Source organism: Lineus longissimus, chromosome 17, assembly GCF_910592395.1.
Source record: "Lineus longissimus chromosome 17, tnLinLong1.2, whole genome shotgun sequence".
In the NCBI taxonomy this organism is placed as follows: domain Eukaryota; kingdom Metazoa; phylum Nemertea; class Pilidiophora; order Heteronemertea; family Lineidae; genus Lineus; species Lineus longissimus.
Window position 1 is genome coordinate 2,172,830 of NC_088324.1, and position 72,089 is coordinate 2,244,918.

Consider the following 72,089-nt stretch of genomic DNA (forward strand, 5'->3'; position numbering starts at 1 on the left):
CTGGAAAGACCTGTCAATCAGCTCTGACGCTGCACACGTCACGGCTGGCTCGCCGTTAATTGGTGGATGAGCGAGATGGCGCGACGTTCATTGGCCGACAATTTTACGTCACCGATCGCGTAAACATAAACCCACGTGGGTTGGGTGATCGCACGTGGGATGATCTTGCTGGGTAGAACCTCTTATTACTTCGTTATTATTGAATTAATTCACGATCATTAATGATATAGTGTGATCATATGAAAATACCACGGCTTCACTGCTCACACATGTTGCATTATTTTCAATATTTCGGCACTGTTGCTGTCAAAAATATCCTGGTTTTAAACTGTCGCTGTTAAAGCTCACTAAATATCCATGACGTCAGATACATGCATAAACAGCGGGGCCCGGATCATGTATATTCAGAAGACGTCAATGTTTTCATTATATTTATGTGAGCTGGGTTTGGAAGGACTGTTTACAAACATCAGCTTATTGGGAATGATGGTTACTCATTGCCTGAAGACCTACTGACGAAACTAAGACGAAACTAAGACGAAACTAAGATCCCGGTGGCCAGGGATTGGCCACAGGGGGGAACCCCTGCCCAAATTTTCAATTTTTTTATATCTTGATATTGAGCTCCATCATGCTCCCCGGTGGCCAGGGAATGGCCACAGGGGGTATAGCCCTGTCCAAATTTTCAAATATCTAAGGGTTAGTTTGGATTTTTTAGGTGTTCTTTCATCATGTTGACCATTGGGGAAGTTTGGAAAATCGTCAGAGATGGAAAAGGGTCAGTTGGAGCAGTTGCAGCACAGCTTGGTTTTGATTTCAAATCATTTAAGAACGAAATAGCAAAGATCAAGAAAAAAAGAGAACGGTTGAGAACTTCAAAAAAGTACCCAGAGCTGAAGGAGTATGAGGCACAACCTTTTAATTTAGGTGAGTTAAGTTAATTAGTAGTACCATGGAGGTATTATAAATAAAATAAATTATTAATACCTCCATGGTAGTACATGAGTATGGCAGTATGTTACTCCTTATAGTTTAAGGCCCGGGGTTCAAGGACTCAACATAAGTGATATCCAGTTGCAATCTACAATGTAGAAATAGCAATTAACAGATAGATAAAGTAAAGACCACCACAGGGGATTTGCAAAACTCAAACAATCTTTTTTTGCAGTGATGCAAGCTTCTAACGGCAGCACAGCAGAGGATGTTGGAAATGCTGAAGATGATCAGCCAGAAGTTGGTGACGTTGACGATGACCAGTCTGTTGCTACACATTCCTGTAACTGCTAGAAGTAAAATGTTAGTACTTCATTAAAAATAACTTGACCACGTGTGTTGGTAAGATAAAGATACACTGACATTGTACTATTGTAATTTAATCTAATTGAAGAAGATACAGCAAACAAGGAAGAGTATTCAGTATAGTCATCTTTATTACAGTGATTGAAACTGACAGTGGTCGAGAAGAGCGACCTATGGATGAGGCGGAACCTCCTACTGTTTTGGAATTGTTTCCTTTGAGGGTTGATGATGACTCAGATAAAAGTAAGTATAACTGTATCCGACACTATAACCGATAATCTGTCTCATAAATAGCTGTGCAAATTTGCTTGAAGGCCTTCTTCTTTGTTAACTGTGATGTCTGTCCTACAGCATGTTAATGAGAGTTGGACAATACAATGTAGTTGAAGTTTTAAGTATGATTTTATATTTTTACACTTGACTATGGCCTCCCTAAATGGCAGTCTCTACTTAGAGGATGACTGGCAAGTGTCCTGTTCTCTTTCCAGATGCTGCTGTCACTAACAACCTGCTCATGAAACATAAAGCCAAGCAGAATCTTAATTTCATCAAAACTCTTGATGGTTATATCACGGAAAAGAAGCGGACTTTAAAAGAGTTGCAGAGAAAAGCCAATGCATTAACTGGAAAGTACAAGAAATATAATATTGATCGAAGGGAAGAAAATGCCAAGAAAAACTACATGGAGCTTTGTTCTAAGCGAATCAGTTTACGGAAAGCTACCAGCAATCTTGATGATACCAATGAGAGAATCCAGGTTTTGACTGAGGCAAACAGACAACTTCAAGACAAAGTGGAAGCCCTTGAAAAAAGCGTTTCTGAACTTGAGACAAAATTGCGAAAGAAAAAGAAGCGAGTGAACCGCAAGAAAAAGGAACATCGAAAGAAGAATGAAATGGCCAGGGCCATTGTGCTCACCTCATGTGGAGGAAAGATGGATAAAGAGCATGGTATTGTGTCATGTAGTGTTAGGTTTGATGTAGGTCCAAGCAATTACAATTTCCCCAAAATGGCCAATTTACAGTACATTCGACCTCTGTGACCTTGAAAAGTAGGTCAAATCAAAGAAGACCCGGGTGACACATTGAATGGTTGTTAGAATTAGATGTACCGGTACCTATGATATAAAATTGGTGCCAATCGGGCAAGTCATTACTAGGAATAATGGCACTTTTAAGAATTTAGAATTTGGCCCCCTCCCTGGAGGCCGAACGGCAAATCAGATCGCACCAAACTTCAGTACCTGAGATCACCTGACCAAGGGGTACATGTGTACTTAATTTGTGATCAATAATCATTGCAGTTAAGAAACGTGCCATAGTTACGGCCTGACGGCGAATTTACGCCATTTGACCTCTGTGACCTTGACAAGAAGGTCAAATTAAAAACCTGTGTGACATATGTACCCATGATATCAAATTGGTGGCAATCGGGCAAGAAGTTAAGGAATAATCACATTTTTAAGGTTTTTGGATTTTGCCCCCTGGTGGTCAAGTGGTGAATCATAATGGACCAAACTTCGGTCCCTGAGATCACCTGACTAAGGGGTAAATGTGTACCAAATTTGGTATCAATAGTCATTGCAGTTTAGAAACGTGCCATCGTTACATCCTAACGGCCAATTTACACCATTTGCCCTCTGTGACCTTGAAAAGGAGGTCAAATCAAAAACCCGGATGATATATGATGCACCTTTGCTAGAAGTACCTACCATATTTTTTTCAAAATTTCCCGACTACTATTAAGGGAGATATTGCATATTTTCACTTTTAACGTTTGGCCCCCTGGTGGCCAAACCATGAAACGAATCGGACCGAAACTTGGTCTCCAAGGTGTCATTACATAAGGGTACATGTGTACCAAGTTTCAACTCAATAGCTCTAACAGTTACGAAACGTGCCCTGCTAACGGACGACGGACGACGACGACGACGACGACGACGGACGACGGACGACGGACGCCACGGTATGGGATAAGCTCACCTCTGCTAAGAGGTGAGCTAAAAAGGAACATCGAAAGAAGAATAGAAAGAAACTAGATGAAGTGAAAATCAAACTCCAACAGACAGAAAAGGCTCTAGAAGTTGCGAATGACGTCATTAAAGAACTTGAGGAGACTTCAACTGCCTCGCAGCTTGACATGAAAGCAGGAAAGGAGTTTTCAACTCAGACCCGCCAAGCTGTCATGAACCTTACAGCTCTAGAAATAGCGGCACAAAAAATTCCACTGGTTATACAGTCAGTAGCAACAGATCTGTTTAAAATCTCCATCCCAAATTCCCAATTGCCAAGCAGGACACTGGTACAAAATATTGTGACAGAGAGTCACTATATTGCAAAAAGATTTATCTCTGATAAACTTGAGAATGTAAACAGCTGGGGCTCAGGGACTGACGGAACGTCTCGAAGGAAGGTGAAAATCCTTGACACTGCCATTCAGTTGTCAACAGGGGATAACATTTCTCTCGGGTTTACAAGAGTGGCCAGTGAGACTGGTGTTGCCATCTCATCAAATCTCCAAAAAGCTGTGAATGAATTGGCGGAAGTCAGCACACACAAAGTTGAAGGTGGCACTTCACAGCAGTATATCAGTGATACCCTTCAAAAACTGTCGTTTACCATGAGTGACAGGGCGGCCAATGAGAAAAAAGCTGCCAGGCTCATTGACAAATGGTGTGAAGAATCCCTGCCCCTTGATGGTGAGGAACGTGGTCCAGTGCATTCATTCCATTGTATGGCCCATGTTCTCTTGGGATTTATGAGTGGCTGCACAGAAGCATTGAAAACTATGGAACCTGAAATAGTTCTAGTCCATGGCAAACTTGGACGAAATAAATGTCCAGCATTTTCGTTTTGGAAAAAGGAAACTGCTACGTCGCGCACTATCAGAAACGCGTCTGACATATTTGGGCCAGTTGGTGTGTATAATGGTATGAGAGATGTATGGGAGGCACATTGCGCAATAAATGGAATAAAGTCATTTATTCAAAACTATCGAGACAACCGTTTCAATAACTATTTTGAAAATGCAGCGCAATGTTGCCTCCACCGTACAGAATTTCTCGCTCTTCTTGACCAGCACTGCCCAGGAGCTAAAGCCAGCAAGAACTCTTCTGTTAAATGGGACTTGGGTGATCCCATTATTACTACGATGTTGCAGGCACTTGGTTTAGTATTCGTTCTCATTACTGGTCCCTACTGGCTGCTGGTGAATGATTCTTCAGTCCAGTACTTGCATTTGTATACTTTTATCCAGCCGCTGCATGAGTTCATCACAGCTTGTTCGGAAGATCCCAGGCCACTGCTCCTCAGTGAGACCCCACTGCCAGACTACCAAATCAAACACCATGAGTTGTACTTTCCGAAGGTTTCTCTCCTCTTCGATGAGACCCTTGAAGATATTTATATCCAGACATTAAAGACCATTTGCAGAGCATTCAAAAAGACCATTGAAAAACAGCTAGTAGATTTCCTGCCGAATGGAAAATATTCAGCTGCCCCAGATCAGATCGAAGTTCAACGAACATCATTTGCACCTGTAACAAACTTGTCTTGTGAGCACCATTTTGGGGATCTTGATGCCAGCCAGAAGCGGCGACCCTCAGCTTCCTTGTTTCTACACTCCACCATCCAAATCCTGAAAAGAAACCAAAAACAAATGAAGAAGTGGTACGATATGATGAGCGAAAATGAAAAAGAGGCCCTGTGGCGATACGCACGTGATCATGGCAAAAAAATGCGACAGAAACACCTGGCAGAGGAGAAGGGAGAGCTGATATCGATAATGGAGAAAGACACACCGGAGAACAATGCAAACCAGAAGAAGAGGAAGAAAACACTTGCCGACCAAAAAAAAGCTGAGACAGACATGGAGCAACTCTCTGCCATGTTGAAAGATGGAACGAAAGGTCTTCAGGTTGGAAAATGGGTAGCTGTTGCTTACCAAGACGACTGGTATCCAGGCAAGTTGAAAATGTCCCCTTTTCTTTTGTTACAATTGCCAGTGAAATTAAAGGATTAATGAAATAGTTACTCAATGAAATAAAAACAAACCATCCACTTACTTGTACTTGATACTGTTTAGTCTCCATGTTCAGAAGACTATGAAAGTTTACCAAATAATATTGAATTCTTATAATCAAATTTTGTTCTTCTCAGGAACTGTAGTCAAGATGATAACACAAGAGACAAGAGAGGCAGCCGAAGGGAGCAATGATGGGATGGATGATGAGTGTGATGTCATGGCGTTGGTTGACTTTCCTACCAATTCCAGAAGAAAAGAGGAATTCACCTGGCCAAGCGGCGAAGACCAGCAGAATGTTATGCCAAAGTTCATCCTCTCCAGCAGCATTGAAGTTACCACCACTACAGGAAGGATCTGGTCGATCGCCAAAAAAACAATGGATGATATTTCTGATATCTATTCACTTTTCAAAAAACTGTACTTTGACAACACTGATTTAGACTGATGCTAGTACAAAGAATTCCAATTCTCATTCATGTGACTCTTTGACCTGCCTTGAAATCTATTGACAGTGATTCACATTTTTTTGTGGCGGCATTTCAAAGTTAATTCTCACGTTCTCCTCAATAGTCAGTTGCGCTTTTAAATCTTACCAACAGCTTTTTCAAATCAAGATGTCTGCAACAGTTTATGTTACATTAATTTGTTGCTGTAGAATAATAGCTGCAGTTCAGTCCGAGAACTTTATTGCCAGTGTTCTAAGCTGCATTTTGATATATGGGTCTGATCACGAAACTGGTACAGTTTACACCTACCTAACTTCAACCATAGATAAATATTTCCTTTGTCCAGTTAATTTTGATAGCCCATGCATAATAACCTTTGGGGTAGATCAGAGAGATAATATCATCAAAAAAAAATTCATAATGATTGACAAATTTTTTTACAGAAAATGTGTCCATTCGGAATTGACACTATTTTCACACATGCTTTTGTGACATGTGAAAGACATGTTCTTTATTTTATACTGCCGAGCCTTCTCTTGGCCGTTAAACCATCGTTTTAAAGTGTCAAATGGAGCGCAAATGCATGCACAGTAAACCCTGAAAGTTGCCTTTAGATTGCATATTGTGTCAATAAACACCGAGTGAAACGAGAGATCGATGCAGTACGTAACTTTTCCTGTCCAAATTAGTTACGAACTGACTATACTGCCGTGTATAACAGAACGCAGTATGCAGGGAAAGCCTGTATGTCGCAAATTGGCGTCGGCCAAGTAGTGTTTATTTCCACTGGTTTGTAAGAATTATCAAGGATTATCAAAAATTATGGAGAGATAACATCGTCTCAGATTTTTTTCCTGTCCATTTTCCAGTTACGTACGTCTTTTTATTTCTTTATCAAATTATTGAAATCCCACTCATTTTTACGACATCGCGGGGACGAGATTGCAGATCGAGACGATTTACGGCTTGTTGACATTGAGAGGAAAGATGGAAGACAAGCAGGACGGAGGCGAGTGTTTTGAAAATTTGCAGTCCATTTTTTGGAAATGTTACGAACTGAAACGGCAAATTTGTCATGTTACGAACATTTTTCAATAGCAGGAAAGGTGGTCCTTCTGTAGAATAAAATTGTGTCATGAATTTTTGGCAGGAATGCCTGAATTTAGCGAACATTGCCATCGCAGCGTGACACTGCTCAATGCACTGTGTGGTGAAAGATCGTCAGTACGTAATAAGGACAGCTAGTTCTTCACGACTTCTTACCATTTATTCGTCATTTCTGTGCGAATTTCGAACATATTTCCCTTCAGTTGAATGCAATTTCAATTATGACAATGAAACCTTTAAAAATTAGGCGATTTTTCTGTGGAAAATTGACTATCCTCGTAAGTGTGTGTCTATGAGGCCTACTTAATGATGTATGTAACTAGGACAACCCTGGTTCTGTGTCCCAGTTACCAACAGATGGAATTTGCTGTTTTCTGTCCATCTCCCAGCATAATTGGCTGGTATTAATTTTCTATGACTGCCTTGATCTTCACAAGTCCAATTGCTAATGTTTGCTAGAATTTTCGTCTATTAGCTGATGATTTGTATCATTCGCAGTGCAGTATGTAACTGGACATGGAAATTATCATGTCCTCGTTACCAACTGTTCATTCATGAAAATCAAGACACTTTTTCAATGATTTGAGGTACAATAAGAAGCTGTAGACTGTTTATTTTACATGTCAAGTAATACAATCAATAAATGAATGAGAAATAAACACAACGTTCTATGATTTGTATCATTCGCAGTGCAGTATGTAACTGGACATGGAAATTATCATGTCCTCGTTACCAACTGTTCATTCATGAAAATCAAGACACTTTTTCAATGATTTGAGGTACAATAAGAAGCTGTAGACTGTTTATTTTACATGTCAAGTAATACAATCAATAAATGAATGAGAAATAAACACAACGTTCTATGATTTGTATCATTCGCAGTGCAGTATGTAACTGGACATGGAAATTATCATGTCCTCGTTACCAACTGTTCATTCATGAAAATCAAGACACTTTTTCAATGATTTGAGGTACAATAAGAAGCTGTAGACAGTTTATTTTACATGTCAAGTAATACAATCAATAAATGAATGAGAAATAAACACCAAGTTTTATGATTTGTATCATTCGTAGTGCAGTATGCAACGGGACATGGAAATCATCATGTCCTCGTTACCAACTGTTCATTCATGAAAATCAAGGCACTTTTTCAATGATTTGAGGTACAATAAGAGGCTGTAGGTTTATTTTACATGTCAAGTTATACAAATCAATCAATAAATCAGAAATCAAATACAAAGTTCTATGATTTGTATCATTCGCAGTGCAGTATGTAACGGGACATAGAAATTATCATGTCCTCGTTACCAACTGTTCATTCATGAAAATCAAGGCACTTTTTCAATGATTTGAGGTACAATAAGAGGCTGTAGGTTTATTTTACATGTCAAGTTATACAAATCAATCAATAAATCAGAAATAAAGTACAAAGTTCTATGATTTGTATCATTCGCAGTGCAGTATGTAACGGGACATAGAAATCATCATGTCCTCGTAACCAACTGTTCATTCATGAAAATCAAGGCACTTTTTCAATGATTTGAGGTACAATAAGAGGCTGTAGGTTTATTTTACATGTCAAGTTATACAAATCAATCAATAAATCAGAAATAAAACACAAAGTTCTATGATTTGTATCATTCACAGTGCAGTATGTAACGGGACATACCGCGGGTCACACAAAACTTTATCACATACCCAAATCAGTCAATGCATCGCCGGAAATGTATGATAAAACTCAACACGCTGTAATGGTTTCGAGCGTACATCCTAGTTTCGATGATGATTGATCGAATACATTTACCAAAGTTCACTAAAAATATCGTTTTGGTGGTCTTTTCTGCACTTTAAAGCCGATAGTTTTGATGATTTTGCAACGTCACGCAGCCATGTGGTATTTTCCCGGATCACATGGCTGGTGACTGTTGCAGATCAACGTCACGTCACACAGCCATGTGATCCAGATTTCTGTATCACACTCTGACGTCATAGGCTCTGTTGAATGGTTGACAATGGGCCGACGTGGCGTCAAACAACGTCACTTCATGAGCCCTAACCCGGGACCACGTCATAGATGACGCAGCTTGTTAGGCGACGTAGCATCATGAAAGACGTTGTGAGTCGGGGGGGCTTTTTTCTTGATTTCTGAGTGAGAAGGCTACGACAAATGTACGATTTGAGGCGAAAATGGTTCAAATTTTCAAAATTATTAGCATGTGATAAATAGAAAACAAAACTCATGGATTTGTGGTGTGGAAAATATCACACTTGTGGTTGTCTGGCCCTGGGCCAAGACAACCACGCGTGTGATATTTTCCACACCACAAATCCATGAGTTGCGTTTTCTTATTATATCATCATTCATTATGGGGGCCAACTAGTGTTTCCCTTAAATTACTTACATGAAATATTATACATGTAATTAATTAATTATGCTAATTGGGATCTTCTCTCCCACCACAGGCATGACCGATTATGCAGCAGCAAAATGTAATCATAATAATCTTTTCATCAATTAACATATTTTTCCTTTAGATAAGACTTTGCATAGTCCTTGCTTTAATCCATGGTATCTGTTCATTTCAGGTATGCCGGGGCCTGATGTTGTCATGGTGAGGCGGTCATCCAGAGTTCTAAAGCGGAAGGCTGAGGAGGACTTGGAGCCAGATCTGAAACTCGTTGATGTTGAACCTGAAAGTAGATGGAAGAAATTATGTAGAATTAAAGAAGAAAAGGGACTGCTTGAATCGTTCCGTAAGGATGAGTCTACACGGCTTATACTCCATCGAATATCATTATCGGATGAGCAAAGGAAACAGTACAACGCCAAGGCGGCTGAACGGATGCGGCGTTACAGAGAGCGCAAAAAAGAAAACATCAATCCCCAGAAACGCATGACCAGGGCTGAAATTCAGTCTTCAGAGGAAAAGAAAACGAAGCAGAGGGAGTATTGGCGTTTGAAGAAACAAGAGTACCGCGCGAGTTTGACGGGACAAGCAAAGCGTCGCAGGAGAGAGAAGGAAAGGGCACAAAGAGAACCAGAGCAGGGTGAAGTAGTATCGTCTCATGTATCGCCTGATGAAGAATCTGATGAAGATTTTCAGACTGACTGTGCTAGGAGAAAAGCAATCTCCCGCGTAAAGCAGTGTATGCCAAAGACGCCGAAGAAATGGATAAAAGTGATTGGTGGGTTAGTTAGAAAGATGAGCCCAAGGAAGCAAAAGCATGCTGAAAATCATGGTTTTGTAAATAATCCAGACAACACAGTCCATGCAGAAATTGGGATCAATATTTCCAAAGAGGTTGATAAATTAAAGAAGAAACGGGATCGAAAGTCACTTGCTGTTAGGCGGAGATTAGTGCTTGCTATGCCAAGAAGGGCAAACAGTGTGAAGTGGTCCAAGCTTGTAAATAGGCAGAGCGATATGAGGGATGAGCAGATGAAAACATCAAGGTCCTTGTCAGACAGCTTGAAAGGCACCATCCAGGAGTTTTATGAAGAAAACGCAACAGTCCTGCCTTGCCAGAAAAGGATAACGAAGAAACTGAAGAAAGCTCGTTCTGGTTTGTCATTCACTACGCACCGGCTTCATCAAAAGTTTGTCAAACAGACTGGAAAGAAAGTTGGCATTACAAGCTTCAGAAAATTAAGGCCAAAGCATACACTCTGCAGAGATAAAGTGAAATACAATCAATGCCTTTGTGAGCGTTGCCAGAATTGTGATCTAAAACTGAAGACCATCAACAGGTTCATAGACCCACAGTTGAAAATTAAGGACCGATACCACATGGCAAAACTGACAGTTTGTGAATATGAGGGAGATTATCCAGCTATGGCATGCATCTTGCGCAAATGTTCTCTCTGTGGTGTAAAGAAATTGCGACAATATTTGGAACCAACAAAACCAAGTACGGAAACATGCAGATGGCAAGTGTGGCAGCAGAAATCGTTTGAGATGGGTGGGAAGCAGACCAAGAGGAAAGCCTTGGCGATGAATGTTGGATCCGTGGAAGAACTGATTGACGAGCTGTGTGAAGAAATGGAAAACTTCTCAAGACACTTGTTCTTCGCTTCTTGGCAGCACCAGCAGTTTTTGAAGATCTCAAAAAATCCACCTGAAGGGTTCTGTGTCCTGGTTGCAGATTACTCGGAGAACTATAGGTGTGACATGCAGGATGAAGTGCAATCCGCCCATTGGAGCTACCAGCAAGCCTCCATATTCCCTGTAGTCGCATACTACAGATGCCCAGAGCCGGACTGTAAAGAGGTGGTTCAGGAGTCCTTGGTCTTTGTTTCAAATGATCTAAATCATGACGCAAGCGCTGTGCACAACTTCCTGACAAAAGCCAACCAACACCTTTCTGCCAAAACGATGATCCATCATGAGGTACAGTTTAGCGACGGTTGCAGTGCCCAGTTCAAATCCCGGGAACCATTTGCTGACTTGTCCTATGGAAAGCATGACTACGGGTTCTCAGTTGAAAGATCGTTTTTTGGGTCGAATCATGGAAAGGGCCCCAGTGATGGTTTAGGCGCGGTAGTAAAACGAGCCACTAGGGATGCAGTGAAATCACGGGAAACCACTGTCCAAGATGCCAAAGACATGTGCAATTACTTGGAACAAAATCTGACGATTCCTAGCCAGGACATGCAGGATGGTTGCTGCCACAAGCCGCGTACATTTTTCTATGTTGATGCTGAAAACATCCAGAGGAAACGTCCGTCAAGACACCCAAATACTGGAGTCAAGGGTACAAGGTCGCTTCACTGTGTTAGAGGCATATCGCCAGGACACCTGATGACACGCATGCTCAGCTGCTACTGTGACAGTTGTATGGAAGGAAAGTATCAGCAATGTGTAAACAAGCAATATGTTCCGGAGTGGCAAGTCTGTTCACTCCGGCTACCCAACATAACTGAAGCTGCTGTCCATTTCTTCGCAGACATACAAACACAAATGAAGAAAGTGAAAGACTATGGAAAGCTGGTCAACATTTGTACTGTAGCAAAGGAGAAGTTGGGGGAATTTCCATTAGGCATGTTAGAACTGGGAACAATCTCGAACCTACTCAAACGTGACCAAAAAGCTGAGAGGGATATTCCAAATGACATGGCCCATAGGAAGAAGGCATTGAATGTGCTAGCTGATGGTAACTGCTTCCCTAGATGCGCAAGTCTGTTGGCCTATGGGAATGAAGATCACCATGTTGAAATGAGGGTGAGGATTGTCATTGAAATGACAATGAATGAAGACACATACCTGAATGATAACTATCTAGGTGGAGGGTTCAATTCCAAAACTCCCAAGTGCGGCTTAGCAAGTCTATTTGCCAGTTTCTCAGACATCTACACAGGTCAAGTAATCACTAAGACAGTGATGACTAAAATCTACAGAGATGAAGCCTTGAAGGTAGCAAAGCCAGGATCCTACTGCGGAATTTGGCAGCTATTCGCTTTGGCCAGTATTCTTCAACGTCCAATATTCTCGGTGTACCCTTGTCACTGTAATAATGAGGGAGTGGTTCGCAGAAACCTTCATCGATTGATCATTCCAAGAACACAGGCAGCCGCAGAATGTGCACACATTCTATGGACGAACAACAGGGATGATGTCAGCTATTCCAACTGGAATCCCAACCACTTTGTGGTTTTAGTTGATGATCACACTTCAACATACAGGTAAGTTTCATGTAATTTTAATAATTTTAGTTTACTATTGGACAAATGGAGGAAAATGTCAAATGATAATACATTTTGGTAAAATAATGTTTTATCACAGGTTTCTGAAAACTGCAATTAGCCTTTGATACCAGAATGTGCAGTTGGATACCAACCCTACTACCATTGACAAGGTACCAATCATCATGATTATAATAATTAATTATTGCTATAATTATCTGTACTTTGCTTTTTCAGTTCCATGACCACGATGCCGATGGATCCTGAACCCCAGACATCGCACAATCCAAGCATGGTAGCAGCCGGGCAGCCTCACTCTTCAGTGGAACCCAGGTGAGCTAGACCCTACATACAACTTAACTGTTTCCCTGTGAACTTTGCAAGGAGAATAAATTCAGCATGTTCTTTAATTCCCTGTGCTTTGCCTTTTCAGTTCCATGGACGAGATGCCGATGGATCCTGAACCCCAGACATCGCACAATCCGAGCATGGTAGCAGCCAGACAGCCTCACTCTTCAGTGGAACCCAGGTGAGCTAGACCCTATGTACAACTTAACTGTTTCCCTGTGAACTAAGCAAGGGGAATAAATTGCTTCATGTGTCAGTACGAAGTGTTGAGCTTTCTTATAAATTTACCTTTAAAAGTTTTTCATGGAAATTAATCCACATTGTTGGTCTTTCAGCCTCTCCAGAATACATGTAGATGAATCCGGGGATCAATCCAATGGTAGCACATCAACACCGTCACCAGATATCTCTCCAGAGAACTCCAGCTTACCTGAAATGAAGGAAAGGTAAAGGCGATGTTTCAAACAAATCAAACAATGTTGGATTATAATTTGGTCTATTCAATTTTAGGTTTTAGGCAGGAATTTCAAATCACTTTATCCTTTTCAGGAATCGGGCTCATGCTGTGAAACCAGGGAACTACATATTGGTAAATGTTCCAAGAAAAAAGGGAGGCTACCTACCATTCGTAGCAGAGGTAACTATATCATGAATTTGGTTTACAGTACCGGACTCAAATAAACCACATCCTGGCATGGCACGTCTTTCCAAGTCCCAATCCCTAGCATTCTTCTCGTTCTCCAAATTACACACCACAATGGACAAAAATGTAGGTCTGGCTGAGTCTGATCTAAAGCGAGCTCTACTGTAATTGAAGGAATGATAAATATTATTGCCTACTGGCATCCTGGATGGTAAGGGCATATTTGCATCCTGAACGGTAATTTCTGGCCATCCACCTAGAATGACGTCGGCTGCACTGTAGAAGCCACCATTGATCTGTGTTGAAGCTACTAGGTTACCCTATGCCTGGAGAACAATTAAATCTATTGCCGCCTCTGGTAATCTCGTATACATTTTTATACTTTCCTTAGCTGCGTCATATCCAGATTAGTAAATTAATTACTAAAATATTCTTGTCCACAGGTTGTCCAAAAAGTTGAAGGGAGTGAGAATGTGGTAGTCCATTTCATGGAACGAGACAGCGCACCAAAAACATGGAGGTGGCCCGATGAAACACTACTACGTGACCATGTGATTACAAGACAGGAAGTACTCCTGATTCTGAAAGAACCATTAATAAAAATGAAGGGTTCGCGTATGATGTATGTTTTTAATGAACCCTAAGCTGTGTTCACATTGCCAGCACCTTCAATGCGAATTCCTGAAGTCGAATCTGGGAATTCGCTTTGAACTCAAACCGGTTTAAGAAAGCACGATCTCATTGCGTTTGAAACCGTTTCGAGACTGAATTCGCCTTCAATGCCACTGTTCACACTATAAGCCTCAAACCGCTTCGATACTGGAGCGCCCTCTATCAGTGCTGTAGTTTAGCATTCGTCCCCATGATTCATTCATCATTTAAACCTAGACTGGTCGCCCGTCCTAATACATTTTTACGTTAGAACTTCTGCGTACTACGCCAGTCAGATTCCATGCGATGAGGAGCAGGTAAAAGTCTAATTTAAACCGGGGACGGGCTTGTCGTCACGGTCAGTTTGCGGCATGAAGCCATGGACATGATGGACGCGCTCAATCATGATCACGCTCGGCCATATTTTACTAATTTTATTAATTTTACCTATAATAAAACCGTCTATGACATGGCGTATATACATGCTTTGCCCATGCGAGAAAGTGTGAACACAGCTCTAGTGTGGCACAGAACAATTTTTCCAGCTAGTGGCTGCCAACATAACCTTTGACCTTTACAAATCTTTATACACTTCAATACACACTAGATCGCCATTGCACTAATGCCTATAAACGAGGTTGAGCAATCACCTCGTTTACAGGGATTAGTGCAATGGCGATAAAGTAAAGTTATGTTCCCTCAGGATTATTAGATTTAAGATTTATTGTTACATTGTTATTGTTGAAACATGTGATGTGATTGTCTGGCCAAAATGTTTACTGGTCTTTGTTGAAGTTTGAGTTTTTTAACATTTTTAATAAAACTATTTTAAATTTATTCATTTTTCATCTTGTTAATTTCGGGATACTGTACTACTAGGTCCAATCAGCAAGAGCATCCATCCATAGCTCATCATTGCTGGTGGAGTGATTACTCCCATGGGGTTACCCCATCCCAGGCAAGTGACCATAATGTATGCCCTGGAAATATCCCCTTGCATGCAGTAAACAGGTTTTGGGGCCATGTACACATTGAGGGGGAGAGGGTCTGAGGATTTGCACATGCCTTTTTGCGTGGTAGAGCTATGATAGGGGGGATCCTGACATTTTTGCGTACATATTCAATGGATGACCCCTTTCCTCACTCCAAAAGTGTCCACCTTGACAGAGTATAATGATGGCACAAGCATCCCTCCTTTTGGTTATCCTCTATAGCAAGGGATTGTTTGCAAATTGGTTTCATGTGTCCCAGTTACATACTGATCAACTTTGTAAAATGAAGTTTTCATTGTCCTAAACATTCTCATAGGACTAAAGTGCCCATTGCTCCGCTTTCTAGGTAAGTGCAAGAAATTCCTGACATTTAAATTCAAATTTGACAAATTCTGTTTTTATGTCCATGTTACATACTGACTTTGAACTATCCAAGTTCCCTCTCGCTGGAGTAAGAGAAAACGAAATTTCCAAAAAATAAGACAATGCAAAATGTTTCTTACCTGTAACATATTTTCTTTGATCTCTGTCCCTTTTCTAATCTGCCAATACATCAAACTTTGAATTCCTGTCCATGTTACATACTGCTTTTTTCTGTAAACCAGTTTCGGCTATTTTTACACAATGGACTCAATATTTGGAGAAAATGTTAAACATGTCCAATATTTTCAGTTGGTATATATAGGACCACATCCAAAGAGATGTTGAGGCAATTCCATGAAGTTAGGAACGATATCTTCTGTCCATGTTACATACTGACTTTTTAGCATTATCAGACAGTTAATGTGTTACCTTGATGAATATTATCCTCATTCTTTTGTGGCTATTGCATATCGGTCTAAGCCTTCAAAAATGGAAAACCAAATTGCATTTCCTCTTTTAAACATTTTATTTTCAAGTGTCACACTTTTTTGTACCAGTTTCGTGATCAGACCCATCTAGAAGCAATAGTGACATGCCCCGAGTGTTTGGTGATCTCTGGTGACTTCAATTTCCATGTCAATGATCCACATGACAACGAGGCAAGACGCTTTCTTGAAGTGTTGGACACTTTTGGTCTTAAGCAGCATGTGTCAGGGCCGACGCACGTTTCCGGGAACACACTTGACTTGATTCTGACAAGGGAAAGTGATGATCTGGTTATCGGCGATGTTGCCCACTCACACTATCGCTCGGATCATATGTTTGTGGATTGTCATCTATCTCTTTCACGCCCTGAGTTGACCAAGAACACTGTATCCTTTCGTATGCTACGGCAAATTGACATCCAGTCATTTCAAAAGGACATTGACACTTCTGTGCTGTCTAACCCTACGTCTGCTGATATTGATGAGTTGGTCACTTGTTGATCTCTCGCTACAGGATGCTCGAGTTCCTACTGAATGGAAGTGTGCCCTGGTATCGCCTTTGTTAAAGAAAGCAGGACTTGATCGGACCTTTTCCAACTTTAGGCCGGTTAGCAACTTAGCATTTGTGTCTAAGCTTGTTGAGAGGGTAGTAGTTGACCAGCTAATGGTCCACAGTGATAACTCTGCCCCACTACCAGCAGTCCAGTCTGCATACCGCAAAAACCACTCGACAGAGACTGCTCTTCTGAAGGTTCAAAGTGACATTCTTATGAAAATGGACAATCAGGAAGTCTGCTTGCTAGTCTTGCTAGATCTAAGTGCCGCGTTTGATACGGTTGATGTAGACATATTGCTTCAAACCATGGAGACAGATTTTGGCGTCACTGGCCTTTGCCTTCAGTGGCTGAAGTCTTATCTCTCTAATAGAGAGCAGTGTGTCGTCATCAATGGTAGCAAATCTAAGCATTTTTCACTCCATTGTGGTGTTCCACAGGGCAGTTGCCTTGGACCCATCCTCTTTTTGTTCTATATGTCAAGGCTTTATCACATCATTTCACGTCACTTGCCAGATGCACATGGCTATTCAGACGACAATCAGCTCTATATGTCTTTCCCTCCTTTGGCATCTACTAACCAGCAGAGAGCTGTGTGCGAAACGGAAGCATGTGTAGCTGATGTCCGTGCGTGGATGATCGAGAACGAGCTCCTCATCAATGATCTTAAGACAGAGTTCATTTTTATCGGTTCTAGACAAATGCTCCAGAAGGTAGATATGGGTCCAATCAGAGTGGGGGAGGCCTCAATTTCACCTTTCGAATCGGTACGAAACCTTGGTGTTTACTTTGACAAAAACATGTCTATGGAAACCCATGTTAGTAGGGTCTGCTCCAAGGCTTTCCTGGGTCTTTATAAGATCCGCCAAATTCGACGGTTCCTCAGTCCTGAGTCAACCACCACTCTTGTTCATACCTTTGTCAATTCTCACATTGATCATTGTAATTCCCTTCTATATGGCATTTCTACACATCAACTCTCCAGACTGCAGCGTGCACTTAATGCTGCAGCTCGCGTTGTGTGTCTGGTGCCGCGGTTTGATCGTATCACACCGGTTCTCATGCGACTCCATTGGCTTCCTGTTAAATACAGGATTGTTTTCAAAGTGCTTTTATTTACATATAAGGCAATACATGGAGTCGCACCTGCGTACCTGTGTGATATGGTCAGACTGAGGCACCATTCCACCTACCATCTCCGCTCTGTTATTGCTCCAACTTTGGTGGTCCCTCGCACTAAGTGCAAAACCTTTGGTGACCGTTCTTTTTACAAGTCATCACCGGTTCTATGGAACCAGCTACCTTCCAACATCAGGCTTGCTGGTTCCATAGGCATTTTCAAAACTCTCCTGAAACAACACCTTTTCAGGGAGTGTTTTGCTTTGTAAAGCGCCTGAGAATTTAAGTTTTTCTTTTAATTCAGGCGCTATAGAAATTCTTATATTCATTCATTCATGGGTGAGAGTGACAGTGGTAGTGATCATGGTGATGATATGGATGGTATGGAGATTGGACTGGAAGTTGAAAATTGGGACAATGGCTAGATGGCGGTGGGGGCGGGGGGGGGGGGAGGGGGTAGGGTACCACACACTAGGGCTTTTATTAACAGCCTGATTAATGAAGACTCTTCTATTACACCAGTAATTTAACTTGGTTTATGTTGTAGTTGGATAAGATGGTGTTTTTTGTACTTTCCAGTATGTACCCTAATTTCACCAGTACCCTAACTATGTATGTTTTTGAAGTCAAAAATAAATATTGTTCCAATGCTTCGATTTTTTTGGATTTTTAGTAAGTCATTTGGTACATAATAACAGTCACAATAAAGCAGGTTTCGTTACTCTTGCAATTAGTGTGAGGTCATACCATAGACTGACTGGACTATAATTGAAAATAAAGATCTCACTCTTGGATTTGATGCTACAACACAGGAACGTGTTCATGTTAATAGTATTCATGTGACGAGTCCAGCATCATGCCAAGTTCTTGCAGTTGATCAGTTAGCTGGTGGTACAGCTGAGGACTACGGGGTTCATATTGAAGAAAGCATTGAGTGCCTGACTGATGTTTACTGCCAATTTTACTCCGCAGATTTTTCTGAAAACCGAAAGAAAATATTGCAGAGTATTTCTAATACGATGACAGATAGGGCAGCAGTGAATCATGCCACAATTCAGCATCTGGAATTATCTTGGAGAAAGTCGTTAAATGAACTGAATTGTCACCTGCACCCACTGACACAATTGCAAGTTCCATGAGGTCTACATTAAAGGCTCTTGAACCCGGGGACATCAATAAAAAGCTCTGGGGTCACGAGAGCATCAGCCATCAATTAGTCCTTGCCGTAAATAAGTTTAGATATAAGGATGGTCGTGGTGATCCGAAAGGTTTTACCACCTACTTGGATAAAGCTGGCCTACCAAGGGGACTTATTCCACGCTATCAAGGGAACCAGCTCCACATCCTGTTTCACATATGTGGTCAGCTCCATTCTATTTCTAATCGTGACTTTTTTGAAACTTTGTTTTCAGAAGGAGTTGTTAGCTGTGGGGGTCTTCAGGACAGCCTCAAGCAAGACTTTTTAAATGCATGTGCTAAAATTGAAATTCAGATTCGCGGACTCCTTGGTAAGCTGCTCTCTGGTCCATGGATGACAAAATTTTACACGTCAAGTTAGCCATATTGATGGGATTGGTATTGTGAAGGATGTTGTCAGTGTTTTGAGAAAGTACTCTTCCCAACCCATGGATACACTGTCAGCCAAGACTGACTTCTTTGGAAATGAGCTGAAGAGCACTGATTCAGTTCTATGCAAATTACAAGAAAAACCTGTGGATGAAGCTTTGTTCCAGACAATGATGGCAGCTTGTCTCTCAAAAGCAGTGGATGTGCTTGAGAGGCAGTACCAGAGGTATTTCAGTGCAGATATTTCTGATAAATTGAGAAAAGAAACAGAGTCGGCTCGCTGCCATAATATAGATGCTGAGGCAATTATGGGCATGTTTAGTGCTGCGAAAAACCGTGCTCCCAATGCTACCATGTGTTATTTGTCCTGCAGGATCCGGGCTCAAAAGAACAAAGTCACTGACTACCTGGATAGTCTGGAGCCTGAAAAAAGGAAAAAAATAGTTGAACTTTCTGTGAAATTGGGTAGAAAACACAGACTGAAGAAGTGCAGAAATCAAGGCAGAGATTTCAAAATGTTTGGCAAGCAAACTACAAAAGAAAAAATCAGTAGATAGAAAGAAACTGGATCGGGTTCTGAGAACTTGTGTTAAAGAGTCTTTGGACATTGCTCAGCAGCCAGAATTTGGGGACATTGAACTTGATGTTCTTCGAGGTGTCAATGATATCTTGGCTGGCAAGATCATTGGCCACCAGATTTCAAATGTCTGGTATGATGAGGACACAGAAGAGAAAGTTGTGTAGTCTGGGAAAATTGAAAAACTCTTAAAAAGGAATGGGGGAACATACCGCATTGGATATTGGCAAGATGGAGAAACTTATGAGGACGATGCCGAGGATTTTGACATTTCCAAGTATTCTCTGGCCATTGATGTGATCTGTGGGGACTTGATAATATCATAAAAAGGACTGTGTGTACATTGTAAATAGGTAAAAATGGCATTTTTAGACTCTGTTTATATTTTGAATAGGTGAGAATATTTACAATGCAAATAAGGTGAAATAAACACTAGTTTGTGATTTATTTAATAAGTATATGTGTCTTTTGTTTGAAAATTTCAAATTAAAATTTCAGATTGAGGGTGTATTGTAACAGGTATTACACTGGAAACAGTTGCAAATGGTTGTGTTTTAGAAAGGCTTTCTTCACTGAAAATTTTATCAAAATCCATTGAATAACAAAAAAGTTATGACACTTTGAAGTTCAAAACTACTCGGAAAGGTCACAACTTTTTATGACTTTCCTATTATAAAACAATACCATAATTAGGCCCGTTTCCTGGTCTATTAATTACCATAACTTTTTTTATTAGTTGAGGTATCACAGTTGATCTATATATCATTTTAAAGCTTATTCAGAGCTCTTTCTAATGATACTAAAACTGGGCTAATATCTTCAGTTTGAAATTTTTACTCACATACCTAATAAAGACTGTTGAAAAGAAATGTGGACGAGCCCCAAAAGAAGTGGCAGAACTTGGTGACTGTGATGAAGGAAGATTACCGTGCTTACAGTAATGGCCTTCAAAAAACCGGTACATGCCAGATTATCAGTTGAAATTAAATATTTTTGATCAATTGAAAAGACAGCCTATTTTAACAGGCATACATGAATGGATCGTCATCATTAATGACATACACTTTTCAATATGCTATCACCTCTGAACGGACATCTTACAGAACTAAAGCACCAAATGCATATACATGTACGTATATCAACGATGCGATTCACAAGTTCAACAAATATGAAAATTAATATCCCATGAATCAAGTCAAAAGAAAATCGCTGTCCTACAGTAAATGTTCGCATAAATTAAATACGTATATTCGAACATTTACTGTTGAACGTTTACTGCAGATATTGTCAACATCATGTATTTTCAATTGCAGGTGGTGGCCCCCTCCTGAAGAGCCATCTATTATTTCACAGAAAGTTGCCGCTGTGATTTGGGAGGACGATCCTACTGTTCATGGCATAGATGGTGGGTACGACAGCAGCCGCAGTGTCCCAAAAATCAGTAAACCCGTCTCATTGAACGAAAGGTACGAGCGTTTTCAGCAGGTACAATACCTTCCAAGCTTTCCTGCAAAAATATTTCGAATAACAAAACCTTTTAAATAAATTTTACTAATCCATTGATAAGTCATAGTCACCCAATCCCTGCCCAGCATTGCCGCAAGTGCCTGTGAAGGATAAAGAATTTATTACGGCACATCCAGACACTAGTTCCTAGCAGCCGTCACAACAAACCTGACCGACTTAAGAGTTCAGGTCAGATTAATTCAACACAACGCAATGTGAGATGTATGACTCATACTTCCCTCTTTGAGCCTTTACATCGTGGCCGGGGAGAATGTCACAGACTGACAGCTAGTTAATGGTAATTGGAGTTAGGCCCGCCTCCACCCACCTCATTGGACACCAACTCTCTGATTGGTTACTATAGCATTATCATTATCCACTGGTCCTCTGACCCATGTATCTTTGGTTATTAAAGTTAGTTAGCGTAGAGACATCATAGATGAAACACCGTCTTGTTTGCCCATCCTTTCCATTCGAACCTTTTCAAGTGCTACAGCACAACATAGTGATAAAAATGATGATGTTGATAATATTGCTCCTCCTATTAGGCGAAGAGGTCGTCAAGCCTGCAGCTCATGTTTTTGATTGGGCCAAGCTGGGTCCTCAAGTAAATCTCAACATTTAACCCTTTGCATCATGGACAACCAGGTACGAAAACTGGTGCAATTGACCCTGATCATGATAAACCCATTGACTACTTCTATAAGTTATTTCCTGTTGGGCTATTTACTCTTATGGCACATGAGACTAATGAATATGCCCTGCAGTATTTTGATAAGCCTCTTGATGTGTCAGTATCATCAAGGTTCAGCAAATGGAAGGACACTACAGAAGAAGAGATGAAAATGTTTGTTACCATCGAGATTGGCATGGGTCTCTGCTCTAAAAATCGACTTCCTGATTACTGGGATAGATTCTGACTAACTGAAACTTCGGCTTACACTGAAGTGATGCCACGGGACTGCATTCAAATCCTACATTCATTTTAGATCTTCAATGACAACGAAGAACAATATCCGAAGGGTCATGCGAACTATGATCCATTGTACATTGTACAAAATCTCAAAGATCCGTAGACACCTTGACAATAAAACTTGTGCCCGTGTAATTAATGCCCTTGTAACATCAAGATTAGATTTTCAAAACAGCTTACTATTAGGATTAAGGAAAGGCCTCACTTACCCCATGTGGACCAAAGGAGAGTCAACATTTAGTTCAACAAGGTTCTGACTCAGTTCAAGGAGCTGATTCAGTTGAAGGACAGTTCAAAGGGAGCTGCATTCTGAAGAATACGCTTCAAAGATACGTATTGGACCGCGGACTACGGATCAAGGCATTCGTGGACTTGATGGTGACAGAAGAAGAAGGATTTCAACCGACAGGAATCGACCGGACTGAAAGTTTAAACAGAACTCTCTACTGGTGACATTCAAAGGACTGACGTTGTTATCCACTAAAGGTTTAAAATGGCAGACTCAGAAATGAAACTGTTGAAGAAGCAACGTAGTGTTGCTAAGGGACTTGTGACGAGGACTCTTAAGGGTGTTGAAAGCATTAGGTTGGATGTAGAACACTTACAGTTGAGGTCAGAAGTTTACATACACCTGGGTCGAAAACATTCAACTCAAATTTTCAAAAGGTTTCATTGTACTTACAAAAACGATTTTGATGTGATAATATACCTCATAGGTCTACTTTATTTTCTTACTGCATTCGTTTATTTCTGTTTCTTTATTTCAGAATTATTTGACATAGTTTGATATCTCTATTAAAGCCAGTGGGTCAAAAGTTTACATACACCAAGTGAAACTCTAAAAACACAACCTTGAATCATCAAGAAATTGACATCTAGGGCCTCACAGATGATTTCACAGGCCATTGGCCACTACAGAAATTATGTAATAACCCAAGCATTCTTTAGGGGCTATATAAAAAGGCGTTTCTATAGTGTATAGCCCATTCCAGTGTTCACAAGCATTAAGACAAGATGGGTAAATCCAAAGAGCACAGCCAAGACCTTAGAAGACGTGTGGTTGATCTTCACAAGGCAGGGTCCTCACTAGGCCACATTGCTAGGCAGTTGAATCTACCCAGGTCTTCCGTTCAGACCATCGTCAAGAAGTACAGGGACCTCGGGACCACATTAACCAAGCCAAGGAGCGGAAGAAAACGGAAACTGACCCCCAAAGATGAACAGACCGTGGTGCGCAAGGTGAAGATCAACCCCAGGTCAACAAAAAAGCAAATTTGCAAACATCTGCAGGATGCAGGAGTGAGTGTCTCAGGATCCACAGTGAAGCGCATTCTTCATCGAGCTGGACTGAAGGGATATCGCCCCAGGAAGAAGCCACTGCTTAAAGATCGGCACCGAAAAGCAAGACAGGAGTTTGCAAAGAAACATCAATACAAACCGACAGCATTTTGGAGGAATGTTATGTGGTCTGATGAGACGAAAATGGAGCTGTTTGGTCATAATGACCAGCGGTACATATGGCGTGAACAGGGTGAAGCCTTCAACCCTAAAAACACCGTCCCAACCGTAAAGCATGGTGGTGGCAGCATCATGCTTTGGGGTTGCTTTGCTGCATCAGGAATGGGAAGACTCCAGAAAATAGATGGTATCATGAAAAAAGAACACTACATCCAGATTCTTGATGACAATGTCAAGGCCTCTGCCCAAATGTTGAAGCTTGGTCGGGGTTGGAGTTTTCAGCAAGACAATGATCCCAAGCATACGGCGAAAGTAGTCACCAAATGGTTTAAGGACAACAAGGTGAAGGTTTTAGAGTGGCCTTCACAAAGCCCAGATTTAAATCCAATCGAAAATCTTTGGACTGAACTTAAGAAGCGGGTCAGAGCAAGGAAGCCAACAAATGTGACTGAATTACATAACTTCTGCCAGGAGGAATGGCCCAAAATTCCCCAAGAGTATTGTAAGAAACTTGTAGATGGCTATCCCAAACGTCTGAGTCAGGTGATTGCTGTAAAAGGCAATGCTACCAAGTATTGAAGTATTACTGTATGTAAACTTTTGACCCACTGGCTTTAATAGAGATATCAAACTATGTCAAATAATTCTGAAATAAAGAAACAGAAATAAACGAATGCAGTAAGAAAATAAAGTAGACCTTTGAGGTATATTATCACATCAAAATCGTTTTTGTAAGTACAATGAAACCTTTTGAAAATTTGAGTTGAATGTTTTCGACCCAGGTGTATGTAAACTTCTGACCTCAACTGTACCTCAGGTGATGGAAATCAGTGAGAAAGTAGGCAAGTATTTTGATCAGTTCTTGGCATGTCATCTCATAATAGGTATCATTCTGCTTTAGTATCCTTGATGAAATAAGGAAATCCAATGAGTATTGTGACAAGGTTATTTGCCTCATGTGCGCATTCAGGGCTGATATTTCTGCTTGGGTTGATTATGCTGAACAAATGGCAATTGATGCAACTCGGTCAGAATCTTTGGTCAGTGTCCAACCTCAGGATTCAGTTTCAAATGTAGGGTCTGATAGGTCTGCCAAGAGCATGAAAAGTGGTTCTAGCAAGACTAGAAGTTCCACCAGCAGCAGGTTATCGTACGCCCGTTTGGAAGCTGCCACCTCCAAGAACGCCAGGCCCTTGCCAAGAAGGAGCTTGAATTGACCCAGGAGAAAGAGGCCCTAGAGCTGAAGACACAGGTCGCAAAAGCATGTGCCAAGGAGAAGGCCTACCAGGACCACTCCCTCGTCAAACCTGTAGATGTACAGGATGTTCATGTCCTTGATGAGTCATGGAAGTCAAGCCTCAATCCGGACATACCTCCCTTCAGGCCTAGAATGACAAGTCAGACGTGCCATAGTAAGCCCAAGCAAGAATCACCTGTCACACGAGAGGTAAAGTTTACCGATGGTCCTGTATTTAGACAACCCACATCAAGCCGCCCAGCTGGCAGTGATGGAGCGTGCCATCAACATCAACACGGATGCCAATTACCAGAAGTTTCGAATATCACAACAACAGAGTCTGACACTCATCACAATAGTAGGCCTAATGACACTTACCAGGTCAAGGATGCATGCTCACCAGAAAGTCAAGATGTAAGTTTGGCTATGTCAACCTAACCGGATGCATTGTTGCGAGTTCTCGACCAAGGGCAGAAGCAACAACAACTGCTTCTGGACACCTTACAGCTCCCCAAGGTTGACTTGATGACGTTCGATGGTGATCCATCGAAGTATTGGATGTCCATCAGAGCATTTGAACACTCTGTGGCCAAACACACCCTAGATGACAGTGTCAAACTTAGCAGGCTATTGAGGTTCAGTACTGGCAAGGCCAGGCGAGTGATAGAAAGCTGTGCAGTGAAAGAGCCTGATGCAGGCTATAAGTTAGCCAGGAGCCTATTGAAGGATAGGTTTGGTAACAATTTCGCAGTGTCCCAAACTTGGGTGGACAAGATAACAAATAGGAAACCCATTAGGGCCTCTGATCCGGAAGCTTTAAGGGATTTGACCAATTACCTGCGGAATTGTGTTGGAACATTGACATCTATGGGTAGGCAAGATAGGTTTAATGAGAACAGCCTAGTTCAGATAATCAAAAGGTTGCCACCCCTACTAAAAACTAGAAATATATAACGCAATTGGGGCAAATTGCGAATGTATGCCCCCGCTCTAGTTCTTCAGTTAACAATCTGAATACCAAAATCTAAGCTGGCTGCTGGCAGCCATATTGGATTTTGGAACACGACCAAAAATTGATAGAGAGCATCCCCTGAATGACCATTGCACCACAAAAGTTTGAAGTGTGTCAAACCTCTAGTTCTTCAGTTAACAATCGGAATACCAAAATCTAAGTTGGCTGCTGGCAGCCATATTGAATTTTGGGTCAGGCCCAAAATCGACAGGGAACCTCCCCTACACAACCTCATCACACCACAAAAGTTTCAGGTCTGTCACTCCCTTGGTTCTTGAGTTACAGGTCGGAATGCGAAAAACCAAGTCGGGCCTGGCAGCCATCTTGGATTTCAGATCGGGCCCAAAATGGATAGGGAACCTCCCCTACACTAGGTAATAACACCACATAAGTTTCAGGTCTGTCACTCACTCGGTTCTTAATTTACAGGGCGGAATACAAATCACCAAGTCGGGGACCTGGTGGCCATCTTTGATTTCGGGTCTGGCCCAAAATTGATAGGGAACCTCCCCTACCATAGACCATTACACCACAAAAGTTTGAAGACTGTCTGACCTCTGGTTCTCCAGTTAACGAGCGGAATGCCAAAATCTAAGATGGTGGCTGGCGGCCATCTTTGATTTCGGGTCGGGCCCAAAATCGATAGGGAACCTCCCCTACCATAGACCATTACGCCACAAAAGTTTGAAGACTGTTGGACCTCCGGTTCTCCAGTTAACGAGCGGAATGCGAAAATCTAAGATGGTGGCTGGCGGCCATCTTTGATTTCGGGTCGGGCCCAAAATCGATAGGGAACCTCCCCTACCATAGACAATCACACCACAAAAGTTTGAAGACTGTTGGACCTCCGGTTCTCCAGTTAACGAGCGGAATGCGAAAATCTAAGATGGTGGCTGGCGGCCATCTTTGATTTCGGGTCGGGCCCAAAATCGATAGGGAACCTCCCCTACCATAGACCATCACACCACAAAAGTTTGAAGACTGTTGGACCTCTGGTTCTCTAGTAAACGAGCGGAATGCGAAAATCGAAGATGGCGGCTGGCGGCCATATTGGATTTTGGAACGCGCCAAAAAACAATAGGGACCCTTTGACACACTAGGCCCGTGGGGCAGCATGGCCGAGTGGTTAGGGCTTCAGACTCACAATCCGAAGATCGTGGGTTCGATTCCCGCACCGGTCTGTCTGCTTTCAACCCTGAGCAAGTTGATTTACTTCGATTGCTCCGTCCTTCGCATGAGACGTAAAACCGAGGTTCCTTGTATCTGGTGTCTATTCCAGAGCAAGTAAAAGACCCCATCCAAGTGGACTGTAGCTTGTGGTGGACTACCCCTCCTCAACTTGTGGTGCTATGCCACGAAGCCGAAGTCGGAGTCACTAGGCCAATAAACCCAATTGGCGCTAAACCGTAGTGGCACGCATTACCGCTCATCCCGCCTTGGAGGGGAAATACTCCCAGGAGAATGACCCCTCCAGAGGCAGAGCGAACGCGAAGAAGAAGAAGAAGAAGACACACTAGGCTTACACCCCCTAAAAATTTCAAGTCAGCCGAGCAAGGGGTTCTTGAGTTATAGTCTGGAATTCAGTGTGGCGGACGCGGACGCGGCCGGAAACCACCCAAGTACATAATGCCCCCACTTTTGCGGGGGCATAATAAGTGAAGGGTTTTCTAAGGTATTTGTAGGGTACTCAAGGGTAAAGTCATTTCTGAGGGGTAAAATGTAGGGTAAACTTTAGGGTATATTTTTGTGAGGTAAACTGAATGGTAAATTGAAAGGTAAACGTGTGGGGTACTTCTTCTGAGAGGTAAATTGAAGGGTACTCTTCAATGATTTTTTTCTGAAAGGTAAATCCCAATGGTAGACTGTAGGGTATTATTTGCTGTGAGGTAAAATGAATGGTATTTTCCTAGGGTATATCTGTGAAGGGTAAATCTCAATGGTAGATATTAGGGTATTTTTTGTGTGAGGTAAATTGAAGGGTACATTCCAAGGGTGTTTTCTGAAGGGTAAGGTCTGTACACACTGACAACATTTTGGGAAACATGTTGGCCAACATGTTGTCCAGGTGCGATGTTATCGAAAATGTTGGCAGTGTGTACAGTTCGGAAACATTCAGAAACATTCGGTAACATGTTGGCCAAATGTTGCTCAAATGTTGTCGAAATAATACAAAATCAATTTTGTTGCCGAGATGCTAATGATGTTGTCGAGTTTTATCCAATCAGAAATAGGCCACAAATCACATGATCTACCTAAAGCCATGTGATGTAGTCAAAATGGCAGCCTCAAGCAAGGAATGGTTACTGAGTGAAGTTGAACAACTTATTGCAGTATGGGAAAGTTGTGCCTGTTTATGGGATGTAACATCCAGGGAATATAAAGACAAGAACAAAAAGAAAGCTGCTATTCTAGAAATAGCTACAAAATTTGCCCCATGCTGGTGTCTCATATAAATCCATGGTCTTGTCCACACTCTTTTCTCATCTTTAGGTCTTCTTCGCCGTCTTTCAATCAGGATACGTAAAATTATGGCAGAGCCACCGACAATACATCTTCTTCTCTAGGAATCTTCCATTGTTTATGAATTTCCCTCCAAAATATTCCCTCCAAAATCCTCATTTCTCGGAAACATTCGACAACAAGTTGCCCAACATGTTGTCGAATGTTGTCATGTGTATACAGGGCCAAATTTTCGATAACATCGCATCTGGACAACATGTTGGACAACATGTTGGCCAACATGTTTCCCAAAATGTTGTCAGTGTGTACAGAGCTTAAGGGTATTGTTTGATGTGAGGTAAAATGAATGGTACTCTCCAAGGGTATATCTGTGAAAGGTAAATCTCAATGGTAGAAAGTAGAATGGTATAAATTGGAAAGGTAATGACACATCGGGCCCAGTATGCATAGGACCTGGGACACATAGGCCCAGCTATACTCTCCCGGCATTTTGTGTGATAAATTGAAAGGTATGCTACTGGTGGGTACTTTAATGAACTTAAGAATAGAAGCACAGATGCATTCCCCAGTTCAAATGCATCACTATGTATCAGTTTATTGATTGATGGTGTAATTATGCACAGTTGTCAGTTGTCACAGTTATAGTACATGCATGCAGTAGGCCCTAGTTGTTGCCTGGTCAAAACAAGTCCACTGATGTGATAAATGATTGGTCAGACCCAGTAAAGCCAATACTACTTTGATAATGATATTTGCGTTGCAAAGTTTGGCAGAAAAAGGACAATGCAGTTCCAACAATATTGGACCCGACACGTTCGAAGGAGTGTGGGCCACCACCACCACCAACAACAACACTAGCAGCATCAGAAGCAACTACAGCGCGGAAAAGAAAACCAAGGGCAAGGGGGGATTCCGTTTATAAGGGGAAAAGGGAGAGAAAGAGGTTAAGTATGTAAACTGAGACTTAGCAAAATGTTGTGATTGTTCAGGGGGTGGGTGGGAGTGGGATTAATACGCTTAATTGGTTCCATCCTCGATTATATTCTATTTCATAGGTCTGCTTCAATCAACTGTGTAGCATAAAGCTGATTTATAGACTTAGTTTGTCACTTTATGGCTTGAAACATTTTAAAGTATATGGTGTCTAATGGCAGTTTCATTTTAATTTTCAGCTTGTTGAAGAGGCAATTGTTGAGCATCAACAAAACGATGTCGATAATTCTGTACCACTTGGCACGAGTGACAGAGACGACCCCATCCAATCGACTTCCTTTGCCATTCCTGAGACGCAGGAATGTGATGATTTGACTAGAAGGTCTATAAATTCAGGTGTTCTTTTTTTTAAGGACCGCACTTTCGCTTTTGTAAATCTCAAGCAAGCAAGTTGATTTACTCCAATTCTGTGCAGTTATTGTGGCTGATTTTTTACTCTGACTCTTACTGTTTACCGCTTTGTTTTAACGGTGAGTTTTAATTAATTTTCATGTTATCATTATTTGCCTTGTGTCTTTTCCAGTTGGAGTTGTCGATATACCTCCCTGTGTAATTGAAGTGACGAATTCAGGATGCCAAGTCAATTTTTAAAAAAAGGGGCCACCACACCGGTCAGTGAAATCGCAGTGCACATTGGTGAGCCACGAATTTGTAAATCTACAAGCCAATGTGACACTGGGAAGTTCAATGGAGATATCTGCTGCCACACCGTCTACGTCCACTGCCACTGCCACTGCTCCAACGTCTTCAACACCTAAAAAGGCAGTAATTGCTCCTGCTGCAGAAAAAAGTTTCAGCGACGAACTTGATGTGTCACCGTCTTTTGTTGACAACGAGACAAAGGACCCAACCTGGACCATGTCATTCGAAGAAACATGAGTTGTTAAAACTGTTGGCCATACATTTAATCCACAACTTCTATGGCTGTTTTGTCAGTTAGCAATTTGTTATTGAACCATTCAATGTGAAATCAGTGTATAAGATTAAGAGATGGTGTTTGTTTAGCATGAACAGTGCTACACACTTTGCTAAGTGAACTTTGGTCCCCCTCCTCTAGGCTTCAGAAAAAAAGCAGCCATTCCTGCTTGTTATATTCTTCTGTGCACTGATTGTCCTAGAAGCTGTATGCATGTTTAAAATTATTGTTCCAGGAACGAACCTGATGAACCTGATGAGCATGACGACGATGGTTTAGTCAAACTGTATAACTTAGGTAGCGGAGAAGAATCTGTTGAGCCTCTTCAAGGTCTGCTAGAGCTGTGGAAGTAGAGCTGCTGAGGGAAATGTTGCATCAGTGAATGGCACTCTTGTAAATATTTCCAAGCACTGTCTGGGTTGTGAGAAAACTAACAAATGGAGTAGCCAGGAACTGATTGGAGGTTATGCCTCCGGCAACATTTCTCTTTCCACTGCACTTCTCTGCTCTGGTAATGTCACTAGCAAGGCTCTTCTGATGTTGGAGCTGTGGGGTGTGCAGTCCATTCAGGCCCAAACATTCTGCTCACACCAGCGCAAGTATATCAACCAGGCTGTACATAACGTTTGGGAAGACGAAGTGATCACTGTCATGTCCAACTTGGATGAGAAAGTGCAACTCTCTGGGGACGGACGTAATGATTCCATGGGCCACTGTGCCAAATATGGCAGCTACAGCTTGCATGATAAGGAGACAAATGCCATTATTTGCACAGAACTTGTTGTGGTAAGTAGTGTCTGGAGAACTGATCACTTTGTTCCTTGGCTATGGTGATAGACGTTTGCTGTTCTTGTGGAGTATTAACCTTTGATGAGAAATTCCAAGTATCATTGGTCCTGGAATGGTAGTCTAATTACCTCCTGAGCTTAGTCTAGTTGAGTGCCAAAACATGAGCCATCCAGATTTGAACAAGGTGCCTAATTGTTTAGTTGTATCTTAAAGGTTTTACCATCAAAGTTTAGTTTATAAATCGGTCTTTTGCAGTCCACTGAACCAGCATCCAAAAAGAGTGCAGCCATGGAAGTTTTGGGCTTATCACGTGCACTTGATAACGTCGAAAGTTACTGTCCGCGTCTAAAAATCGACCTGGTTACAGACGGTCATCCTGGTATGGCTAAGCACGTGAGAGAGGAACGGGCAGAAAATGTTACCCATTACCTCGATATTTGGCATGTTACGAAAGGTAAGTCCATTTCATTTTATCAGTATACGTCAGTATATGTAATCAAGGTGTAAAGACAATTTTGTCTTGTCTTGTTCTCTTTTGTTGTAGCACATCACTTTGTATCTGCACTTGCACCTTTTGATTGTACTTGTTAGTACGAATAAAGAACTATAATAATAAAATGTCTACAGGGTAGCTATAAATCATGAACCCCCAAGCACACAAACTGTTATGAGGGGTTGGGATCTCCCTTGAGTGGGCATTTTGTACTCACAAACTAAGTGCTCTGGCTGTATCGCCCATTCTTACCGACGTTCTGATGATTCTATTCTAACAAACATCATGTGGATTTATTTGTAGGCATTAAAAAGAGGATGGCGAAGATTCAGAAGAAATTTCCAGAGATAGCCATGTGGAAATGCAGCATCATCAACCACCTGTACTGGTGTGCGGTTTCAAGCAGTAATGATGGTGCTTTGATGGTGGCTAAATGGAAGTCTTTGGCCAACCACCTGATCAACGTCCACCGACATGACAATGAGTTATACCCGAGATGTGCACATCTTCGTATCGGCAAAAGACTATGGTTTGACCCAGGTAATTGAAACTTTCTATGATCAAAGATCACATAACATTGGAAATGATATGGCTTAAAGTCATTACTCAGTAATTATTCATCATTCAATGAATAGCTAAAGATCTCTTTTGTTCTGTTTCTGCTTCAGTGGCATATGATATAGTATGCCGGATCATCATCAATAACAGGGACGTCCTCAAGTACGTGGCCAAGCTCAGTTCCGATGCCCAGACTTCGGGGCTAGAAGGTTTCCATAGCACCATCAACCAGTTCGCCCCTAAAATGTATCACCTCGGGTACCAAGGCATGCAGAGCAGGTAGGGATCCACTTGTACTAAAGGGAGTTTATTCTCCGCAGTATTGTGTGCAAAAAATGTTTGCAAATGAAATAATGCATGAAATGATGGAGTCAAAATTTAGGATTAAGTAATCTAACAATATTTATGATTTAATTAATTTTGGATGTTTTTGTATTTTGCAGGGTGGAATTGGCTGCGCTCCATTTTAATGAAAACAGCAAAAGACCACAGGGGAAAAGTGGGGATGGAAGTCTTGCCTTCAACATAAGGTACCCAAAAAGCCGTGAAGGACAATACATTATGGTCCCTGTGATGAAAAAGGCAACATATGGTGAGTCAAAACAAGTGAACCTAAACTTTTAATTGGGATACTGCAAACCTTAACCTGTTTTGATTGGTATTAGACAAAGTGTCGGCAGTGTTCATTTGGTGCCTGACATCTTGGAGTTAGCTGTCTGTCATGTTATGAATTATTATTGTAATAACTTGTGGTTGGTGCCTTACAAATCACTGGCTTGAACTGTCTGTCCGTCTGACAGTGATGTTTGAGGACTCGGGAATGAAGGGTGAAGATTGTTACTATAACTTCCACTTTTCTTTCAGGTTATGCTGGCAGGGTGAGAAAGGACGTTGTCCGTCTCATGACAACTGGCGAGACATTTGAGGTAACCGGTTATCAACCACCACTTCTGTGTTCACTGTATGAGCGACCTGAATCAAAGGCCAAAGCAGTTGAGGAGCACAAAGCCCATGCTCGATTCAAGTCGGTGAGAGGTGAGAAGTGAGAAAACGGAGTGAGACAAAATGTGCCGAGATGGAGAATGTCCAGAAAGGCGACGTCAGTAAAAGTGCATCAGTGTATTGCGCACCGATTTTCTGTTGTCGTCAATAAACTTTCTCTGCCCATCCAAAATTTCCCTGATTTACATCTCTTTTGCTCCATGTTCCTGTGGGTGCTTGTAAACATTGCGGGAATGAAAGTGGGTCTTAGTTCTGCACTGAGTATGCACACAGAACATCATTAAATGGAACTTCACTGAACGTAGACAGTGTCGCATGATGGATGCTGACCCTTCGTCAACATGATTCCATTTTTAGCAGTTTTGCATAATTTCAATCACATTTTATGAACCTAGAAATGGGTTTCTTTGTTTTGCTGGTTTGAAGTGCACTCATACATTATAATGGCGATAGTCTCTCTTCACGCCGTCAGCAGAACCAGACAGGCCAAGCAGTTCTTTGTGAAGACATTCTTATGTCACCATAGAAATTGTCATTCTATTTTGTCATCGTTTCAGGTGATGTCACTATCAGGGGAGGTCCTGTACCCTGATGATATGATGAGGAGGGTCAGGATAACCACAGACAGAAAACTGGTTAATGATCTCCTGAAAGGGGTCTTCGGTAAACAGCTGAAAGAACACAGCATGAGGGGGGCATTGTGTAATGCCCTAAAAAAATGGCCAAATCCCTCGACCCGCACTCGACCAAGACAAGGTGGATGCCATAAGAGGTATGATTTCAAGTCTTCCTATTGCAGTTGTACATGTACAGGGTGTCACAAAATAAGGTAATCCTGACAGAAGGGGTTAATACAGGCAGCTGATTGCACAAAAACCATTCAATACTTGTTAATATCAAAATATAGTCCTTTAGCTTTTATTTGGCACCTTGATAAAAGTTTAAATGGTAGAGTACCATTGTATTTAAAGCGATGTCCAAAAATGGTTGTGATCAGTTTCTCAGTGAGTTAATACCATTTGTCAATGAGGAACCGGCGTGGAAACTAACCCGCGACGTGGCACTGATGCACAACTCAGTCTACAACAGAGGGGCTGACCTGCAGCCAGGTTAACATAATGACTGTAACGTCAGGTCACGTCACTACGTCATTTCAGACAAGACACTCGCAAGGCATGACGTCGCCATTTGGTCTGTTCTAGAGGTAAATATGATGACACCTCCTATTGTCAAAACTGAGTTGTGCCTCAGCGCCGCCTGTAGTTTTAGTTCCTCTGATTCCTCATTGAGGCGCCATAATCAGTATTGTTTTTGGGTATGGGCAAGAAATACCTAATGCCATCGCTGGTTATGCAACTTTATAAATTTTTGCACAAAAAGTTTAAGGCAATGGTACTCAGTCATGCGTGACCTAAGGCCATAACCAAGATATCACTGGAAAGCATCTTGCTTCTACATTATTATGCTATCATGCTTTTTGGTTAGAAGCAACCCTCCTGCCTGTACTAGTATTAACCCCTTCTATCAGGATTACAGGTCTTCTTATAGACACCCTGTATAGTAGATGGCATACATGTAGTGTCCTACTCGTAATTACCCTTTTGAGACAGAAATCATGACATTCTTCACCAATGACATCAGACCAGCAACATCAAATACCAAAAGCATTAATGTAACCAACTGCTACCCACTGTAAGTCAGCTGAGCTGACCATGAGCCTCTTGTTGGTTTATAAACGGAAAAATCTGCCCCTATCAAAACTAACCCGCCCCTCTTAATTTCCCGACCACCCCTTTCAAAATTCCCGTTCTTCATCTTATGAACTAGTCGTCCTAAAACATTATTTCAACATCCGAACATTCCTGATCGCGAGATTGTGTAATTCATGATGTGTTCCATCATTCCAAAGATTGTAAATGTCGGGCCGCACCAGCCTACGTCGGTTGCAGCAATAAACGGAACAGCCCCGCATGCTTCACTGTTTACGCCACCGGCCGACCGGCCACGTGCGAGCATGAGCACAGAGGATATTACGTCTTAAGAAAACACTCCCGATGGTTCAATTGATCAAAAGCCGCGACAGTAAACAATTTGCAATCTGTTGGTGGTGGCTCCAATTACCACTTAATGAGATAGCACTGAGCGTGGGTGGGAGATTATATACTTGAAAAGAAAAGTACCGGTATGCGCTAGCTACAGCAGATAGCACTGGAATTTTCTGGGTTGGGGTACTGGACTGGACAGCACGGACGCGCAGTGCTAAAACAATGGCGGGCCTTGAACGATTCGGTTTTGTAGCGGCAGGCTCGAAGTGCCCAGCTCCTGAAGAACCCCGTATTAGTAGCAGTAGCGAAGGTGGTTCATCTTCAGAAGACGAATCTTCTGACAGTTATGTCGATCGACCTTTGACTAGCGCAACGCCGCAGAGGCCTACAGCGAAGAAAGGTAGCCGGTAATTCGAAGCACGGTGATTCGTTCAAGAAGGATTGGCCAAGGACATACGCGTGGCTTATGTATGATGTGGAAAAGGGCGAGTAAAACAATGACCCTCAGGCCAAGTTTGAGTAACCAAATTGTTAGTGGTTTATAGGAAATATATAAAACTTCGTGCGCAGGCGAATGCGCAAGTCAATAACCAAGGCTATAGCCTCTAGGCCTGGGCCTTCTTAATGGCCGGTACGTCAGACGAAAGGTCCCATTGGTGACCGTGAATGATAATATAATTATTTGTAGGCTAAGGCACTTGACAGGCCATTGTGAAAAGAGAAAAGGGCCTTTCATACGGCCGCCGGCAGACAACATCGTCGACCACGGCGTGGCGATTACTCTGCAAAAAACAATCCACCTGACGTCGAGTGCCGCCGCACTCCATCAATCGGCAACCACGTGGCGATTTCCCGCCAAAACCAATCCACCTGACAGGGAGGAGACGATTTTGTGTCTTGGTAAGGTAAGTTTCAAAACGCTGCATCGAGGCACTGCAAATGACGCGTATTTCATCCGCTTCTTAAAGGTCATATATCAAGGTTTGAAAACATGCTTGATACTCATGAAATATGTTGAGGGTTAAAAAAACAAGATCGCAGACATTAAAAAAATTCTAATAATAAAGTCATTATTTAGTTATTTCAATTTTCAATTTGAAACTATTTGAATTTCCCACCACACACAACTTTAGATTAGTTCCACATGTGGCCGCTAGGGATTTTTTGATGACGTAGGTCAGGTCAGTCAGAACAAAGCAAGATGGCTTCCGCATACAGTTCAGAGAGTGAGAGCAGTGAATTTGAGGATGTTTTGGTCGATACAGAAGGATATTTAAACGTTGAGCCATACATGTTCGAGCCATTGATATCACTAGATCATAATGAGAGTGATCATTCGGATGAAAGTGATGAGGAACTGGAGGATGAACGCCCTGAACGTGCAGGCAACAGAAAATGGCAAGTTTTGTTTACATTCTCACTCTGTTCTCTATGCACACAGCACTACATCATGACATGCATCCACTACTACTATACACAATTGGACTTTATCTGATGCTCTGGCACTTCTTGGATGGCTTTGTATTGGTTCAATGGTTGTATGTATTTGAACAGTCTCTGAAGGACATTTGCCATCTGCCATGTCATGGACTCGGCCTCATCATCACTGAGACTGAGGGAAGCCAAGGAGGGCAACTGGCAACTGGTCTAGTGTTAATCATCATTTTTTGTAAATATGTAAACGTTTATCACTTCAGGTGTGACTGTGGAAACTGCACAGCTCAAATCACTGGAACAGAGTCGATGTGCTGCAGTGACTATTCCCCAGTTCTGGCCAAGAAGGAAAGTTATGAGCCAGATGGAGTTGCCTGCATAACTCTGCATCCCAGATTCGCAAGCAACTGCCTTGACCGATATGTCCTGGAAAGTGCCATGTATGAATTTATCCAAGATCAAGGGCCAATAGGAAATGATCAGCCAATGCACAAGTAAGTTGAAATAAGTAAAATAACAGAAACTTGTACATGTACACTTCCTATTTATTTACTGCCTTCAGCACAAAGGATTCATGACCATACTACATTGTATGCATTATGTTTCATCTGAACTCAAATTTTCTCTCAAACTGTCTTTTCAGGTTATGGAGATACCTTGCATACCGCAGATTTGTGCACTGGTGCTGGCAACGTTTGGGCAAAAAGCAAAGACTTCCTCTTCCAGTCTGTGCTCGTGACAAGATTCGCTCTACCTGGCCCTCAGAGGAGTACACTGGCTTTCGTTACCCAAAGAGTTGAGCGTCCGATTAAATCGAGTCTTCCGGCTATCCACGACCTCAAGTTTGGTTTGACGTTTCGTGTATTTCGTACAGACTGGCTTGGGTGTAGACTTGATGCGATCTTCTCTATTGGCCAATGCAGTGCTGTACGAGGGCATTTTCTCTCGAAGTCTCAATACCTCATTCAGTAGAAGTTGGATGTATTCTGAAAAGGAACGAATATTTTGATTTTTTTTGAACAATAAATATTTTGTATTTATAGGATGTCCTGTTTGTTTTTGGTGACACAAGATCATCTCCATGAAATACCTCTGGAAATGGAAATGGTGTTCACAGTCAAGTGGAACCTCTCTAAAGGGACCATCTCAAAACTGACTGATGCCAAAAAAGAAGAACAGTGTTAGTTTCTCTGTGAACACTGAGCACCTAGAAAACTCCCCCCAGACAAACACTGTTCCTCTTTTTTTGCATCAGTAAATTTTGAGATGGTCCCTAAGGACAACCATGGGACTGACAAGTGCTCTCCTTAATAGAGTACACTCCCACCGCAGTGGTATGTCCCGCCCCTGGTTTCATATACCGTGCCAACCACTGCTAGGCGAGAGTCTTTATCAGCGGCTAGGAAGACGACTGCAACAACACTACTTTGGCACTCTGCCAAGCAATCGGATGTTGTCACCCTTTCTATATATGGCCATTTTCAAGGAGCATCCTCAACCTACATGTATGATATAGAAGTACTTTTTTGAAAAGGTTCCTACCATAAGTCACTGGTACTTTCACTTCCAACACTCCAAACGTTTGCACTTCCGAATCCACAGCTTCCTCCTCTCTCGTTCAACTGGCTTTGGAAATTCATGAAAATGGGTCCCATCCGTCATTCGATTGTTCTTTGTGCTAGCCTTGACACAATTCGGAGCCACACAATACACCATAGTGAATGAAACACATTACTTCCAGGTGTGCATAATTAATTAAGGCCCTCCTGCTTTTATGATTGCATGACATGTACAGATGACCTGATCTACATCACAACTTTTGCTGAACCCGCCGCCTGGCTCTAACAAGCCAGTTGCTAGCCTGATCAGGTAATCAAGTTGTCAAACACATAATTGGCTATATCTTCAAAATAGATGGAGCTAATTGCATTTGGTTTTCTGTATTGTATAAAGTGTTAGGTACACTTTTGAAATCGTCTTACAGCAGAAAATGGCAAAAAACCTTGATATATGACCTTTGAGACGATAGGGGAGGGGCGAGGTGTTCGTAAAGATTTTTTGTCACCTTTTTTTATTTTGCAGACGAAGCAATCAGGCAGGATATCCTTTCCAAACTTGGAAAGTCAGCATATTTCGCCGTTATGATTGACGACACCACAGATGTTGCTGTCCTGGAGCAAATGATCATATATGCCAAGTATTTAACAGAGACGCGTACCAAGGTGGTCTTTCTTGGCGTTGACAGCGTAAGTCGGCATAGGCCTGCATATTATTCAAAAGTTTTGACTGTTAATTTTTCGATCTTCAGTCGCTCTCGGATCTCCGATAATTCAAGCCATTGCCGTATAAAATTACTTTTTTTCGCAACAGCTTCCTGCCGGAGATGCGGAGACCGTGAGACGGACCCTTCCTGACTTTCTTTACGAAAAAGAAATCGTTACCCAAGACCGCCTTGCAGCGTTTGGCAGTGACGGTGCAGCGGTCATGGTAGGTGTCAGGAATGGAGTTGCAGCTAGGTTAAAACGGGCGAGTTACCTTTTATTCATTGGTTCTGAAATACATGTTACAAACCAAGACTAAACATCAATCCCATCCCAGCATGAGCTAAATATAGTGAGGTCTGAAGTCTCAGTTGTATCATTATCTATTTTTCAGCTTCATCCTCAACTAGTTTCAAACCACTGTGTTGCCCACAGGTTGGCCCTAGCTGTCGGCTCAGCTGCGAAGAGTGTGCCCTCCGTCAGGACCTTTAACAACACGCTGCAGATGATCTTCAACTTTTACGATAACTCGGCAATACGATCAGCTGGCCTAAAAACTATACAGGTGAGTTTCAAATCTTCTACCCACGATCATCTCAGAAAGAAGCATACCTTTCGTTACTTCCCTGTTGTCCCCTCAATTTGATTTTCTCATCGTATGATAACACATCAATCTCTCTCATTAACTTAAGGCAACTATGAACTTTCCTCAGCTCAAAACCAAGAAGGCTAAAACAACAAGATGGCTGAGCCATGACATTGCGACTGATACTTTGCGCCAGATCTACCCAGCCGTCATCATGAGCCTTGAGCGGGAACATGCAGAGCGGGATGATGCCACTGCCCTTGGTTTGGTTCGCCTCACCAAGACTTGGGAGTTCGTAGCAATGCTACAACTCATGTGCGACGTTTTACCCCAGGTTTCGATACTGTCGAAATGTTTTCAGGTAGGTGGCATCCCCATCAGCAATATGTACATCAATATTGGTCTGTAATTTATCGATTTATCAGATGCCACCAAGCTACTTTCCATTTCGATTTAAACTTGTAAAAGACAAATTTATATCCATTCAAACACTTCATTTTATCTTGAAGGAAAGTGGGGTTGGATTCACCGACATTAAATACAAATTGGATGGGTCTGTTGCCATCATCAAGGCCAAGGCTACCACCCCCGGCAAGTACTTTCAGGCGATGATGGATGGATCTGTCATTGAGGAAATATGGGGCGCCAGAATTGATCTACAGCAGCCGAGTGCAGAGGCTATGCAGCGGTTTAAGAAACAGGTAAGCCGACGCTTTGTAAGAAGTCAAGCATGATTTGAAAAGAAAAGGAACAGAATTGGTTCATAAGACATGTGAAATATCAAAAGTGAATCTAACTTACCATCTAATCATGTTAGTTTAACCTCCCGTTCTTGTTTTTAGAAAGCCGACGCCTTCCTAACTGCACTGACCGAAAATATGAATGAGAGATTCCCCAACGCCGACCTAATTCAGTCATTTTCCGTATTTGATGGAACCTGCCCCGAGTTTCCGAAAGACGTGGATTCGGCAGAGGAGACCGGATATGGGGATAAGGAGATTCAAGTGAGTCGAAACATTAACACGTAGTTCACGTTTCGTGACCAATTGATGAATCGTAATGCAACCTATTGGGGTCCTGTTACTTCAGGGCGGCCTACATTCATGCACTCATCTCCCACGTGACGTTTTTTCAGTTGCTGGCTGCACACTACGGCATACAGATTGACGCCACATTGCAAGAGTGGTCTAATTTGAGAGGCCGCCTGGTAAAGCGAAAAAGAAGAATGCATACAATGACGGTACTGCAGACCTTCGCTGAGCCTGATGACGAGCCCCTATATCCCAACCTAACACATATAGCAAGGGCAGGATTGGTCATTCCCATGTCAACGGCAGGTAATAATATCAAATACCAGAGAGCGCAAAGCCAAGTCGGGAGCCGGCGGTCACCTTCATAATTTATGTGAAAAGCATAAGTGATTAGTGTCGTTCCTCAACTATTGGCCAATAGCAACTACGCATTCCGCCACACCTGCCAAGTTTCTGCAGGCAGCAGTTTAGTTGCAAAATTTGCCATCGGGATTTTAAAGACGGCGCTGCCGAATGCAGGTGATTTAATCTTAATTTTTTCCGTATCTTTCAGACTGCGAACGTGGTTTCAGTTGCCTAAAATGGATTAAGACCGCAATTAGAAACTGGCTCTCCCAAAAAGTCCTCAATGCCCTCATGATGATTTCAATCCATGGCCCCGACCACACCAAGGGGAAAGAGGGGAGGCAATTGCTGCGAAAGGCAGCAGAGATATTGAAAGGCATCAGAAACCGGAACATACATCTGAATCTTGGGCCTGAAGACGAGGAGTCATAAATATGATAATAATATCCCTGACTAAGCCTGTAGCGTTTTCGTTTATTTATTTCCCTACCACAATGGAGATGGCGATGTCCTCGCAACGCTCTGAGCCTGCCACACAGGTCCGAGGTACGCCTATAAAATAGACACCAAACCCGCAATGATCAAAGAAAACAGCAGGTCAGTATCGAAACCTACCTGTATCGCTCCAGACCACCTGTGGGTTTGGCGTGTGGACTGGCCACTGGACGTAAAGCAAATAGTTTGAAAAGTAGCCGCATTTTTCTTGTCCTAATCCGTAATTCTGAAACCGGAAGTTCCTGCATTGTGAAGCGTCCCAGAATCACGACCTTTCCCGAAGTAGGCCATTATACGCTGCTCCCGACAGTTTTAATGTGCATGGCCAAAACACGTGGTAGCATTCGTCAACGGCCGGCGGCGCAGTGGGCTTCCCGCCAAATATTGTTAATGTTGCGGGCGGTACGGAGTTAGTCGGTTGCGCGATGTAGATTTCAATGAAACTGATGGTGGATATGGTGACTGATTATATATACCTTTCTGAAGGTCGGTACATGGAAAAAAATTATGGTATTAATGGTTAGAAAACATTGCCAACGTACATGTTCGTCGTGATTATGCGGCCGATATCGGAGATTTGCCGTAAGTGTTGAATGTTTTGTAGGCGAAGAGGTGTCCAGGTGCTGGGAAATTGCATGTTTAAATACAAAATTTTTTTGGGGGAGACCCCCCCATTCGCGCTCGCACCGAGGCGCTCGTTCTCGTGGCCTATGGCTGCTCCAGCATGATTTCGAGGTATATTTTTTAGTACATCCGCCCCTATTAAACCAGATACGGTGGAGAACACTGAGAGTATGTCTGAACTGCCCTACTCCAGGTCATTTTGTGGCTCGATGCACGAGGACGATGACGTGTGGGGTCAGTGGTTGTACCTTGAAGCACAACAGACTTCTCCACATAGATAAACCACCAAAGCCCAAGCCTCCTGAGATTGATGCCAAGAAAGTTGAATATGCGGTGAAGAAACCAGAGGGAACATCTTCATCAAGTCATGTCACTGCGGCCCGTAGGACACACGTGATGTTGCCAGTTGTTCCAGTAAGAGTCTGGGGACACGATGGTGGTAAGTTTGTAGAAACGTACGTTTTATTGGACAATGGATCAACCACTACTTTCTGTTCTGAGGGCATTGTTAGAGAGTTAGCTTTAACAGGAACAATGTCTGCCATGGAGCTGACCACCCTGGAAAATGATCGTAAACCGGTAACTACCTTTGAGTACAAACTAGAAGTATCGGACCCTCATGAGAAGGAGACGATTGCACTGCCAAAGGTGTTCACCAGGCCAACTCTGAATATGAATCAACGTGTGGTCGTACCCAAAGATCTAGAAGATTGGGGACACCTTCAAGACCTGGATTTGCCAGTTGTAGATAGTCACCGGATCGAGCTGTTGATTGGCCAAGATGTACCCGAAGCGCTGATACCACTCGAGGTGAAGAGAGGTGAGATCGGAGCACCATATGCAATCAGGACTGCTTTGGGATGGACCCATAACGGACCAATTGACTCACATAACCAGTGTCGCATGGTTAATGTCACAACCACCGTCAGTGACCTAGGACTGCAGAAGCAGGTAGGACTGCAGAAGCAGGTAGAAAAGCTATGGAAGCTGGCAAAACGTAGGGGGAGATGACCAAGGCATGTCAGTAAATGATCGCCAGGTGATCTCTCTGTGGGATAAGTCCATCCATCACAAAGACAGCCACTATGTTCTGCCCATCCCATTCAAGGCTACAGATCCAAGTCTGCCAGACAACCTCATCATGGGATCGGATGGTAACGGAGACAAATCGCCAGGCTGCGGCAGTCAAAGCTCAGAAACCAAACAATTATGCAGCTAAAGTCTTCAAGCCCTTGACTAAGCCAGAATTGAAAGCTTTTTTTGGTCTAAGAATTGCAATGGAGATGCTTATACACAAGGACCGGTACGAGTCATACTTTCAAATGGAACAGAACCATGAAGTCACCTACACCCCTGGCTTTCAAAAAGTCCTGTCACGTGATCAGTTCTTGGCAATATGGACCATGTTACACCTTGTTGATGAAAATGATACTACTGTTGATAAAACAGACTAGATATATAAGAATAGATACTTGCTTGACTATCTTCTGGGAAAATTTCGTCACCACTATGTGCCAAGACAACAGTTGTCGCTAGACGAAGGGATGATTCCAGCAAAGAATGCCCTCTCCATCCGCCAATATATAAAGGATAAGCCGATCAAGTGGGGTTTGAAGTCTTTTCTTCCATGTGAAGGCGAGACAGGTTACATTCTGAATGCTGAACTATATACTGGTGCCCGTGCTGATGGTGATGCTATCGCTGAACTTGGAATAACCGGGAACCTAGTTGTGAGACTTAGTGCGCAATATCAAGGACAGAACTATTATCTCTACACGGATCGCTTCTACACGTCTGTTACACTGTGTGAACACTTGCTGCAGCATGATATTATGTTAGCAGGAACTGCTCTTACAAACAGAAGAGGTTTTCCAAAGGAACTCATTCAAGCCAACCTACAACGCGGAGAACACGAGATGCGCTATAACGGTAGATGTGCTGCCTTTGTCTGGTGTGACAAGAAGCCAATCTTCTTTGTCACATCCACTGACATCTCACAACCACTTGACCAAGTGCTCAGATATGATCCCCAGCAACACAGGCGTGTTGAAGTCAATTGCCCTAGAGTTGTGAAAAAGTACAACAATTATATGGGTGGTGTCGACAAGAATGACCAGCTCTGCAAACTTCAATGTTATAGACATCACCACCGCTGGACCCGGAGACTGAATGTGAAGATGTTCATGTGGGCTGTGTTCAACTCTCATGTAATCTATGGTATCAGTGTACCAACAGTACCAGGCAAAAGGAGGCCTACCTTCCATCACTACATTGAGGACTTGTGCCATCAACTGATTGGAAACTTTCACCGGGATGCTCCTGTCATCCCAGCTCATGTTGGCCAAGGACAAGGTCGTCTTACCAACGCACAGAATGAACCAATCCACCTTGCAGAGCATGCTGAAGGTGCCACTACAAACAATAGATGTGAAGTTTGCCTTGAGAGAAACCGCATGTTCAGACAACAGAACCCAGGAGTAGCAGCAGGTGGTCAGCAAACGATTCAAGGAATATGGAAGCTTTCAAGTGTCCACTAGCAGGGACAATACATTATCAATGGGTATTGAGGAGATGGTTTCTGGGCATGATATACAGTATGATGATACATTATTTGAAGTGTTTGAAGATATAGCTTCAGTCATGGTTACCAGTTCTGAGTCGGAAACGGAAATTAAAAAGATTATTGCAGACATGTGTTCAAAGGTAAAAAATCTAGTGACCGATCGCCACATTGTGAACAAATCTCTAAAAGACCAGTTTGAAGCTACACGGACTGAACTCTTCTCAGAGCACTTGGAAGGATTTTCAGACATGACTCCAGAAGCCGGCGGCGCAACCTGAACCCCAGCCACAAAATGCCATGAACATGGAGATTCCTGAACGATATACTCAAACTCTTCGAGGAGAATTGTTCCTGCAGATCGATAGTGGATTCGGCGATCCAAATCGCATTCTGATATTTTGTACGCAAAGGAATCTGGAACTTTTGGCATATTGTGAACATTGGTTTGCTGATGGCACTTTTAAAACAGTTCTGCTCATCTTCTTCCAGTTGTTCACCATCCATGTCTTGCTGAATGACTCTGTGACTGCATGTATTTATGCGTTGCTACCAAACAAAACTCAGGAGACCTAAGCTCGGCTTTTCACCACCATATGACAATTAATTCCCAATGCAAATCCAGAAACATTTTTGATGGACATGGAAAGGGCAGCTTCAAATGCAGCTTCAGAAATCTTCCTAATGTGGATATCAAATACTGCTTTTACCACTTGTCCCAAGCAGTATGGAGGAAGATTCAGGAACAAGATCTTGCCGTGGATTACAGTGAGTTGCGGCAATGATCATTCTGAGCCTACCATTCTTCCAAACGTTCTGGGTCAAGTCGCCATCTCTCATTCTCTCCCATCAACAAGTCATCGCCGTCGGCATCCCCAACAGCGCTTTCTTCTTCCACCACCGGTGGAGCAACAATATCATTAGGTAGAAACATTTTGATCCAAACCCGTCGGCTCCTCTTTAAACCAGGTATCACAAACGCAATGCGTTTCATAGTGGAAAATGACGTATTTGTTGAATGTCATTCAACTTCCCTCTGCTATAAGTAGGTTAAATCCAGATTCTGACTGAGCCGCGTCAGGGAACATCCCAACCACACTACGGTCGCAACACTCCCATTGGTAATTATTCATCCAATCTACTTACGGGTTTTTCCCCTAGCTAGCTGATATTCTAAGCTGTCAATACAATATTTTTAAAATATGTTTCGATGCCCGGATGTTGGTGAAAAAAGCGATCTTTTGTACCATTTCAGGTTGTATTACCAGATTTTCAAGAAGGTATACAGAGCTCCGAGTGGTGAACATATGCTGAAAGACCTGGAGAAGCACGTCGAGCGGTACAACTGCCAGAACGACAAAGAACTTGTGAAATTCAAGGCATTAGACAAAGACTTTGTTGTGGCAGTTTTCAGTCCCTTGATGCAAAGGGTTCATGAACTTGTTGAACAGAGTGGAGAGTTGGTATTCATGGATGCTAGTGTTGGTGTGGACAGATACCACTGCAGAATATTTCTTTTACTGACTCATTCCTGTGCTGGTGGCTTGCCCCTCGGTGTCCTTATAACGACATCTGAGAGTACGGATGTCATCAGTGCTGGACTTGAACTCCTGATGAAAGTTTTACCTGATCGAGCATTTTATGGTAGAGGACAGGAGGGGCCTGCAGTTTTTATGACAGATGATGATTCCACAGCTGAAATATCTGCTCTCACAAACTGTTTCCCTGACTCTGTATTGCTGCTGTGTGTTTTTCACGTGCTTCAAGCCAATTGGCGCTACTAGTGGGATGCAAAACATAGCATAAAGAAAGAAGACAAGCCTCATCTGTTTTCTTTGTTAAAGGAGATGGTCTTTGCTAATGAGGAGGAGGAACTCTTCCAGAAGTATGATCGTGCACTTGAAGATCCCATTGTGCAACGATACGGAGGATTTCTTCACCATCTTCAGGACACTTATGATCGTCGCCATGCTTGGGTTGAAAGCCTGCGTAGGAGTTACCAATACGTGGTAATAACACCAATAACTATGTTGAGGCAGCTATGCGAATTCTAAAAGACAAATTGTTCAACCGTGTAAAGGCTTTCAATATTGTTCAACTTCTAGATTTCATGCTCACCAGGTTTGAGGCATACTACGTGCGTCGATTGATCGATGTTGCCAACATGCGATTAGATGGCTGCATGTCCATATCAAACCGGTACATGCTGAAAGGTGATCTGAAAATCACTAAGGATGATATCAAACAATTCCCAAATTTGATATTCAGTGTGCCAAGTGAGACAAAAAAGGATGTAACCTACCATGTTGACATGTCTATGGGTCTGTGCTCCTATTACACCGGTAAAACTGGAGGCCACTGCAAACACCAGGCTGCAATTGTGAAGCATTTTTGGATGGAATCTGTTAATTTTGTCCCGGTCACATCTACTGTCTTGTGTGGTCGTCTCTACCAAGTGGCCACTGGCTGCACTGAATTGCCTAGTAGTTGGTTTGTCAGTCTTAGGGATGCACATCAAAATCAGCCAGCACAAGTTGTCTCCATGTCAGATGATGAATCAGTGATGCCAGCAGCTTCTCTAGACACTGGTTCGCCTACTGGTTCAACTGAAACCACAGTGGCCTTTGATCCTGAGCATCCTCCAAATGAGAATGACCATTGGAGCCTCGAGCAACAAAGGCAACTGCAGAATAGATTCTTACTCGTCATGGTGGGCAACCAGTGAGAAGTTATGATACCAACAACAGTGACATGAGTGATGAACTTAACACACTTCAGCAGCAGATCATGAAAGCTGCGGAAGATATTTGCTCAAGAATAGAGAAAAACCCCGAGTTGAGAGCATCTACCAAGAAATTTGTGAAAATGTCTGATGAACTTATTACCGATACTGCTTTGGATTCAGCTCTAGCATGTTTCGGGAGATATACAGGTGCTGGTGTTACCAAGGCCTCTACCAAATCCAGATCAAAGATAAAGCCTCGTGGGTCTACAATTGGTGTGCAGCCAACAGCCATCGCACGAAGGAAATCTGATCTTGGGGGGAGAAGATGCCTCATTACTGGACGAAACACAAAAGCGTCCAAATGCCCTGTCAAGAGACCAAGCTCAGAAAGTGTAGGAAGTCTCCTTCCCAAGAAAAGACAAAGGAAGGCTCCACACAATTTAGCTCACTGTGTAATGAAGAACCAGAGTTTGGGAAAAACACACAGCAGTAAGTTGTGAATGTTCTCTAATGCAGTACTAGTGTACTAGTATTTGCACGCTTCACCCATTCTTAATTTGGGTTCAGTTTGATGTTAGGTGTAGAACCTAGCCGCACTTACACCACCTGAAAATGGACCACCAATCTTGGTTCGGGAACCAATGCCGCACCATCGAAAATCCACCAAGCGCTTAATACACCAGCGCTGCAGCTAGTTATAAAATCCGGCTACAGATGGCGCGCAAACAATAAATTGCATGCGCAGAAAGCGCCATTTCGAAAGCGCCGCCTGGAGCCAAACCATCTAACTAGCTAATTGCCGATCCATTTGCGCGTACACCACGACAAAGCCGAGCTTTTAACAAGCCGGGCGAATTTGGACCATCAAGCTTGGTGGGACAAATTCGCTCGGCAATTTGTATCGGCAATGGATTGCCGAACCAATTTGTCGCGGCAATGTGGTGGTGTAAGTGCAATTGGTCCACCAATATTTCGTGGTGTAAGCACAGCTTATGAGTCAAGTACATGTGGTGTATACTAATATTTTGAAACTAAATAAATCAGACAAATCATATGGAAATCTTTCTTGTGTTATTATGTCTTTCAATTTTGTGGCTTTCCAGAAGTCTCACAATGTATTTCTCACAACCATAGGTGCTACCATCTGTAAAGTGGCGATCTCTAGATGTACCCAAAATATCAATTGATAGTTCTTCTCCTGTATGAATATGTTCAGAAGTAACAATAACAATAACAAACAGACAAAAGCACTGCAAAATTGTTAAGTCAGAAATTTAAACAAAGGCACGTGTGAACGATACCTATATATGGGCTATGACGTCACTCGAAATCTGATTGGTTAAGAACGTACACAATGCTTTGCTGAAAGGGTGAGGAAAAAAATTGCGCCCTGGCCCAAGGTTTTATTATTTTGAGTCGATCCCTCATTTAGGCCAGTACTGTTGATGGGTGTGCCCTGGCCCAAGGTTTTATGATTTTGAGTCGACCCCTCATTTAGGCCAGTGCTGTTGATGGGTGTGCCCTGGCCCAAGGTTTTATGATTTTGAGTCGATCCCTCATTTAGGCCAGTGCTGTTGATGGGTGTGCCCTGGCCCAAGGTTTTGTGATTTTGAGTCGATCCCTCATTTAGGCCAGTACTGTTGATGGGTGCGCCCTGGCCAAAGGTTTTATGATTTTGAGTCGATCCCTATTTAGGCCAGTACTGTTGATGGGTGTGCCCTGGCCCAAGGTTTTGTGATTTTGAGTCGATCCCTCCTTTAGGTCAGTGCTGTTGATGAATCCAATTAAAAATCAATGAAGAATAAAAAATTCTATTAAGTATTGTTCTAATATTGAATATATTTTCATATAAAGACAAGTACTCTACTGTTCGTACTGATGAAACTTGAATATGAGTATGCATAATTTAGCAAGGCCACAATACACATTGATTCACCGTGCATCATTGCGTCGCGTCACGATTTCAAGGCAGGTCAATAACTTCAAATGTAAATAGCTCTAAAACTGTTTCGTGCATCGTAATAAAAATTATACCAGCGTAATCTCAGTTTTTCTCTTCATATTGTCCTTTCATACTGATAAAATCCTCAAATTATTACTGTGCCGACTTGCGAACGGAACTTTGGATTGTGTGTAAAATCGGCGACGTGAAAGTTGTGCGGGAATGTCGCGGCTTTTCGAGGGCCGTTCGTTTGATATCCTGTGATCCTTCAAAAAGCCGCGGGCCTTCTCCTTATTTGGCTGAGATGAAATTTAAGGATGCAGAAGAAGGGACCAATGAGAACCCCCAGAAAAAGTACCAAGTCATTCCGTTCCCGATTTTTTGAGATTTTGACACGGTAAGTTTAGTCTTCATTTCCATCTCCGTGTTTCGAAAACAACGAAATATCTGCTCAAAGCACATCGACACGCTAACACAACAACTCACCGTGATTACGCCTATGTAAATTATATAAACATTGCACACGTTCTAGATCCGCGGATATTGATTTTGTTGGCGAATACCCTCCAAAAAACTGAAAGATTTTGACGTAAATGTTACTTGTTTGTGATGACGGCGAACGATCCTGCCGCCATGATGAAATTCCTGGAAAGACCTGTCAATCAGCTCTGACGCTGCACACGTCACGGCTGGCTCGCCGTTAATTGGTGGATGAGCGAGATGGCGCGACGTTCATTGGCCGACAATTTTACGTCACCGATCGTGTAAACATAAACCCACGTGGGTTGGGTGATCGCACGTGGGATGATCTTGCTGGGTAGAACCTCTTATTACTTCGTTATTATTGAATTAATTCACGATCATTAATGATATAGTGTGATCACATGAAAATATCACGGCTTCACTGCTCACACATGTTGGATTATTTTCAATATTTCGGCACTGTTGCTGTCAAAAATATCCTGGTTTTAAACTGTCGCTGTTAAAGCTCACTAAATATCCATGACGTCAGATACATACATAAACAGCGGGGCCCGGATCATGTATATTCAGAAGACGTCAATGTTTTCATTATCTTTATGTGAGCTGGGTTTGGAAGGACTGTTTACAAACATCAGCTTATTGGGAATGATGGTTACTCATTGCCTGAAGACCTACTGACGAAACTAAGACCCCCACTACAAAAACAAGACCCAACATTAAAACAAAGACCATCTCACTTCTGCATCAAGACCCCATGTCTAAACTTAAGACCATAAAGACTATACCTAGAAGACTAAACTTGATATTGAGCTCCATGCTCCCCGGTGGCCAGGGAATGGCCACAGGGGGGAACCCCTGCCCAAATTTTCAATTTTTTTATAACTTGATATTGAGCTTCATGCTCCCGGTGGCCAGGGAATGGCCACAGGGGGGAACCCCTGCCCAAATTTTCAATTTTTTTATAACTTGATATTGAGCTCCATCATGCTCCCCGGTGGCCAGGGAATGGCCACAGGGGGTATAGCCCTGTCCAAATTTTCAAATATCTAAGGGTTAGTTTGGATTTTTTAGGTGTTCTTTCATCATGTTGACCATTGGGGAAGTTTGGAAAATCGTCAGAGATGGAAAAGGGTCAGTTGGAGCAGTTGCAGCACAGCTCGGTTTTGATTTCAAATCATTTAAGAACGAAATAGCAAAGATCAAGAAAAAAAGAGAACGGTTGAGAACTTCAAAAAAGTACCCAGAGCTGAAGGAGTATGAGGCACAACCTTTTAATTTAGGTGAGTTAAGTTAATTAGTAGTACCATGGAGGTATTATAAATAAAATAAATTATTAATACCTCCATGGTAGTACATGAGTATGGCAGTATGTTACTCCTTATAGTTCAAGGCCCGGGGTTCAAGGACTCAACATAAGTGATATCCAGTTGCAATCTACAATGTAGAAATAGCAATTAACAGATAGATAAAGTAAAGACCACCACAGGGGATTTGCAAAACTCAAACAATCTTTCTTTGCAGTGATGCAAGCTTCTAACGGCAGCACAGCAGAGGATGTTGGAAATGCTGAAGATGATCAGCCAGAAGTTGGTGACGTTGACGATGACCAGCCTGTTGCTACACATTCCTGTAAGTGCTAGAAGTAAAATGTTAGTACTTCATTAAAAATAACTTGACCACGTGTGTTGGTAAGATAAAGATACACTGACATTGTACTATTGTAATTTAATCTAATTGAAGAAGATACAGCAAACAAGGAAGAGTATTCAGTATAGTCATCTTTATTACAGTGATTGAAACTGACAGTGGTCGAGAAGAGCCACCTATGGATGAGGCGGAACCTCCTACTGTTTTGGAATTGCTTCCTTTGAGGGTTGATGATGACTCAGATAAAAGTAAGTATAACTGTATCCGACACTATAACCGATAATCTGTCTCATAAATAGCTGTGCAAATTTGCTTGAAGGCCTTCTTCTTTGTTAACTGTAATGTCTGTCCTACAGCATGTTAATGAGAGTTGGACAATACAATGTAGTTGAAGTTTTAAGTATGATTTTATATTTTTACACTTGACTATGGCCTCCCTAAATGGCAGTCTCTACTTAGAGGATGACTGGCAAGTGTCCTGTTCTCTTTCCAGATGCTGCTGTCACTAACAACCTGCTCATGAAACATAAAGCCAAGCAGAATCTTAATTTCATCAAAACTCTTGATGGTCATATCACGGAAAAGAAGCGGACTTTAAAAGAGTTGCAGAGAAAAGCCAATGCATTAACTGGAAAGTACAAGAAATATAATGTTGATCGAAGGGAAGAAAATGCCAAGAAAAACTACATGGAGCTTTGTTCTAAGCGAATCAGTTTACGGAAAGCTACCAGCAATCTTGATGATGCCAATGAGAGAATCCAGGTTTTGACTGAGGCAAACAGACAACTTCAAGACAAAGTGGAAGCCCTTGAAAAAAGCGTTTCTGAACTTGAGACAAAATTGCGAAAGAAAAAGAAGCGAGTGAACCGCAAGAAAAAGGAACATCGAAAGAAGAATAGAAAGAAACTAGATGAAGTGAAAATCAAACTCCAACAGACAGAAAAGGCTCTAGAAGTTGCGAATGACGTCATTAAAGAACTTGAGGAGACTTCAACTGCCTCGCAGCTTGACATGAAAGCAGGAAAGGAGTTTTCAACTCAGACCCGCCAAGCTGTCATGAACCTTACAGCTCTAGAAATAGCGGCACAAAAAATTCCACTGGTTATACAGTCAGTAGCAACAGATCTGTTTAAAATCTCCATCCCAAATTCCCAATTGCCAAGCAGGACACTGGTACAAAATATTGTGACAGAGAGTCACTATATTGCAAAAAGATTTATCTCTGATAAACTTGAGAATGTAAACAGCTGGGGCTCAGGGACTGACGGAACGTCTCGAAGGAAGGTGAAAATCCTTGACACTGCCATTCAGTTGTCAACAGGGGATAACATTTCTCTCGGGTTTACAAGAGTGGCCAGTGAGACTGGTGTTGCCATCTCATCAAATCTCCAAAAAGCTGTGAATGAATTGGCGGAAGTCAGCACACACAAAGTTGAAGGTGGCACTTCACAGCAGTATATCAGTGATACCCTTCAAAAACTGTCGTTTACCATGAGTGACAGGGCGGCCAATGAGAAACAAGACGCCCAAGGGCCTGGCGCTCAGCTGAGTTGTTGCTGCGTTGTTCGTATATATTACATTACTCGTCAAACTCTACTAAACTAAGGACTCAAAGCCTAAGGATATTAGCTTCTGGATGTGTAACAGTGAATTACGGTAGACTGGCGCAATCTACTTCAAGCAAGCTCCACCCTTGCAATGTGTGCGCAAACAGATAACCTAACCTATATTGGACCATCAATTCTACACACAGCAACATGATTCAACCTCAGCTGTTACCATGATGATGATGATGATGATCCTTTTCGCAAATTGGTCGTCTTCTGTCTTTCTTCCATACTTCAGTGCCACCGGATGTAGTCTGCCCTTGTGGAGGGATCCTTTCAGCACCGGGACACAAGAATCCATGCGAATTGAATCACATGGAGAGACTAGCCCAATCACCCGCTTTTGGCTGGGTAGAAATGGGTAAATCTCGCAGACTGGACCTTAAACTCTACTGCCGACGTGTGAGGCCGGTCTGACAGATGAGTAAGTGGGGTCCACCTAATGCAGAAGGCACCAGTTTCCCTAACTAAAAGGGTAACATTAACAAAATGCTCTACCCAACTCTATTATTGCCTAAAGGCCTGTGTACACTAGTAAAATATTAGCAACATTTTTACATTTCCAGTTGCAACAAATGTTGCAAAAATGTTGCGTAGTGTGTACAGAGCAAAACGCGTCTTACAACATGTTGTAAAATTGTTGCAAATTAAATGCAATGCAATTCTTTGTTGCATGTTGTAAAAATGTTGCAAACTCTTCAGCTAATCAGAAATAGGATTTGCGTCATGTGATCTACCGGAGTTCATGTGACTTGAACAAGAAGCAGGTATAGCAACTCTCAAGTGAGTGTCTTGCTTCGTAGGGTGATGAAACCTTTTCTAGAAGTTTTTGTGTGACGGCTTGTCAGTCAGCCGCAACTCCTTTAGGCTGCGTATCCATAGGCTGTTCCGTGCCCTGCACAACATTCCCTTTTTACCGCCTGGCGCGCCACACGGACAATGAACCTTCGTTGGTGTTATTGATCGTTCCCATAGGTTATGCCGTGTCACATTGCGGGCATATATGCACTGTGGATTGGGAATATAGGCCCATATTGGGATTGAACATGTCCATTCTTTTGCGAGTGAACAACACGGAAGCAATGTCTGAGGCGAAATTAATTCAAGAGGTTCATCAACGGGAACTACTCTGGGATCCCGAAACTGATGATTATCATAACAAGCACGAACCTGTAATTTGTTGCTTAAAAGTCAGGTTTTATATACATGTACATGTCAATTTGATGTTGCAAGTGAAAATACAAGTTACTTGTATTTTCATTTTCAATATTCATAAGAAATTGTCTTCTGAAATAATGACAGCGTGCGGATAAACGCGATTGACCGCTGCGAAATGAGGACTACAAAGGCCTACATGACCAAAAAGGAATATCCAATGGAGACTCAGGGCATAGTGCCAGGTCACAAGGCTGTTACGCCATAAAGCCACACTACACAAGGGCATACCCTATGGATACGCGGCCTTAACAGGCAGTGGTATGCCCCATCATCCACCCTCATTTTGATCCAGGGCCTGGTCCATATTCTCTTTGGTTATTTCGCCGCCTCTTCCGTCTCTCAACAATGACAGCTAAAATTGCTGCAGAAGCACTCAAAACACATCTTCTCTCCTTGGAATCATCCATTTTCCCTCCAAAATACCTATTTCCCTTTGTTCCCACTAAAAAGTTTGCAACAATTTACCAACATGTTGTAAAAATGTTGCTAATTTGTTGCAATTTTGTTGCTAGTGAACACAGGGCCTTGAAGGGCTTGTTGCAAAATTGTTGTAAAAATGTTGGTAAAATGTTGGTAAAATGTTGGTAAAATGTTGGTAAAATGTTGGTAAAATGTTGGTAAAATGTTGGTAAAATGTTGGTAAAATGTTGCTAATATTTTACTAGTGTACACCCTGCTTAAGTCAAGTGAAACTCTTAACAAACCTTAGCAGAATGCCACCATTGAAATGTTGATAATAATGATAGCAAGTAAAAACTTTAAACAGATAGACTTGATTTTTTTAACCAACTGCCACATGCGGTTTTCTTTATTTAGTAAATTTTGAGGTAAGTATTACAGAATGAAATACTTGAATACTAGAATTGCCTGGCTCTTCTGATGATTGCACTGGTGAACACCGAAGTCGATGGGATGTGCAAAGTCATAGCTCGATCCTCTCTCTTGGTCATCTTTGAGATGTAGTCACCAAATATGTTCAAATGCAGCTGCAGATCATTCCTGTCCTGCAAAACATGATGAGGAGATAACATTTTAATTTTGATAGAATAGGTAAGCTAGCCAAGTTTTATATCAAATACAAGGCCAACAACAACTGATAAGGCGCTAGGGCCGAATGATCAAGGAAGTTCATTGATATGATTGGGAATACATTGTGATAAGAGTGATGAATCGGCCCCGTTTGAAGCATTGTGCTATGTACAGTGTGCAAGTGTCAGTGTGTATCATATCGCATTTACTGTTTGTTGACATTTCAAATCGCTGGCGTCGATCCTCAATTACACTGTTTATGTACATTGGCAACCTTACCCGATGATATCAGAACGATGTTTATTATTGTCTTGTTTATTCACATTAGTTCTGCTATGTGACAAGAGTTATTTGTTGAGAAATCCATGATTTAAAGCCGGACTTTGACATCGTTTCTCAGACCAACCAAGCTGCATTTCGCAGATCGTTTTTCAACGATCGTCGACGAACTATTTCAAATTAATCACATCCAATTAAACAATCCAAGCCTTCCCTAATGTCATCAACATGCAATAACACAAGCAGCCAAATATTATCGCCTATGAAATTGTGAATTTAATGAGAACTTACCTCTGAATTGACAGAACGCGATCTATTCCATAGCATGGTCTCCTTACGTCTGAACTGCGCAGACTCGAGACGTGACGTTCGCTGCATGTGTGATTGGACGTGGGATAACTCGCGCGAAATTTAAAATGCTCTTCTTGGGGGGTGCTCACTAAATTGCGCCAGTAACACCACCTGGTGAGAAATTCATGAACTACGCCTATTGATAATGAAAGAGAAAGCTTTGCTCTATAAAATTAGATTTGATTCATGATCCCCAACTGAGAAATCAGCTGCTGGAAAAGTTTTTGGAAAATTTCGCTTGGTGCCACCTAGTGGCCAAACCGCTCATCCTGCCGGACCCACATTTGGTCTATTCAGGAGTCCTGAAGGGTCTCAACGCCTCAGAGGGAAAATCTATCGCCTATCCGCCATAGTTTTGAAACGTGCCTGTTTAACGGACAGACAGACAGACAGACAGACAGACAGACAGACAGACAGACAGACAGACAGACAGACAGACGGACACTCATTCTACCATTTACTCATATGAATAGCTCAGCTTTTCAGCTGAGCTAAAAAGCTGCCAGGCTCATTGACAAATGGTGTGAAGAATCCCTGCCCCTTGATGGTGAGGAACGTGGTCAAGTGCATTCATTCCATTGTATGGCCCATGTTCTCTTGGGATTTATGAGTGGCTGCACAGAAGCATTGAAAACTCTGGAACCTGAAATAGTTCTAGTCCATGGCAAACTTGGACGAAATAAATGTCCAGCATTTTCGTTTTGGAAAAAGGAAACTGCTACGTCGCGCACTATCAGAAACGCGTCTGACATATTTGGGCCAGTTGGTGTGTATAATGGTATGAGAGATGTATGGGAGGCACATTGCGCAATAAATGGAATAAAGTCATTTATTCAAAACTATCGAGACAACCGTTTCAATAACTATTTTGAAAATGCAGCGCAATGTTGCCTCCACCGTACAGAATTTCTCGCTCTTCTTGACCAGCACTGCCCAGGAGCTAAAGCCAGCAAGAACTCTTCTGTTAAATGGGACTTCGGTGATCCCATTATTACTACGATGTTGCAGGCACTTGGTTTAGTATTCGTTCTCATTACTGGTCCCTACTGGCTGCTGGTGAATGATTCTTCAGTCCAGTACTTGCATTTGTATACTTTTATCCAGCCGCTGCATGAGTTCATCACAGCTTGTTCGGAAGATCCCAGGCCACTGCTCCTCGGTGAGACCCCACTGCCAGACTACCAAATCAAACACCATGAGTTGTACTTTCCGAAGGTTTCTCTCCTCTTCGATGAGACCCTTGAAGATATTTATATCCAGACATTAAAGACCATTTGCAGAGCATTCAAAAAGACCATTGAAAAACAGCTAGTAGATTTCCTGCTGAATGGAAAATATTCAGCTGCCCCAGATCAGATCGAAGTTCAACGAACATCATTTGCACCTGTAACAAACTTGTCTTGTGAGCACCATTTTGGGGATTTTGATGCCAGCCAGAAGCGGCGACCCTCAGCTTCCTTGTTTCTACACTCCACCATCCAAATCCTGAAAAGAAACCGAAAACAAATGAAGAAGTGGTACGATATGATGAGCGAAAATGAAAAAGAGGCCCTGTGGCGATACGCACGTGATCATGGCAAAAAAATGCGACAGAAACACCTGGCAGAGGAGAAGGGAGAGCTGATATCGATAATGGAGAAAGACACACCGGAGAACAATGCAAACCAGAAGAAGAGGAAGAAAACACTTGCCGACCAAAAAAAAGCTGAGACAGACATGGAGCAACTCTCTGCCATGTTGAAAGATGGAACGAAAGGTCTTCAGGTTGGAAAATGGGTAGCTGTTGCTTACCAAGACGACTGGTATCCAGGCAAGTTGAAAATGTCCCCTTTTCTTTTGTTACAATTGCCAGTGAAATTAAAGGATTAATGAAATAGTTACTCAATGAAATAAAAACAAACCATCCACTTACTTGTACTTGATACTGTTTAGTCTCCATGTTCAGAAGACTATGAAAGTTTACCAAATAATATTGAATTCTTATAATCAAATTTTGTTCTTCTCAGGAACTGTAGTCAAGATGATAACACAAGAGACAAGAGAGGCAGCCGAAGGGAGCAATGATGGGATGGATGATGAGTGTGATGTCATGGCGTTGGTTGACTTTCATACCAATTCCAGAAGAAAAGAGGAATTCACCTGGCCAAGCGGCGAAGACCAGCAGAATGTTATGCCAAAGTTCATCATCTCCAGCAGCATTGAAGTTACCACCACTACAGGAAGGATCTGGTCGATCGCCAAAAAAACAATGGATGATATTTCTGATATCTATTCACTTTTCAAAAAACTGTACTTTGACAACACTGATTTAGACTGATGCTAGTACAAAGAATTCCAATTCTCATTCATGTGACTCTTTGACCTGCCTTGAAATCTATTGACAGTGATTCACATTTTTTTGTGGCGGCATTTCAAAGTTAATTCTCACGTTCTCCTCAATAGTCAGTTGCGCTTTTAAATCTTACCAACAGCTTTTTCAAATCAAGATGTCTGCAACAGTTTATGTTACATTAATTTGTTGCTGTAGAATAATAGCTGCAGTTCAGTCCGAGAACTTTATTGCCAGTGTTCTAAGCTGCATTTTGATATATCACATGCCATATTTCAAAATTGGGCAAAGATTCTCGAAAAAATATATACACGGCGGCCATTTTGAATTTTCAATCTTGCAACAAAATGGCCGCCATCGTAGAAAAATATTCAGTGTTCTATGAACCTCTCTTTAAGGATTGAATGCACAATACTGAAATTGTGTTTTCTTTTTTTGAATTACTCATTAATTGATTCGTTTTAAACAATGGATGTAAGAGGTTTTCTGGTGCTGGCGGCCATTTTGAATCAAGATGGCCGCCATCTTAGGGATATTTTTCGATTTTTCGCTAGATTTGGGAAGGTTTGACCAAAGTTCAATGATACCTGACTATTATTTGCTGAATTAACATCTTGGCAATCAACTTAACACCATTTCTCTCTTTTGTAATGAATCTGTGGTATCGAATTAACGTAATTTATGCAAATTACGTGTGCTCTCCTGATTGGCCGATCTCAAATCTGAGCCCGCGAACGCGTTTCTCGTCAAATTTTAACATAGTTCAGTAATTTTTATCAAAATTCAGTAAATATTAGTAAGTTAATCTGCTTTTCAGTTGATTTTCTTATGTTAAATGCAAGAAATCCCTCGAAATCATTAACAGAGTCCCCCTCAGCCAATCTAAGGCTAATCCCTTAGACCTTATAAGTTGAACCGGACCAAAACAAGGCCTGTTTCGGCACCTTTAATTTGCTATATCTTGAGAACCAGTCACCCGATTTTCAAAATATAAACAGTTATATGCTTGTTTTAAAGGGTACCATCAGACTGCTGTGAAAAAAAAACAGTCTTTCAACATTCAAAATTTAAGTGGCCTTGCTACATAATTTCAAATAGAAGAAAATTTACCAATTTGTTTTCAATTTCAGAACTTTCGGTTTGGCTGCATACCGGCAATTCACCTGGTGGACTCACGATCGCCATGGTAAACGTGTACGAAAAGTCATTCCCTCATGTGTAGTAAACATAATCAGAGAGACTTACCCAGAGCCCAATGGACAGTATATTGGATTTAGAGAGGCTGATGAAACTGACACTGTATATCCAGACTTGCTTTGCCAAGTAATGACAATGGTCAATATAGGAGAACAGATTTTTCCCAAATTTTGTTAAATAATGTGCCAAAAACATAATATTTTCAGTTACATTGCAATAGTATTGTCATATCACTAAGGGATCACGTCCAAAGTCCACACGTGAATATTCGCGTGTAGAAATCCCCTTGACCTTGGACGGGTGTTACTCTATGCCATCTAGAATGGTTGTCTGGTAAGAATCGTCATTGGTTTCGAACATCATAATTGCACTTTTACGCCACCAATATTTGATAGTTACTAGTAAAGTTACCCGTGGTATGGCTTAAGCCACAACCACATCAACAATTTTTCTTCAGCAAGATATGATAACACCAGATGTCGGGTGGAGCTACTTGGAGAACTAAACTTGCTGTGTCGTCCAGACTAAACATGAATTCTAGAGAACACTTCCTAAAGATTCAGTGGGAAAGAGAGTCCAGATCAAAATTACTCGTTTACTGGCCTCTCTTTAGCAAGGAGGGCGCTAAAGGTTGGGTTACAGCATATTTCGAGTGCCTGTTTTATACACCAAACCTAAAATGCAAACGCCATAAAAACTTGTACAAAAATACGCCCCAAATTAATTTACAATATAGACCGAGGTCAAGTTTTTACATTACAACCCACCCAGAATGTAGAAATGCTTGTTTTCCCCTCAATGCTGTTGAAAACACTGGTCAGAAAGTGGATGGTGCTGCACCTGGAGTGACAACATGTTGCTTGAAAATAGAACAGGCAGCTCAGACAACAACACTGGTGGAAAGTATTAAATTACTTGAATAAGAAAAGTTGTTGAGTTGACCAAAAACAGGTGTAAAACTCGCCGGACAACATGGACAACTCGCCATTGACACTTTGCAAATTGCACTGGTCTGTCACTTTGTTCGCTGATGACGTCATCAACACATTTTGGTTCCCGAAGTCTCCAACAGATGGCAGGGCGAAAGTTGCAAATTGACTGCTCTTCACTGGTCTGTCACTTTGTTCGCTACTGATGACGTCATCAACACGAAACGGTCAACTTCGGCAATGTCCGGCAATTTCCGTGCGTTTTAGATCAGACAAAATTCCTGAATAAAATCGCTAAAAAGTCCACATTCCCGGCAAATGTTTAGACTGAGAATCGATCATTTTGTGAACGGAAAGGTAGTGAAAGGTTAGGTAAAGTTTCAAAGAGACAGTGCGCACGGTTGCCGTGATTTCCTTGGAAGTCTATAGATTTAGTAGTGTAGATACAGTCTTCGCCAAAACATGGTCTCTCCGACCGGATATTTATAGGAACTGGATCTTTATAGAAATTGGATATTTATAGAAATCAAACTAGGGCATTTGAAGTGTAATAGATAGATAGATTTGTACAGTATACTTGTAGATATTTTAACTGGTCAGAAAAATGGATCGACCAAGACGTGATGCTAGAAGGCTCATATACCTCAGTGATTATGTGTGCGAGGATGACGGTAGATACCTTGACAATGCCACGCGAGCCCAACAACCCGAGCCATCCAATCCACCAGTCGACCCTCGAGGACAACAAAGTCCACAATCAATCCTGTCTCATCATCCATGAGAGAATAGGTCCCATACTTGGCATAGTGCCCAGGACTGTCACAGCGTCCATCCCCAGAGAGAACAACCCTAGGCTCTCTACTTAGCCCATCAAGTACCACAGTTTGGCATGAAATTCCTTATAGGTGAGGTACAGCTGAAAGGCTTATTTGAGAGGCTGTTGGGAAAGGTGGCCTATCAAATTTGATTGTCCAAGTCGATCTTGATATTTCTATCTAACCTGAAAACAAATTGCCTTATTATCTTCATACTTAGGTGTACTGTTGTCAGTAGAGGAATTAGTTTGGGCATGCACCCTAAAAACATCTGGCAATCAGTTGTAAAGGTTCAACAGTTATATAGCAGTTAAATATTATTTAGCAGTTGTCAAATCTGCAGTCCATTGTGAATTCACCGCATTTGCAGATTGTCATCAATGTGAAAAAAGGACACTTTTATTCATGAGTTGAGTTCAGCCACAAGTTCCGAAAAAGTTGAACCAAACCTGAAGAAAAGTAGTGGAAGAGCGGTTGAGACCAAGAGGTTCAGATGCACTCCGAGATCGAGAACGAGGTGATTCCCTTTTTGCATGCTACGTCATCAGTTCGCGAGGGCTTCCCCCAAGGCGGCAGGCGAACTCAATCGAGAAAACGTCTTGGACCCTCTGAAGTCGTAAGTGAATTCCGTGGGGGTTTAATTCTTTTTTAGATAATATTTTTCACAATTATACCGAAACACATCCCTTTCAAATATAACAGCCTTTGTTAGACACTGTTTGACTGGTGGAATAAAAGCGAAATGACAGAACGAATCGACACTTTCAAACAGTGCACTTTTTGCTCTATTCATATTGACTCAATGCATGTATATGTAGCCTTTGCTATGTACATCATGTACATACTGTCGGCCGTGATGCTGTGCAAATTGGTGGTTTGATATGATACACTAATTGATAGCTTTCGCTATTATATTAGTCTTGGTCCATACTCAGGTGGGTTGTTTTTCATAGACCCTGGCCTCGCCAAAGACTGACAAAGTCTGCCAAGAGACTGATGCTCACACCGATGGCGAGAGTCACTCAAGTCAAACACTGAAACGGTACTAGGCCTACCATGACTACACAACTAGACTGTTGAGACGAAGACATCCGCGGAGGAGCGATTCCCGGCACGGCCGGAAGAAGTCGGTTAAGCAAGGTTGAGTAGGAAAATAAAAATCTGGACTAGATAGTTTGATTGGATTTCTGCTATCGATATTCTGTATCGATATTCGAAAATTAGAACATTTCGAGGATATGGAAGAGTAGTTTAAGAACCGATCTCGCTCGGACTCTCGCTTAATTGCGCTTTTATTTGTGACAATCAGCCCATTTTTTGTCGGATTCGCAGAATTTTACCGCGTTCATGATTGACTGGCAGCATCCCTCGCTTCGTTTGCTTACCGTATTTTCAGTGATACCGTTTTCGTGTTGTTCGAGAATAACTGTCGTAACGTGTTGTTTTTGTAAATAACTCGCGACGCACAAGTTGGATCGTTCGACGAATCGTAATCATAGATATGTCGTTCATTGATTTATTGAAGAACCCAAACCCCGGGGTTATGTGATTTAGCGTGCGCGCGCATAGTTCGTTGTATATAAATTTCATCGCCTATTCCACAAATTGGAGTAATGTTTGGAGCCCAGGAGTGATCATGGGAAGTGATTTCGTGAATTCGAAAGACGTTGTTATAAAGGTTATTACAAAGGCCAGATTTGAAATGCCTTGGTCTTACGGTTTAATACAAAACGTGTGCCTTTGTTGACGGATGGAAGAAGGGACACTATTCCGAATAATTATTTTACCAGCTCAGATGCCTTTTGTCAGCTGAGCTAAAGAATTGTTTCTGGAGACCTCACCGTTACCACTGATCGCAGAGCATTTCAACTTTCAGGGATGATAGGAGATATACTGGAGCTTTGCATGTAAGGTTTGATTTTTTCAGTTAATGTAACTAATCTGATGAGAAAACACTACAGGGAAGCTTCTGAGTTTGTCCTGTGAACTCCGGACACCTCTACTGGCTCTAATCTGTCATTTAAACTGGGACAGAGAATTGATAAAGATGCTATCTACAATAAAAACGGGTACAAAATGATGAGAGAAGAAATGGCAAAGGGCCATTGTGCTCACCGTAATGATATTTGGTGGTTAGGAATTCATCCTGGTTAAGAAACATGATACATTACATGGCTAGTATATAGGTCAAACCAAAGTCGGTATGCCATGTGATGTACTGTTGCTGGGAGACTACCATACAAATATTATCGATAATAAGTCACTAAAAGCAAGATATTGCACTTTTCCCTTTTTTAGTTTTGGCCTCCTGGTGGCCAGGTCGAGAATCAGATCGGATCAAATTTCGGTATCCGAGGTTACATGACGTAGGGAGTCATGTGTACCAAATTTCAAGTTCATAGCTTTTACGGTTAAGAAAAGTGTCCTAGTTACACTGAAACGGCCAATTTACGCCATTTGACCTAGACCTGGAAAATTTGGAAAAATCAAAAAACCGTATGAATAATATGTGATGTATCCTTGCTAGGAGAACCTACCATCAAAATTGTATCAAAAACGAGTCACTCATAAGAGAGATATCACACTTTTTAGGTTTCCACTTCTTGCCCCTGGTGGCCAAGTCAAGAATCAGATTGGACCGAAATTCATTGTCAGAGGTTACATGACATAGGGAGACATGTCTACCAAATTTCAAGTTCATAGCTTTAGCGGTTAAGAAATGTGCCATAGTTACACCCAAACGGCCAATTTACACCATTTGACCTCTGTGACCGTGAAAATTAGATCAAATCAAAACCCCGTAGGATATGTGATGTATCCTTGCTAGGAGTACCTACCATAAAAAATCAATCGAAAACAAGTTACTAATTAGCAAGATATTGCACTTTTTCCCTTTTTTAGTTTTGGCCCCCTGGTAGCCAAGTCAAGAATCAGATCAGACTGAAATTCGGTATCTGCGGTAACATGACAAAGAGGGTCATGTGCACCAAATTTCAAGTTCATAGCTTTAGCAGTTAAGAAACGTGCCACTGTTTTTGAAATAGGATACGACGACGAAAGACGACGGACACTGCGGTATTGTAATCGTATAGACTCACCTCACTCAAACGGCCAAATTACACCATTTGACGCTGTGACCTTGGAAACTAGATCAAATCAAAAACCTGTACGATATGTGATGTATCCTTGCTAGGAGTACCTACCATAAATATTTTATCGAAAACGGGTGACTCAAAAGACTAAGAGAGATCACACTTTTAAAGTTTCCACTTCTGGCCCCCTGGTGGCCAAGTTAACAATCAGATCAGACTGAAATTCATTGTCAGAGATCATCTGAACTGAGGGGTCCAGTGTTCAAAGTTTAGTTCATAGCCGTAGCAGTTAAGAAACGTGCACTATTTTTGAAATAGGATACGACAGACGACGGACACTGCGGTATTGTATAGACTCACCTAGACGGTGAGCCAAAAAAAGTTTGGCTGATGGTCTAATTTGCTAGCTGAAATATGATTTACATTCAAGATTTGAGAAATGCATTTCATGTCAAATATACTCACAGCTGAAAGAAAACATTCAAAATGAGGCCATTAACACCCATGTTTTTTTCACTGACCCCCGGAGTTCTGTGCTCAGTTTGACCAGATTTGTTTTTGTATTTCGTTCTTTTGTAAATTTTGTGAGCCAGATTAGCAAATATCATACATCTATTTATCAACACAGATATTAAAATGCCTACCCCCAACCCCGGTCCGCAGCAGCCTAGACTCATATTTTGATGTTAATACAGTTGATTAATTTCCTTTTAAAAACTTTTGTCAGGGCAGATCAGGGTAGGATGGCCTCATTTTGGCACTACATGCATGACACAATGTGATTCTTTATCTAAACCTGGTGGTATTGATCAGGTCCAAACAGAAATCCCCAGATGACATCACTTGAAGAGAGACAAGGCTTTTTCAAGATTTTGAAGTGTTTCCACAATTTTCATAAGCATGAGTATCACAATTTACATTAAGACCTGCTACTATCAGAGCCACCATATTGGTCTAAAAAATAAACTGATAATTCCTAATGTCACCTAAACATACACTGTGTGAACCCAATAGCATTCTCTACCGGTCAACTTTTGTTGCAGTGTAAAATCTGACTTCAGACTGACATCAACAAAAACCCCTTGTGGAGAATGGAAAAGGAAAAAAAGACGAACCGAACACCAAAGAGATTCTGATTCCACTCTGCTTCCAGCAATTTCCTGACGAGTCTTCAATGCATTTCCAAGGAATTTCCAATGCGTTTTTGAAGAGTTTCCAACGAGCATGTATGCCATTCTTGACAGGATTCATTCAGAGTTCTTGGCCAAGTATGATACAAAGTTCCATTGATTTGTACAACATGTACGTGACAGTGATGTTGAGGGCAGCATTTCCCACACTGTTCAGCTTGATTTCCTGGTACCAAAAATTGATAAGTGAGCTAGCTTTATCTTCGATGGTACTGAACTGCCGGCGATTTGTTCAATTCACGCGCAATGACGTCATCAGGATTGCTATCTCATCAAACCCATCAATCAAGCATAAAATAATAAGGTCCTGAAATAGAGAAACACTACAATCAGGACAGGACAAAGTAAGAGCGCCAGGTGACATTCCTTTTTCTCCATTGCCACTAATAATAGGCCCATCGCCACAATAAAAAGGGGTCTGTCCAAGACGAGCACTAAACAATATGTAGTTCAACCAAATCAAATCGTAATTTCTATGGCGGAACTTACCAGGCAAAAGAGTCCTGTTCAGGTGTACTCTCCCATCTTTACTTTTCTGTATTTATGGTCAAAGTAAACAATGGTTCCATGCAGAGCCATTTTTTAATGTTAGTAACCTTCAGGGCTCCAGTCTTGCTATTTAGTTGCGAGGCGTGTACATTTATGCAAACTTTGTAGTCAACTTCTCAAGTCAAATCACATGCTCAATCATCATAATGACCAAGCAGTCAGGTCAGCAGCAGATCTTGCACGAATTGATTCAACGAAAAGTCACTGCTAGAGAACTGCGACACGGATCTTTGATTTTTCCTAATAATCAAATGTTATGTATTCTCATATTTTAGACGCCTTGACCTGACAAAGCAAAGAAGAAGAATAATTCCACATTTCCCAAGCATTTTGGTGCAAAACAGTGCACCATTTATGAGCCCCATACAGACGATAATGACTGACCACCTTTAAAATGACCACAATCCTTAGTTATCTGGGCTGAGTTGTTCAGAACAATGTTAGCTTAATGGAAGATTTAAGTCTCAACATGAAAATTCGAATGGGTTTAAAACAGAAAGAGATTAACGTCCTTGAGGATACTTAACGTAACAATTAGGGATGACGTAACTTTTGTGCTTTTGAACAACCAGGCCGTGAAGCCATCAATCTTATTGCATCCTCAGATTCAGGGCCTTTCACTCATACTCACCAGTAACACGAATGAGGGAGGACACAAGTTTGTGAGGATGATCTTTCAAGTGCTTGAAAAGAAATCCACAATGAAGGCCTTGGTATTCAACAGCAATCCCCATGATGCACGCGATCACTCCGAGTACATATCTAGTATGTTTTCAGTCTGGTAGACTCCTGAAATTAGTTTTAGAACCAATGAATGGTAAACCACCAAAGTGGCGTCCCCAGGAATGAGGCAGCATATATATCAGAGACCACTGGATGACATGAACCTCATCCTTTAGTAGACGATGGCTTCAACTCTTAAATGCAAGTGGGGATGTCACTTGGTACTTGGGTATGTCACTTTAATTCGATGATAACCACATCCAAGCATGTAAACATACCAGTGAAGCAAACTTTGTAGGAGCATCATCGGGTGCATCATGATCATCAAAAATTATTGGCAACTCCCATGAATCAGCAAAATTTGAACCAAACACAACGTAGTGAGTGTAATGGTTACGTACATGTATAAAGTGTAAACAATATTCATATATCCATCATGTCCATCGAATCTGAAAAAATTTGTGCAGACCCATGACAATTCTGGTTCCGGTACAGTTTGTCGCATTCCATATGGGCCGCGCTTGCCGATCCTGCTTTCACGACGCGCCGCAACCACAGTTACCATGATTCCCATTGTTTCCTTCCTCGTGACGCAATTATTTCATGACGTCATGAGCCATTGACCATTCACGCAAGTAAATTTATTCACACCGGCGCCACTGTCCTGAAGTGCGGGTGTGGGACATCATGTATCTAAAAATCGTCTGCTAGAACATACAGGACAACAACGTCGGCGGAGACAGTTGTGACATTACATTGCAGACGAAGTAAACGTCCTCTTCTTCTCGATTTACGTACTTTACTTCAAAAAAGTCAGTTTTAACACTTCTGCACAAATAGTGTCATAATGTTCCATTTGGATAGAGATTTGACGGACTGATTTGGAAATTCATTCCAACCATGCAACTGTTTCAGAAATGAGAAAAAGCTCCTGGGTGTCATGACATGCATGGTGTGTCTTGCCTCTGCATTTTTGTACTCAGGCATGTCAGAGGGTTTTCAATTTTCATATCATTGAAGAAAAATAATTCATTCCAATCTACAAGTATATCAATCACATCATTTATTTTAAAATCGTCTGCTAGGACATACAGGACAACGTCGGTGGAGACAGTTGTGACATTTCAATTTTCATTGCATAGAGATTTGACGGACTGATTTGGAAATTCATTCCAACCATGCAACTGTTTCAGAAATGAGAAAAAGCTCATGGGTGTCATGACATGCATTCAATTATTATTTCACCACAAAGAGCTGCTTCTTCCAGCAGATATGAGACAGCTGCCGGGGCGGGGACTATTTCTTTATGGGGCCTTATTGTTCAGCGTCTCCAAGGAATTCTATTTTTAGAGTCCAATGGGGGGGGGCCTTCCCCCCAATGTACTGACTAAAACCTGTCACTTTCAGAGAACGGGGGAGGGGGTTTGGGGGACTCATCCCCCAATGTTCTGGCTATATATGTCAGAAGGACGGGGGTTTGGGGGGCTCCCCCATGTCAAACAGTTGTGTGAGTTCACTAGAGATTGCTCTTTACATATTACGAAGTAAGTACCGGTACTGTAGTGTAAGTTAGTTGTCTATGAAAGTCGTGCATAGGCCTAGGGAAGAGTCATTATGCACAGCTGATACCTAGGCTACCATGGATACATTTACAATACATAAGAGATCGAATGGACAGTGGTAGGCCTAGTAGTTTCAAGTATGGACGGGGTGATGGATGGCATTGTGTCACCGGCCCTGTCGGCTAGGCCTACACTACAGTCAGTGTACAGTACACGCAACAACGCGCGTTGTAATTACTGAACCACCGATATCTTGGAATTAATACATCAAATACCTACCTTATTTTAAAAAAAGGTTGCTTAATACCCTGTTTAACTAATTAGACTTACCTCTGGATCACAAATATGTTGTTTTTGACAAGAAAACGGCCCTGAAATGGACGAATCTTTGGGGAAATTTGGAGACTCGAAAATGTTGTTGCAGTCGTTAGGTGCAATTCCAGTCTAACCGGGACGCCCCATGGCTCATTATCGGCAGGGTAAGGTCTCGTTAGGGAGTTTTTCCCAAATGTACGCGATGATGACGTGCCCCATTAACAGGACGTAACATCTATTTTAAAATGCGTTTCCAAAGTGAATACATAAGGACAACCCATTTGTGTCGTATAATATGTAAAGAGCAAGCTCTAGTGAACTCACACAACTGTTTGACATGGGGGAGCCCCCCCAAACCCACGTCCTTCTGACATATTTAGCCAGTACATTGCATTGGGGGATGAGTCCCCCAAACCCCCTCCCCCGTCCTCTGAAAGTGACAGGTTTTAGTCAGTACATTGGGGGGAAGGCCCCCCAACCCCCCCCCCCTCATTGGACTCTAAATATAGAATTTCTTGGAGACGCTGAACAATAAGGCCCCATAAAGAAATAGTCCCCGCCCCGGTAGCTGTCTCATATCCGCGGACAGAAGCAGCTCTTTGTGGTGAAATAATAATTGAATTTTCCACCTGCTAGCCTAGATATTTGTGTATGTTCACCAGCTAGTTAATAACGAATTTTTGTAGCTGATATATTCTTAATTGTTTTAACGCGTTTTTTTGGATTCGTTTGGCGCCAAAATCAAGAATGGCAAATTTACGATCTTGACACTAGAGGCGCTGATGTCGTTCCGGAACGGTAGATGCTAAATCGGATAGCCAGGCGGGAAAACCTGCACTCTGACCACGTGACCTACATCATTACTTCACAGTTCCGGCACTGGGTCGAGTTTGGCAGTTACTAGAAATCACTTGATTGGATCTGGATTTAGTAGTGTTAAAACTGACTTTTTTGAAGTAAAGTACGTAAATCGAGAAGAACATGACGTTTGCGTTGTCTGCAATGAAATGTTACAACTGTCTCCGTCGACGTTGTCCTGTTTGTCCTAGGTCTCGTTAGGGAGTTTTTCCCAAATGTACGCGATGATGACGTGCCCCATTAACAGGACGTAACATCTATTTTAAAATGCGTTTCCAAAGTGAATGCATGAGGACAACCCATTTGTGTCGTATATCACTGGAAACGCCCGATTCCCCTGATTCTGCAGGATGTTAAATCGGGCATTTTATTTCTTTATATAAATCATAAGCGTCGCATTTGCTCCAAGCTCTGTTCACCATCCCAAATGGCAATATTGCCAATTGGGCCGGACAATCACGAAAACCCCCAAATATTATACATTTCTTCCTGAATAATTCTTACAGTGACCATTCTCCCATGAAAGACAGTTGCTTACGCTACACAAAAATCAAAAAAATCGAGGGTCAACCATTGAACTTTTGGATATGTTGAATTTTGCACAAATCAGCGAAAAACGCGCCAACTGGCACTGCACGACATTTCAACACGGGGCCGACGCACATCCCAAGTTCAGTGTACACATTCGTCGGCAACAACAGTATAAATGCGTAGTTTCTTGTTAGTCGCCTATTGAGTAGCGCTCTAGGTTTCAGAAACTCCATAAAAACATGTATTTGCCAAAACAACTGCTGAATCAACGCTGACATACTGTAAGGACCGAGAAATCAATGATTTTAGGATCTACGGTTAGGGCTTGGCCGCGCATGAATAAAAAAAACAACTCCCTAATGAGACCCTAGCAGACGATTTTTAAATACATGATGTCCCACACCCGCACTTCAGTGGCGCCGGTGTGAATAAATCTACTTGTGTGAATGGTCAATGGCTCATGACGTCATGAAATAATTGCGTTACGAGGAAGGAAACAATGGGAATCACGTCCGACGTGGTAACTGTGGGTGCGGTGCGTCGTGAATGCAGGATCGGCCAACGCGCGGCCCGTATGGAATGCGACAAACTGTACCGGAACCAGAATTGTCAGGGGTCTGCACAATTTTTTTCAGATTCGATGGACATGATGGATATATGAATTTTGTTTACACTATATACATACGTAACCATTACACTCACTACGTTGTGTGAGTTATCACTGGAAACGCCCGATTCCCCTGATTCTGCAGGATGTTAAATCGGGCATTTTATTTCTTTAAATAAATTATAAGCGTCGCATTTGCTCCTAGCTTTGTTCACCATCCCAAATGGCAATATTGCCAATTGGGCCGGACAATCACGAAAACCCCCAAATATTATACATTTCTTCCTGAATAATTCTTACAGTGACCATTCTCCCATGAAAGACAGTTGCTTACGCTACACAAAAATCAAAAAAAATTCGAGGGTCAACCATTGAACTTTTGAGATATGTTGAATTTTCCACAAATCAGCGAAAAACGCACCAACTGGCACTGGACGGCATTTTAACACGGGGCCGACGCACATCCCAAGTTCAGTGTACACATACGTCGGCAACAACAGTATAAATGCGTAGTTTCTTGTTAGCCGCCTATTGAGTAGCGCTCTAGGTTTCAGAAACTCCAAAAAAACATGTCTTTGCCAAAACAACTGCTGAATCAACACTGACATACTGTGAGGACCGAGAAATCAATGATTTTATGAACTACTGTGAGGGGGGGGCCGCGCATGAATAAAAAAAACAACTCCCTAATGAGACCTAAAGACAAGGCATTTCTGATTAGTGAATGATGTGACATGTCAGTGGAGGAGGATCGAGGAAGGTAATTCTCGGTAATTCTTGTCCCGGGATATACCGGGCTGCAACTCAATATGTTGCTTGTCCAATCCTAACCACATCGGCACGAGTCTCATATTCTTCACCCAAAAGTCTGCATCCCTGGCCCGAGACTCCCTGGGCGCAGCCGATCGCGTCAATAAGTCTTATTTATCACGGCGGATAACCGTAGCGGTTTAGCGACCAAATGTACGGCTCAATAAACTGCCGCATAAGCACTCTAGCAGACGAGGTGAGATGAAAATCAGTATATGAAATAAAAAATAATATGTAAAGTGCAAGCTCTAGTGAACTCACACAGCTGTTTTACATGGGGAAGCCCCCCCCCCAAATCCCCGTCCTTCTGACGTGTTTAAGCCAGTGCAAACGTGTTTAAGCCATTGGGGAAGTCCCCTAAAGTCTCATTCTTCTTACATGTTTTAGCAAGAGAAAAGTGAGAAACGCTAATCTCAACCATCATTACCCTTCCTTTTCATGCTATTGCTAATACCAACCATGACTCTTCCTCCTCATATGCTATAGCTAACACAACCATGACTTTCGATTTTGATGCTGGTGCTAACTCCAACCACTAACCATCCTTTTCATCGAAAATGAATGAGGTGGTTATACTTACACCCTGTAGTACACAATGAAACCGAACATTCACCCACACCAAACAATCAATTTCAGAATAAATATAATGATTTTAGTGCACTGAGGGTAG

The 72,089-nt window shown here is 42.0% G+C and overlaps 1 protein-coding gene and 3 long non-coding RNA genes across 5 annotated transcripts; 1 reads left to right on the forward strand and 3 right to left on the reverse strand.

Annotated features, from left to right (window-relative positions):
• Window positions 1-9,445: 9,445 nt before the first annotated feature.
• Window positions 9,446-16,124, reverse strand: LOC135501424 (uncharacterized). Of its 2 annotated transcripts, XR_010449589.1 has the most exons (4): window positions 15,693-16,124; window positions 13,527-13,708; window positions 13,192-13,333; window positions 9,446-9,566 (listed from the first exon to the last, which is right to left on the reverse strand). It is a non-coding gene; the product is annotated as an uncharacterized LOC135501424 (long non-coding RNA). The 2 variants fall into 2 exon arrangements; XR_010449588.1 differs by lacking the exon at window positions 15,693-16,124 and having other exon boundaries at window positions 13,527-13,996.
• LOC135501423 (uncharacterized) lies at window positions 9,485-14,190 on the forward strand. The gene is made up of 6 exons (XM_064793541.1): window positions 9,485-12,555; window positions 12,793-12,888; window positions 12,989-13,084; window positions 13,239-13,349; window positions 13,453-13,540; window positions 13,990-14,190. The coding sequence occupies exons 1-6, from the start codon at window positions 9,485-9,487 to the stop codon at window positions 14,188-14,190; spliced, it is 3,663 nt and encodes a 1,220-aa protein (XP_064649611.1).
• Window positions 16,125-55,025: 38,901 nt separating the features above from the next.
• On the reverse strand, window positions 55,026-56,404 carry LOC135501504 (uncharacterized). Its single transcript, XR_010449598.1, has 2 exons — window positions 55,853-56,404; window positions 55,026-55,257 (listed from the first exon to the last, which is right to left on the reverse strand). It is a non-coding gene; the product is annotated as an uncharacterized LOC135501504 (long non-coding RNA).
• Window positions 56,405-65,566: 9,162 nt separating this feature from the next.
• LOC135501929 (uncharacterized) lies at window positions 65,567-68,716 on the reverse strand. The gene is made up of 3 exons (XR_010449679.1): window positions 68,629-68,716; window positions 66,645-66,802; window positions 65,567-65,771 (listed from the first exon to the last, which is right to left on the reverse strand). It is a non-coding gene; the product is annotated as an uncharacterized LOC135501929 (long non-coding RNA).
• Between the last annotated feature and the right edge of the window lie 3,373 nt (window positions 68,717-72,089).

Bases quoted from the DNA above. Each gene is read 5' to 3' on its own strand.
- LOC135501423 (XM_064793541.1), top strand. From the start codon at position 9,485: ATGGTGAGGCGGTCATCCAGAGTTCTAAAGCGGAAGGCTGAGGAGGAC. The intron at 13,350-13,452 runs GTAAAGGCGATG...TATCCTTTTCAG, and splicing joins TTACCTGAAATGAAGGAAAG to GAATCGGGCTCATGCTGTGA. The intron at 13,541-13,989 runs GTAACTATATCA...TCTTGTCCACAG, and splicing joins ACCTACCATTCGTAGCAGAG to GTTGTCCAAAAAGTTGAAGG.